The sequence below is a fragment of the Aplidium turbinatum genome, chromosome 2, assembly GCF_918807975.1.
Source record: "Aplidium turbinatum chromosome 2, kaAplTurb1.1, whole genome shotgun sequence".
Lineage (NCBI taxonomy): Eukaryota > Metazoa > Chordata > Ascidiacea > Aplousobranchia > Polyclinidae > Aplidium > Aplidium turbinatum.
This window is the reverse complement of record NC_137473.1, coordinates 46,497,625-46,569,713: the sequence shown is the minus strand read 5'-3', so window position 1 is coordinate 46,569,713 and position 72,089 is coordinate 46,497,625. Positions and strand designations below refer to the sequence as shown.

Genomic DNA, 72,089 nt, shown 5'->3' with positions numbered 1-72,089 from the left:
AAAGAGGAGTCGACACTATTCACAGAATGGTTAGGAAATATACTTCCAAAAGAATGACGAGAAGATGGCCGATAGCTCTATTTTACAACATGATCGATGTCGCCACTGCTGTCAATGCCTTTGCGACAAGGCATCAATTGCAAGGCGAAAATAGCAGCACAATATTCAGCATGAAAGAGAAGAAAATTCAGCTAGGAAAAGAACTTGCTGAATCACCAGCTTCAATATCAACAAGACATCTAAATCCGCAACAAAGTAAAAGAAACAGCTGTTGAAGATCAGGCGCCAAAATCAAAGAAGGCTAGATGCTATCTTTGCGAAAGACACAAACACCAAAAATGCAGACAATTCTGTACTACTTGCGAACTCAACGTTTGCCAAGAACATTCGCAAATCATTTGCAATGAATGCGATAATATATAAACTCACAATATTTCTTATAAACTAATGTGTAGGCCTAATATGTGTTTTTTTGGCCAAATCTCTCAATAGTTTGACCATTGCTCAAGATTAGACCAATTCCGTATCAGTTTGGTTTGTGCATGGGTTACTGTATGACTTGTTTGTTAAATTTCGAGTATTTTTTGGTTTTTCTACAGTGTTTTTAAGTTATGATTTTTATAGTCTGTTACGTCCTTTCCTATTGAGCTTTAATTTCATCATCGAAGCTGATTTTTTTTTATTCCAATTTCCAAAACAAGCAAGCCTTATTGTGAAATTTAGGGTCGAATGGACCCCAACGGTAAAACTTGCATATTTTTTTTCGGTAGACGGAGGGTTAAGAAACGTTTAGTTTAGAGACAAATATTTTTGATAACTACAAAAAAATAATTAGAAATCATAGAAAAAGTTTATAGAACACATATGCCTACCAACGGTCCTCAAAGGGCACTACGAAGATTAAACAATGCGACACTTAAATGGCAAAATGACTCGGCTCACCTTTTCCGACAAGGCATTTGACATTGCTTTTAAAATTGTCTGACAGTATCTTTGGTTCTTTGAGAAATAGGGACCGAGGTATCGGTTCAACATGCCCCGTCAATAGAGGCTCAGCATGATATCTGAAACACAACAAAATCCATTGCAACTTTAAACAAGTTATCACAAGAACAGTGGATGAAATTGTGTTTAAGTTAAGCGTACGGTAAACAGGTGAGTCCCATACTTGAATCCAAGCATCAGGGGATGAGAAGATAAGGTTCTCATTATGCTAAGGCTAAGCCTTCGGCACTAACGAGAGTAGGGTGGCCTTACTGGCCAGTTCCTTTCTCTCGGCCGCCTTTACTTCAGCAATTATGCCCACCCAATTTATTACGCCCTGGGTAGAGGTGAGCGGTGTTTGTCAACAACCTGCATAAGCCGGGAGGCGAACCAGGATCGCATGACCGTACAGTATATGAACCGAAACAGTTGTAAGAATAAATGGAGCAGGCCTATATAATGGTTGGTTCAATGGTGGGCTTCAGTTTGTTAATAAATACCATTTGCACAAAATACAACACTGTACTTATCTAGCTTTCAAATTAGAGTAGATCAGACATCAGAGGTGTGTGACGTAGGTAGAAAAAAAAAACATTCGACAATATGGTGGGCTACCGGTAAAAAAAACGTAAAATAACAAAATCGCATATCCCTGATTAATGTTTAAAAAATGTTCCATGGCTAAGCGAGCATAAAGTTGATCAAAGAAATACATCTTTCCATAAACTTTCGTACAGCTTTTTAATATCTTGCAACTCTGTTAGCCTATGCGGTTGCATATAGGCCTACTAAAATATTTTGGAAAGGGAGCAACTGCTCCACTCGGGCTCGGCTGACTTTGCTGTTGCAACCACATATAAGATATTAAATTATATTACAAAAAAGCTATAACAATACCTACTTTCGTCGATATCCATAAGGAAAAATAACAGATAAAATTATAATGAAGATAAAACCATAGAGGGCAAAGAAAGTTAATCTTCTGAATGTCACACGCGAGGAATGCATACCAGTCCAGCTTTTCTGGGAGTAAATCCAGTGCGTTTGTTGTATTTCAATTGTACAGTATTTGTCTATAGCCTACTCAGTTACCGGTACTCCAATAGTCTACATTCTACAACGTTACTATGTAGGATTATAGGTTACTGCCATTTTACCATTTACCAAAACAGTAACTAATGCCCATTTTCTATTTGATCTGGTAATGAGGCCGTTACATTTGACAATAAATTCATTTTTCGATTGTAACCTAATGTATTTATTGGGTTATTCCGTAATACTCTTTGACTCAAACCCTAACTAAATTCAAGCTCAAATTTGTATCTTACAAAAAAATGCTAACTAGGTCTAAGCTAAACCTTAGCTATCAAACATGCCATTTTATTGATTTTTAAAATTGGAGATTTCATGTCAAATAAAGTCTAAAAGTTTAAACTTTCAACATCACATCACCACAGAGGTCATAAGCCAGATAAGCAGTCCGCTTGCGAACGTTGTGCTGTGAACAGCCTTCTGCTCAAACCTACCAATCCAACTTATGCACGAAAGGAGTTTTCACCAATTTAACTTTTTTCTAAGCAAACCCGGAGGCAATCTTAGTGTTTCCAAAAATACGGTTGGTTGCTGCGTTTTATCAACGACAACGGACGTTGGTGTTTTGTCATGATTTCACAACAGTCTTGAAAAGGACACTTAGCCGACATCTAAACTACTTCAGAAGTTATTTTGTTTGAAACAAAAAACAATGCTTTCGCAGTCTGCTTTTACACCCTGTTAAGTCTCACACAAAACCGTCAAAATGGTAATTATCGTATTTTTTCTTGCCTCAAACAATTGGAACACAATAAGTTAAAAGTAAACACATTCTTTTTGAATACGATTAACTGTTGTAATTATTTTGTGGTATCCAGGCTTACGCCCGGTAGTTGAAGATTTAGATTAAGTGGACGGGGAGGCAGGAAACTCAATCTTTGTGTCCACTTTCAATTATGCCTTTAAAGTGTCCTGCCAAACGCACAGCAGCATGCTGTTGAGCGGTGTCGAACCGGTACCTTTTCAAGTGGCATACTAAGGCTCTTGACTATGCAACGGCTTCACAAGTATGGTTAACGAAACACAATGCTCGTTGTTCTATACCAGGGGTTTTTAAACATTTTTGTCTCGTTTACCCCTTGCCGAATGAAAAAAGTAAAATTTACCCTCACCATTTTGGTGGCCCCTTGTGATGTCATCGTGTCCAGTCAACCATGTGAAGAAACGTATTTTGTCTGGATTTACCTTGGCAAATATCAAAAACAAGCTGTTTATTTGCCGAAAACACGATTGTTCTTGACGGGGTCCTGTAAAAAATAATGTCTACTCAAATGTCCTAAATTACTATGATAAAAGCACACAAGAATGTTTAAGTTTTTTTTTTCTTTTATTAATAACTGACACGCAATTTGAATAGTCAATCAGTGAGACTTTTGTGCTTCCTTTCCACGAACAAGTTTGGAGATTCTTGGAACAGTCGTTGAAAGAGCTACTTGCATGTCGTCTTTGGGAACTAAGCGTGATCGATGTTTTGTTTTAATAGTCAACAATGAAAAGAACCCTGCTTCACACAGATAAGTACAGTAGTTGGAAAAGGTATAATAACTTCAAATGCACACTTAGTCAGCGTAGGATACTCTTCGACTAATCCACACCAAAACTTGGAAAAGTCACCTTGCACGATAAGAATTTGGTACAAAGCGTTGTTGAACATTGAAGATCAATCAATTCATTTTTGCAAAGATCATCGTCAGCAATACTTTCTAACTTGGCTTCGAAGGGATGAGTTATTCAAAGAGCAGTTCACCTTCGAAGATCAAAATAACCGTCAAAGTTCTTTTTTAAGGCGGCAAGGTGCTGGCATATTTCGACTTCGAGGTCAAAAATCTCGTTGCGACTTATACTGACTTTTCATTTTCCAATCATCCAAATGTTGGAAAATTCGCGTAAATTCCTTTTTGAACTTTTCTACTCCACAGGTCTAATTTTGTCTGAAAGCCTTGAAGGCTGAATATTATCATGTAGCCTACATCTATAATGATAATACTTTTTCCTTGCATTTGCATATTGAGCTGGTTAAAATTTGAAAAAATGTCTGTCAAGTAAGCTAATGCACCAATAAATTTGTTGTCGCCAAAGTGCTTACTCGACGGGAATTCTCGTTCTCGAAAAAAAATCTCGATTTTACATTGCGGTTCGAAAACTCGAGACAAAACAAGACTTCTATAGCCACTGAACTTCGGTGTGATAAAGGAGAACAGAGTGTTCTGATCCCATCTGATCACAACCACTTTGAAAAGACGATGATTAAGACTTAATAGCACGTGCCCTGATAAAATTCATGCATTCAACCACATGCTTCAATACTGCGCAATAAAGGAAGTTGCAATCTTAGCAGAGTTGCAATCCACTTTGTGGTCGAAGTCCTAATTAGGTTGTGTACATTAAAAACGTAGCACACATACGCTGCTGAAATGAAACTGGTAGTCTACTTGCGTGGAGATATAAAAGAAAAAGACGAAAACTTACATTAAGCATAAATTTGAATCAAAATCGAGTGCAACACTACCAGTTTTTTAATAACAGAAAAAATAAAGTTTGCTTTAATTTATGATTCAGTAAATTTACCCCCTCGGTAGGTGAAATTTACCCCCAGGAGGTAAATTTACCCCCGGTTAAGAACCACTGTTCTATACTATAGTGAGTAGCAGTAGCGTATTTAGGGGGGAGGATAAGGGGCGATGGCCCCCCATCTTGATTACAGTACCGTAAGTAAGTATTTAATTAAGCAAGCAATCATTAGTATACACTGCATACAGTGGCGGCTCGTCCAATGGTGCTGCAGCACCACAAATAAGCTCCTGCAAGGACCTACACATAGGCTAGGCTACGTTGAATTCTACAATGGTGAATGTTAGAAGCTACGTAACTGTGTTGCAAGACCTAAGGGGCGATAATAGGCTTTTTCACCAACTTTTTGGCAAGGCTTGCTCAGTTTTTGGCGAAGAAATCCGAATGCCCCGGAGAGCACCTAGACAACAACATCAACCTAACATTCTAGCTGAAACTGGGGAGATCTATTTTTACGAACAGTTTTTCTTTCTTTTCTTGACAATTGCATGGCACTAAATTCACGAGAGATTCAATGAGCACTGCTCGCTAGCTTTCAAAGTCAGCACATTTCTGCCGTCATTGATTCATGAAGATGAGGACTGCCGATCGACGAGATTTTCGACTTCTACCATGAAATGCTGGATGTTGAACCAAGCAATTGCTTTGCAGCTACCATTGAGTTGCAAAGATCGAGAGCAAATTGGCTTGCAGTTTCTGTGGATAAACGACCTGCGACTCTTGTGGATGCGTGTCAAGCTGCTGAACAACTCGGCACTAATCCGATTATCCATAAATTACTTCGAATCTTTGCTACGCTTCCAGTTACAACTGCCTCCAATGACCATGTTTCAGTTCACTAAAGTAGCCTACTTGAAAAATTATTACCGCACGACCATGACCGAGCCACGTTTGGATGGTCTAGCTCAGATGTATTTAAACAAGGATATTGTACTCGAGTATGATGCAGTCATTGATATATTTGCCAAGTGCAGCCATTGCATGAAACTGTAAACTGTCATTGCAAATCGCCGAGAATTTTCAAAAGGTATTCGAGGTCGGAAGGACTAACTTATTGTTTATGTTCTGAAGTGATGATATCTTTTGTTGGTTCATTGATTGGAACAGTAACTTACTTCTGCGAATTCGCTCTTGATTCTGGACTCCCTACCTGACAGTATTCTGACGGTTGCATCTAACCTCCTCCCCCCGTTCTGATGCATCATATGACATTTTGGTATAGGCTACCCCCCTATTAAAAGGGTCAAAAAAGTCTAATTTTAACCCAAGTAGAAAAAATTTGAACCGATTAACAGCCATCCATTTTCACCAAGTTTGAGCTTTCTGTGTAGGCTACTACCGTTGAGACTACCCCGTGTGTACTATTCCGAGACCCTCATTGGCATCCAGCCGCCAAGTCAGCCGCTACGCGGCTGACTGACACAATGTCTTGGCCCCCCCCCCCTAAGAAACTTTCTAAATACGCCACTGGTGAGTAGTCAGGTAGGCTAGTGCTGACGCAAGCAAGATCGCTCCTTCTCAACTACAGATATTACTGTTGTAATGATTTAAAATTTTAAAACACCACGATGGCAAAGCTGGTGGTAAATTCATTACTCTGCTTTGTAAGCCAAATAATAAAAGTGCTCATTTCCGAAGTCTTGGTCAAAGCAAGCTCTGAATTTTATCCATGTCTATGATCGAAAAAAGCAGATAAATTGCATCTGGTATGACAATGGTGGCCAAATTCGATGATGGCCAAATGACTTATAGTCAAGAATGATGTTATGAGTGAAACCATGTTTTGTAATTGCAGATCTAAATGTCTCATCCACTGACATGGAAATTGTACGGTAAGTGCTGCGTCAATGTACAAGGATCCATTCCAGACTGCCAATCAGTTGTTTCTTTACATGAGTGAACACGTACAAAACGACTGATTTGCTGTCAGGGGATGTACAGTTGTACACTAGGCTACTAGCAATTATAAAAAAAAAAATGTGCCAAATCCTCAGCAAAAGTTGGACAAAAATGTAGGCCTACTTATAATTAAGAAAGATTTCATTACGACTTACGCCGAATTATTTCAGATAGCCTACTCATTTTACGTATGGTAAAGAAACAGAGAGTTATGCTGAGTCAAAATGGATAGCCTATAGTGAAAGATCAAGTGCGAAGTTTGTTTTCGATTACCTCTTAGTAACAAACTGGTCAATTGCTAAAAAAAAACTTTCTCATTACAAGCAATGATTCTCAACCAGTCTATAAGTCATCAACCACGAGATTAGTCAAGAAAGATGGTTTAGTCGGCCACTAAAATGTCGACTCAACACGACATAAAAATCTTTGCGATTTGCGAATATAACTATCTATGCTTAGATGAAGTGTAAATAACAAACGTTTTGATGGCCAAAAAAGAAGCATTGTGTTATACACATGACATTCTTATAAATAACAAGCTACATTCTGTTTTCTATGCAGATCACTTTCTTGCGTTTTGATTTGACATAAACTATAACCTCACCGAAACACTGCACAATATACTAGCCCATAAAGTAAAAGAAACGGTGGACATCCGCTCTGCTCAATCAAAGTACAAACTCAAGGAGGCTCTGCATATGGTAGCACAGTACTAAATTACCTTTTTCTAATTTATCAACGTCGTTTTTTGCATTCTTCCTATAGCGCTTTCAAATGACTAGCAATGTCTATTTTCATTTATTCTGCGTGTAGACTTTCCATGATCGATTTTTTTTCAAAGTGAATTTATTTTGACCTTCTGTTCCGACTGGTTTTTATCTAATTTTGTAAAATCTAATTTCCTCTACGGTACCAATCCCAGTGCTCGTACAAAAGATTGGAAAACACAAGGAAATGAAAATTTAGTATGAAAATGTTTAAATATGGAATGAAAGATTTCACATATTATAGAACAGAACAAATCTTTCACTATTCCATAGGCCTACTGCCCTACTTGCTTAATTTAAAAGTGGTCTTTATGTTATCCTGAAGGGTTATTCTGAAAACAAAAAATAGCTCTGCTATAAATTTTTAGTGACTTTCCAACAGTAGGCTACAAGAAGTAGTGAAAATTGTCGCTTGTAGCAGATTTGCCTTTTCTTGACACTACATTTCAACGCGTGCGCAACAACTCATAACTTACAAGTGGTGAGGTTTGAGATTCATGGCCAAAAAGATTTAAAAGAGGAAAAACGAACTGCAAACTGAAAGAATTTGATTGAAATTGCATGGAAGACATATAGCCGGTTGTAGAGAAAAATGTCAATGTTTTTAACCCTTTTTTCGTTTACTTTGAATGCATTAGAGTGGTTCCCAACCTTTTTTGGTTGACGACCCCTTATGTTGATTTTAAATATCTTGCGACCCCCCACCCCGACCAACTATTTTTTTTCTAAACAGCAAGATCAATCAAAATGCATTTTACATTGTGTTATTTATTTGCAATCATACTACTCAATGTGATGGCTGGACTTGCAACTTCATAACCAACTTGGAAATTCGTGGTTGCGTATTTGACAAGGCTAGTCTCATATCATCATCGACTTTCATTCTGTTTCGTGCTTTCGTCTTGTGCAGAAGTGCTGAAAAACCGCTCTCGCAGAAATATGTTGTGGAGAAGGGCAGTAGCACACGAAAAGCTTGTTCGGTTTAATAGTGGGTACGATTTATGCATAGAACACTAGAACTGCGCAAGCGGCTTTTCGTGAAAACTATCACGTGCGGATGCATCATTTCTAAGATCAAGAAACTGATCTTGCAACTCATCGGGGAAACTCAGCAACATCCAAAGACGCAGAAAATGGGTTTCTTGCAAGTATTGCATCATTTTCTTTTAACTCAGGAAAATATCGTTGAAATTCTACCTCAAGGGATCGAAGGTGCTCGGCAATAGAACTCTTCATCTGCTCATCGCATTTTTCAGTTTCATCAACGATACTATACACAATCTTTCAAACATCGCGATGTTTCCTTGTAGGCTACTAATCTTCGAAGCCAGTTTTGCAATTTTGAGACAAAAGCCTTTAAGTTGTTGTTGAGCTGGATGATGTTGGTGTCTTTTCCTTGCAACTTAAGATTCAAGGTGTTCAATTTTTCAAAAATGTTTGCTAAATAAGCAAGACTTTTGATCCACAAGTCATGATTAAGGAAACAAATTGAAATGCCTTGCGTTCCGTTGAAATGCATGGCTCAAGCGCGCACCTTTAGGCAGGGCCGTTGACAGGATTTCTCGGGCCTGGTATCAATTTATTTTCGGGCCTCCTTCATCGACAATGCTATGAATATAAAGGTTGGGTACAAACTTTTATTGATGTTATTTAAACATGGTCGTTTAACAAATCTTGCGCAATCTTAAAATTTCCCAAACAGCAAAACTTACTATCTCTAGCTAGCGGTTGTCTTTTTGAACTTTTATTTGTCACAAGGCGCTAGAGTATTACTTCCCGATTCCATTGATGTTTCACTCATCATTCTAGGCTCACCAGAAGAGAATTTACAGCAAAGTTAGTGCAAACGGTCAGAAAGTTTTCATTTTGATTTGGGAAAGGTTTTTGGGTTTAGGTCAAACATTTGCTGATTGCTGCAATCTGAAAAGCGTTTGGTCTAGTTTTTAGAGCAGAAATAGGGATAGCAATCTTCTTACCTGTGCCATTTCAGTTTTTGAGTTTAAACAAACATTAGCCTGTTTATTTCGAAATTCGTGTTTCGGGTTATTTTACTAAATATGCATGGTTAGGGAAATCACTATAGGCTACTAGACTAAGTTCTTATTTACTGTTTGGTGGCTGAAGTGGCTATTTTACCACCAGAGAACTGAAGTGGGCCTGGTACTTTACAATTTGGCGGCTGAAGTGGTTGTTGTAACCTCTGATGGCAATCCCCTTAGATCTGATTATATTAAGATCTTGATAATGTTTGAAGTCGTAGGGAATCTTTTAAATCCGGGCCCTTTGAATATTACGGGCTCAGGTCCAAAAGTACCATCTAGAGTCTTCTAGACCCTCCTGTCAACGCCCCTGCCCCTAGGGTCGAACCAGGGTTGCGTGATATTGAGCCGGGCGCGTAACCATTGAGCTAACGGGATTGCAACAATTCACTTCCAAATTGTGTTCATTGTGTTCTTATTTTTTTCCGCATTACCTTAGCTGTGGTCTGTCGCTCCAGGATAAATTAAGCAAATATTGATTTATTTGATTGCCCAAGTTAAAAGAAACATTCAGTTATGACTTCTCTACTGTTGGTTTCCAAGAAAAACATGTTGGAGCTGTGGCAAAGAAGTTGTTTTTTTTGAAGAGGTGAAACGCTATTGTGCTGTCAAATACTGTCGTGGCTTGTACTTCCAATTTAATGAAACAACAGCATAGCATCCTCCCCCTTAGCTCAGTCGTCTTTCAGGACTGCTCTCCTTTCAGCGGCACCTACGTAGTGGATGGAATAATTTTCCGGCAACAACAATCGAAAAACTTCAATCTGCCAATCTCGGTAATCGGTCTTGTGCAAAAAGCAAAAGCGTTTACAAATAGGCTACGCGAAACTACCAGGAATAACTTATCAGAGGGTTTGCCAGTGCGAGGATAAAAATTCAAAACCAATATGCATATTTCCGCTAGGTAGAAGTAGTAAGCTACTTTTATATTGTCTGAATTGTCCACAAAATTGAAAATACAGTGCAACAAAAATCAACAAAATATATTTGAAATGCCACTGTGTGGCGAAGACATAGTATAAATTATGAACCTACGGTTTGGTGGCAGTAATTGCTAAAGCCTGCCTCTCTTTGACTACTAACTTGAAGGTTAAAGGCAGAGTCCCTCCATGCAAAACACTGCAGATTGAAATATTGTAGCCTACCATAGTGTGAAAAATATTTGCTTTATTAGAAAAAGAGCAAATATATATTGTTGTGAACATGGCGATATCGAAAAAGATTTGGTGATACGGAAGCGTAGAGTAGCCTACTGAGCCTTACATTCAAAGGCGGTCAAAGTTTGTTTGCAAATCAAAAATCTTACAATAGAACATAGCCTAACACGTTTTTGAGTCATCGTTAACTTTTGGTTATTACAATCAAAATTTATCCTCTATTTTAGCAAATTCTGTGGAAACGACGGTGCGGGAAGAGGAAGAAGTTATCCCAATTCCTACTTCCTGAAGAACCATCCTTCATGGATGATTTTAAGGTATTCAGAATCAATGCAAAGATGGAAGTTCAAGCTGATGATGATGAATAGAGAAAAGAACCAACAACAGCAACAGGTTCAAAGGGACACAAGCTACGTGAAAACCTACGGACCAACAAACAACTCATCTTTTAAATGTAATTATGACAGAAATCTTAACACAGCACTTAAAAAACACAGCCTCATAAAACACTTTTAAAAGACGTAAGAATTAGGCCTACATATAAAAATGCACTCAATCCACACGTGAGCTACACGATTTGTAAGTCCACACCTACAACTGCACTAAAACAAATGGAAGCAAAGCCTGTAAGTAATCAAAGCAATACGAACGCGACATAACGCAAGTTAAAGACAGGCATGTAAACAAGGTGTCAAGGCGTGGCAAGAAAACAAATACAAGAATGAAATGCAGGTATGTGCTAAGAGTGGTTTTTTTATAAGGCAGTGGTTCCCAACCTGGGAGTAAATTACCCCCAGGGGGTAATATGCAATACTTTGGGGGGTAACGCGGCACCACTATCACGCTAAAATAATTGTTGCTCTCCATTACGAGTGATCACTGCAACATTTTTTTCACCTGAAGTAACTAACAATGGTTGCCACCAGACAAAAGGCAGCTGGCAAGTGGCAGCTCAGACAAAAGGCTGCAAAGGCTTTTGTTTGTGATGATGCAATGCATTTTGTATTTTTGTGTCATGTAGTATTTCGCTAGGCTAGTTAAGTTACCACAGCTGCCAGTTCCGCGGTTTGCCTACGAAATTGGGCTAGAACACATTAAAAAAGGATATTGTTTTTCTTTCAGTGATTGTTTCTAAAAGCCTGAAAGGTAATGAATAAAACGACATAACTAGTAGCATAATAGTTAAGTTCTTTTACGAAGTGAATATTAAGGGTAATATGCTATAATCGCTACGTTTATTTGGGTGACGGCTCGAAAAAGGTTGGGAAACACTGCTATAAGGCCATAAGGCATAGTCAAATATTAACGGTGTGCATTTAGAAAAAGCATTGTTTGAGGTGCACGAGAGACATCATTATATTTTTTTCCGCTATTGATGTTCTTTCTTGCGATCGTCGTGTAATCTGTTTGCGATACGCGTGGGCCTACTGGTAGACCGCGGTCGTCTGGTTAGGCACCCCTCCTGCCCTGTAGACTAAGCTGTATTGGTATCGTTCAGAACAAAGCGGCGATAACAAATTTTATTCAATTTTATTAAAAACAACAGTGATTTAAGTGGTTAAACCAAAAATAAAGGTATTGAAAAAATGCAAAAAAAAAGAAACTTTTCACCCAGGAATGCAATCGCGCTGCAGTGTATATTTTTTACAAAAAACATAACAAACATGAAAATGAGTTTGAAGCCTAAAAGAAGCCCAAATGTTATACTGTATTTTCTAAATGAAAAAACGACAAAGACAAGCTTGGCGTTACAAAAGTTCATCAAATTTAATTCAGGTTGAACCTTGGTCAGATTTTTTTTAAAACTAAAACCCACTTATGATCATGAAAAGCCGTGGCCGAGTGGTTAGCGCGTTGGGCTCGCAGTCGAGAGCCTGCATGTTCGACTCCAGCCACCCGCACTTGCTGTTGTTTCTCTGGGCAAGAAACTTAACGATAATTGCCTCTACCTAGTGATCGATTTCGAGTAATGGGTAGTAGCCTACCAAATTTAAGTCATAAGTAGAGTAGACAACCGGAAACTGACATTGCCGTCGGCCGCAGCGTGGTTCAGGTGTATGTTGGAAGGCGTACACCGATGCATAGCGTTTAAGTCCGCTTTCCCGCAATGCAGGATAAAGATAAACAAACAAACAAACAAACAAAAAGACGATGAAAGGCCAATTTTGCAAGTCTGCTTTCACTAAAATGTAATTCCACATGAAGGTTTACATCAACTTTTTCATTCGTGTCAACTTCGAATATACCTTCTTAACTTTGAATACAATTTTGCAAGCTTAGATGAATTGTGTATTAGGCCTACATAGCGTGAATAAGTTCTTGCCGTTCGCCTTGAACGCTTCCTTGAAGAAACGCACCTGCAAGCTATTGGAATGGGGAACGTTTTTGTGATTCCATTTGTCTCAATCGCTTTTGTATACATGATCTCTTGAGGAACGTATTTCGTTCTGTCCAAAACTTCATTAGTTAAAGGATTCTTACACCTTTTATCACATAAAGCAATCGCCATTGGTTTGACTTGATCACATATCAAAAAACCTCTCGTCCAAGGAGCAAAAGAATCCTCTACTCTTTCTTCTGTAGATATTCTCGTGCAACTGAGAGAAATAAAAAAATAGTTGGGTAATATTTTCAACGAAGCAAAAATCAAACTGAAGTGTTGTCACTTTCTTGATAAATAATAACAATCTCACGTTGTGGTTGATGATGTACAACTTCTTGAAACTGCAAAGCAGTTCTTACGTACGGTATTTTAGTTTGTATGCAGCAAAGCATTCAAAATACCTTTCCATGACAGGCCGTCTTTTAAGTATTGAGACAAGTCGCATTATTACTATTAAAGTATTATAACGTTACGTGTCTTTATGTTACTGAGGCAAAATTTTGTTTCGTTTGAGTTTTAGGGGACAAGGGTCTATTCTTTTTATCATCTTATGTTCACAATATTCCTGTGCTATACCTAAAAGCTGCTAGAGAGTAGCCTGTGTTTGGTCCATGATTTTCTATTCAAGCACGTTTTAAACCTATCAAGGTTTAGCCACCTTTTTCCGTTCAATAAGGTGCTGGTAGGTCTATATCGACTTTTGTAGTTAGTAGTATCTTTTTCATCCCGGACTCGTTAATGAAGAAAAATAAAACGATTGATGATTGATATTCAACTAATGCATGGTTGACCGGAAAAGCCCGACGACGTAAGAAGACGGTTGAGACGCACCCACATCTGTTTCGGTACAGTCGGGCCTATAAGAAGGGTGCCAGTGTCAGAGATAAACGAAAGGAGTCTGATAGTATTTGATTTCGATTCAGATTTATATTTATGTTCTTTCAATTATCCGCAGGGATGTTTTTACTTGTGAGCTTCTTTCAACAGACGTTGAGCGGTTGGCTCTAATGAATGTCTTGATTTCAGTCGGCGGGGTGTTCGTTAGAGGGACCAGGGGTCTTGGAATGAACAAAGTGGTTTGGCTTCAATGCTCGTTTACTGAGAGAGAGCGGCTTTTTGCGACGAAGCTCAGCGGGTTGGACGCCAGCAAGAACAAGAAGATTGTTCAATGGTTTGGTACGTACATCCGGTCAGTAGGCTATGCACAGTGCGCTGTTGATGGCAATGCTGATGTTGCAAAGTTATCAGAGTTGAAAACCAAAATCAATAATACAAGTTGTTGATTTTGGTTTATAACAGTTGAATGACACAAGGCTATTAAAGACAGGTCTCTCTTAAAAATTAACCAAACTTTTAAATTATGATAACGGCTTTTGAAAGATGTTAAGATTATCTCTTGGGTTAAGATAAAATTTTGGTGTGTGCAATAGTTTGCATTAATTTAGTAGTTTTTTAGATTTAGTTAATGTACAAATATGTGAGAGATGTGACTCTGTTGAACCACAAGCAGATCATACCCCTAAGCGTGGTTGGTATATTAAGTTTACATATTACATCTAAAATATTGGCAAAGCGTGCTTTAGCTCATTTGATAAAATCTTCACAAGTTGCAAACACACTGCCTTGGTTAAAATCAGCACAAAAAACAAAACAATTCGGCCAGAACTTTTTTTCTTTCAAAATCAACACATCTCTCAATATGCGGAGTCAAAATTAGCAATAGTGAGAGAAAAACACGGATTTAGAAAGCTCCAAATAATGTTGGACTTTTTCCGAAACGTAAGCCATAGAAAATTAACATGCGCAGTTTTTACAAATTAGGCTAACTATTTCTAATTACACTTTTACAATGTTACCACTTTCCTTTATTAAAGGAGCAATGTTAATATTTGAAATTTTAATCTGCATCACCGACTGAAAGCAATAATTTGATTTCTAGGCCACCGCAAAATACATAGTTGAAATCAAAACTTACTGGTGATGATCTCGCCGGATTCGATTTCCAATCACAGAAGAAACCAAAATTGAAACAAGAATGGAGGAATATAACTGCAAAACATATAAAATTTATCAACTCTATTGAAAAAATGACTGCCTAGTGCAAGAGTTTTTAACCAGGGGTAGACACACCAGTAATGAATGCGACACCTGTTTCCAGGGCGTGTGTGGATGTTAAATGATTTGGAAATTGTTACAAAATGACTTAGGCAGCTTTGTTTTTTTAACGGCTTTTTAACCAAGATTCTAAAGTATTAGTGACTTTACTTTTCAGCCATTCAATGCGAGATGTTGCTAGAACTGGTTAGTGGTTTTAAAGTGGTAGCCTACAAGCAAGCAAAACGGTTAAGAACAGGGGCTCTATCGACTTTTAGAATTGGGGGGGGGGATTTTTGGACAGTGGGCTAAAATCGTTATAGTCATTTAAACTTCTGGGGGGCTACGCCCCCCAGACCCCCCATTGCAGCATCAGCTTCTTTCTGATCGAAGCATAGGGTTTCCAAGTCGTTTCATAAATTATGTTCCGGAAAGGGCATTTTTGGGTAAGCAAACTGGTAGTCACTTACCAAGAAATAATTCTGGCACTGCAAATGAAAACTCGAACTCGAACCAATCATAAACTACGTTTTCCGTGACGTGAAAAAGGGCGAAAAGAAGATGATACAAAGCAAATCAAGTGCTGGATTTTCTATCAGCTGTTTGTTTGTTTATTTGTTTTTTATATTTTTACCCTGCATTGCGGGAAAGCGGACTTGAGCGCTATGCATCGGTGTACGCCTTCTGACGTACACCTGACCCACGCTGCAGCCGACGGCAATGTCTGTTTCCGGTTGTCTACTCTACTTGGGACTTAAATTTGGTACTACCCATTACTCGAAATCGATCACTGGGTAGAGGCAAGTATAGTGAAGTTTCTTCCCCAGAGAAACAACAGCAAGTGCGAGGGGGTGGAGTCGAATATGCAGGCTCTCGACTGCAAGCCCAACGCGCTAACTACTCGGCCACTGCTGCCGACTAAGTTGGCAGCTGGTCGGCTTTTTAGGGGTTAGGGTTAGAAAGTAGTCATTTGATTGACGTGGGTTCGATTCTCACAACTGCTATTGCTCTTTTTTCTTCTGTAATTACCAAATAAAGTTCAAAACAAAGATTAACTCTCTGGCTAAGTGCGAGAAAGTTCACAATTGGACGGTAGCCTCTTATAACATGTTCTGATTGGTTGGCGGTGTCATTCTAGTCATTTGCAGTGGCAGAATTTTTTCTTGTTAAAGTGGCTACCAAGCAAACTAAGTTAAAACACAGTGTAAACGCCTGGCTCGTAGTTCAGGGTTGCCAAACCAAAAAATCATATTGAAATGAAATATATTCATATTGATAAAAAATTTAAAATGTGCTAACAGCGAAAATATATTTTTCAAAATTTGATCAATAAAATATCACAAAACCTTTTCAAAGCCAAATGAGTGGGGAAGTGATTTTGCATTGTTCACCCCCCACTCCAATTAGTGGGGGGGTGATCACCCCCCTCACCCCCCCTTGGATAGAGCCCATGGTTAAGAACCACTAAGGCATTGAAGTCTGCGATAAGCAATATCAACAACATCAACGTTTTAGAGTTAGACGTTTGCGTGTTACAACAAGCAGGCATTTACAGATTTCTGCTGCATGGCTATCTCCAATCTTTATCGGAAGTTGGCACAATAGCAATATTACCAAAGAACTAATGCTAAAAAGAGGACATGATGAACTTGCTTCAACTTCTATTTTCTGACAATAACGTTCATTTTGAGGAAGCCTGTATTTCTTCCTTGATAAAGTTTGAGATTGACTGCCTGCGTTTGTTCATTTTCGCTCCTAATTTGCCGGTCTGATGTGACATTTTACTGCTAAACAGATAGTTTTCACTTATTTTTGATCCTTTAACAAACCTAGTAAGACTAACTGACAATAAGTCGGAACCAATTATTTTCAACACCTTGTAGTAGCCAAGTCTGTAGTGACAAGAAGAAGAAAAAATTGTCATATGTGACTTGCGTTGGTGATTGAGTTTTAATATTTAAGGAATAATATTGAAGTAATCTTTCAATGTTTGTTTGTTTGTCGTATCCTGGCTTACACCCGGTGGTTGAAGATTTAGATTAAGTGGACGGGAAGGAAGCCAATCTTTGTGTCCACCTTCAGGCATGCCTTCAAGTGTCCTGCCACAGACACAGCCGCATGCTCTTGAGTGGTGTCGAACCGGCGCCCTTTCGATTGCCGTTCCAGTGTTCTCACCACTCGGCAATGCAGCCGACATCCAATGAAAACCAATGAAAGCCGATCTTCCAATGAAAACCGAAGTAAAACAATAACAACAATTGAAAAATTATTTTTATATTCCTACTGCTGTTGCTAGAGCTACATGCTAAACTTTAGTTTTAGTTTTTTCAGCGTACCGTGTTTCAAATGATGAAATAACTTCGAGAGATGCTGTTATACGCAATACTTTGAAAATAGGCCTAGCATGAGTAAAATCTCTTGCACTCATAACATGGCTTAATATAATATTTTTATCGTTCAACGTAAAACATAGACAACGTCTACGAGATTACAAAGCGTGCTGGTAGCGAGCAAAAAAATGTGCATGTAATTGTAAAGCATTTAAAAGTATCAGTTTGAATTTGTTTTTAGCTTACAACTTAGTAGTCCGGGAGCGGGGATGGTTGACCCTGCATTGTTGTATTAAGTTTTTTTTACTGTTGATTTTGGTAGCCAAGGGTCTCTATTTTCAGAAACTGGTTGATGACATGTTGTCACCTTAGGGCAATTTGAGAAATTCAAGATGGCGTCCAACATGGCCGCCATTACCTATAAATGACCATAGCTCCCTATCCATTCACCTTAGGAAGGTGATTTTTGTCTCTATACCTAGGTTGTAGGGGTCAAGCTATCCATTAGAACGAAGTATTACGTTAATATCGTATTACATACATAATGGTAATTTCCAAGATGGCGTCCAACATGGCCGCCATTACCTATAAATGACCATAACTCCCTATCCATTCACCTTAGGAAGGTGATTTTTGTCTCTATACCTAGGTTGTAGGGGTCAAGCTATCCATTAGAACTAATTATTATCTTAATATCGTATTACATAATGGTAATTTCCAAGATGGCGTCCAAGATGGCCGCCATTACCTAAAAATGGCCGTAACTCCCTATCCATTCACCTTAGGAAGGTGATTTTTGTCTCTATACTTAAGTTGTAGGGTTAGGAGTCAAGCTATCCATAGAACAAAGTATTATCTTAATATCGTATTACATAATGGTAATTTCCAAGATGGCCGCCATTTCCTATAAATGACCATAATTCCTATCCATTCACCTTAGGAAGGTGATTTTTGTCTCTATACCTAGGTTGTAGGGGTCAAGCTATCCATTAGAACTAAGAATTATCTTAATATCGTATTACATACATAATGGTAATTTCCAAGATGGCGTCCAAGATGGCCGCCATTACCTATAAATGAGCATAGCATAACTCCCTGTAGCCTAAATCCCATGTAACTATCATATTGTAGTAGACGGGCACTAATAATTCACTATTGTCTTTTTAGGTGCTGCCCGTCAGGGCCCGATTAACCATGAGGCACAGGCCTCAGGCCCCCTGGTTTTAGGGCCCCCCATTTTTTTTACATTAGTACCGTATGCGTAGGTAGTGAAAGTTGTTGTGCCAGTGTGTCCACAGTTGTTATTTTTGAGTAACAATTTCAAATTGTGTAACGATTTTGCCGTAACAGTAACAGTTTAACAGTTGAAAAAGCTTCTTGTCAGAAAAAATGTGGCTTCAGCTGCAACCAAGTCTGATAGCCAAACTAACATTGATTGTGCCCTTGAATCACTTGTTGTAATGATCAAAGACTCGTCCGGCTTCCTGAATTCAGTTGAGTTGCCTGAAGCATAGGCTACAAAGAATTCGGGAGTGATAGTCTCACACGTCGTTTAATTGTCCCAAACCAGATTTACGCAAGGGTGATTTGCCTGCAGGTTATTGGGCGGGACAAGGTTGTGCTTGGTCATGAACTTGCGTCAGTTTCAACATCCATGTTTGATGATACTGGAGATATGGGGGTTGTGAAATCTAAATCTACCTTAAAGAAAATTCTCCAAGTTGAGGTGTCTGATAGAGTTGCTGGCAGCGCAGAAGGTTCTACTAACCTCTTCCAAAAACAAGAAGCAACTGATAGTTGATGATTTTGTCCAGGATGAGAAGTTTCATGAGGACAACACACAACATCATAAGTTAGTGGTAACAGGAGCAGATCCGGTGCGGATCAAAATCAGTGAAGGTGGAATTGTCAAATCACCGGCAGATCTGTTCACTTCACACGAAGAAGCAAATAACGTCATTGTTCAACAGGTCTTGAGTGGTGCCTCGCAAAATGCAGAAAGCAAAGTCACTGTCGTTGCCGATGACACTGACATCTTTGTACTGTTGCTGCATTATCATCACATGGCAAATCTCCAGAATGTTGTATTGATGGAGTCCCCAATCAAAGGAAGCGCGGTGCTTGATATAGGAAAAAAACTGTACAGAAGCATTGTCAGGTAGTCAAATGACTACTCACGGCACATGCACTTTCTGGCTGTGACATCGTCGCCTCCTATTTCAAAATTGGGAAGGCTACTGCATTTATAACACTTCGATAGATCAAACGAAATATGGTTGGGTAAAGGATGACCAAAACAAGTCCCTTCAACCAGTCACCTTACCTGATGAAGTCGAACTAGCCCCAGAGATGGTATACGACGTCTAATAAAATATGGATGCCACAGTACTACTCCATGCAGTTCACGTGCTTGTAGTTGCAACTCTGCTAACATGAAATACACAATATTTTGCGCCTGCTATAATCGGGTTGCTATAACCTGACATCATAGAATAGTATGTAAGATAATTTAGTGTTACTACGGCCATGAATTTCACACAAATTGCGGTGGGATGGCGCAACGTTGTTGGCTTTCCAATTATGCAAACCTGGTTCGACTCCCGGCTTCAGCTGGTTGTTGAAAAACACCGCTCACCTCTACCCAGGGTGTAATAAATTGGGTGGGCGTAGTTGCTGAAGTAAAGGCGGCCGAGAGAAAGGAACTGGCCACCCTACTCTCCTTAGTGCCGAAGGCTTAGTACAATGAGAACCTTATCTTCTTATACCCGACACTTGAATCAAGTATGGGACCCCCCTTTACCTTTTACGGCCATCTTGGAAATTACCATTATGTATGTAATACGATATTAAGATAATACTTAGTTCTAATGGATAGCTTGACCCCCACAACCTAGGTATAGACAAAAATCACCTTCCTAAGGTGAATGGATAGGAAGTTATGGTCATTTATAGGTAATGGCGGCCATCTTGGACGCCATTTTGGAAATTACCATTATGTATGTAATACGATATTAAGATAATACTTCGTTCTATGGATAGCTTGACCCCTACAACCTAAGTTTAGAGACAAAAATCACCTTGCTAAGGTGAATGGATAGGGAGTTATAGTCATTTATAGGTAATGGCGGCCATCTTGGACGCCATCTTGGAAATTACCATTATGTATGTAATACGATGTTAAGATAATACTTAGTTCTAATGGATAGCTTGACCCCTACAACCTAGGTATAGACAAAAATCACCTTCCTAAGGTGAATGGATAGGAAGTTATGGTCATCTATAGGTAATGGCGGCCATCTTGGACGCCATCTTGGAAATTACCATTATGTATGCAATACGATATTAAGATAATACTTCGTTCTATGGATAGCTTGACCCCTACAACCTAAGTTTAGAGACAAAAATCACCTTTCTAAGGTGAATGGATAGGGAGTTATGGTCATTTATAGGTAATGGCGGCCATGTTGGACGCCATCTTGGAAATTACCATTATGTAATACAATATTAACGTAATACTTTGTTCTAATGAATAGCTTGACCCCTACAACCTAGGTATAGAGACAAAAATCACCTTCCTAAGGTGAATGGATAGGGAGTTATGGTCGTTTATAGGTAATGGCGGCCATCTTGGACGCCATCTTGAATTTCTCAAATTGCCCAAAGGTGACAACATGTCATCAAGCAGTTTCTGAAAATAGAGACCCTTGGCTACCAAAATCAACAGTAAAAAAAACTTAATACCGCAATGCAAGGTTAAGGGAAAAAATGGCGTTTGGCTCCCAGACTATAGTCTCAGTTAAAATTAAAAAGCGTGAAAGATGCGACTTGTGATACATAGCGATACATTTTATTTTTTTATCGTAAACTTTAGTTCTGATTTATATTCTCCAACCACCATTCTAGAAAAACCTGATCTATAGATACACAGTTTGCATCAGATACATTCAGTGAACGTGATATTCGAGGGAAAAAAACTGATTTCAACTTTGCAGCCGTGCGTCTAAGATTGGCTCATTAAAAAAAGACAATCTTACATAAGCAAGAAATAAACAAAGGTTTGAGCCAAGTTTTAGTTTCCCACAAACTTAATGTTTAAACCTTGCAAAGTTTGATGTGTAAACGTTTGCACCTCCCACAGACATTGTTGTTCAGACGCGTTTATTAATAAGTTCAACTTTTGTTTGATTTTACTATCCCAACATACTGTAAATGTATTTTAACACAGCAAAATTTATCTATAACGTTTATCTGAAGTAGTTATATAACAAAACCACTCAAAAACTTTCCCATAGAGATATTCGTAAAGATTTCGCTTGGGCAAAACAAGTTAAACTGACTTGGGCATAACAAGGGCAAATTGATCTGGACAAACCAGTCTGTAAAAAAATCTATTTGATTAAGGTCGCTAAAAGATGTTTCAGAGATTCAAATCGATACCCTGCACAATGCGCATTTCATCTGATGAATGTAACTAAAAAAATAACTTGTAGGCTTCTTCATTATTCCAAAATATTGTCTCCTGTCTATTCCTGTTGCAAGGCTATTATAATCAAAAGACGTTATCAGAGCAAGAAGTTTCAAGTCGCCTTTAGATATAACCTATTTGTACTTTGTACCGTTACCTTTTTTTAAAGTTTATTGGTTGTTCCTGCTCTAGTGTTGTAAGTGATGTAACTGATACTCTTTTACTGGTGGTTTATACAGATGCGCCCACTATAGCAATCTCCGCCTTACGTAAAGTTAGTTTTTATACGTGACTTTATGCTTGCGGCTTCGTGGATAGCTCACACTTAAAGTTTACTTATATTTCAAAACTTAAACTTTTACTATATTTTAACTGCTGAAAAGATATTATTATGTTTTATGATTTTTTTGTTGTGGGCTAATGTCGTGATTAAGCCACACTTGTGTGGCGAACGCTTTAAACTATACTTATCTTATCAAATAAGTGTGGTAGGCTACTCTGCAGTGGTGGATTTAGGTAGAGAACACGTAGCTTGGTCACACGTGTTAACCCTTTTCATCATTTCACAAAGTTTATTTCCAAGTGATAACGAGACTACTCTGTAAATTTTTGTATTTGCTAATTGGTTAATTTAGCTGTTCGAAGAACTCGCAGTATTCTTTTCCAACACCATAATTCGAAAGCGTCAATCTTTTTTCTGTTTGATTTGTTTATTGTCCATGTTTCGCATCCATAAGTTGCAATCGGAAATATTATATTTTTGATCAGCTTCTGTTTTGTTTCCAGTTTGACATTTTTGCTCTTCCAAATCCTATTTATTCCCACCAATGCATTTCTTCCGAGTGTGATTCTTCTCTTTATCTCAGATGAATAGTCATCATAGAGTATTTTGGCAGTTTTCTGTGGTAAGTTGTCAAGTCTTTCTTCAGGCCAGAGCCGTTTAGCCAACGTATGCAGCATACGTTGTTGCCACCTCTCCACCACGTTGAGGAGAACGGTTGGTCTTAAGAAGGTTATAAAGTGGTAACTTAAATATTAATTTAGTGAAACCAAAACTTTTGAGCTAGCAGTGAATAGATAGATAAGCTTTGGCCTAGATTGCTTCAAAAAAATAGCATTTTTCTTTGAAATTTTGTGTACTTGAAATTTCAGCTTTTCTGAATCCCTGCTTTGTGGTACGAAAATTTCACTTGATGACAATATGCGATTTAAACGGCAATATGTATGAGATCATTGTCAAAGTAGGCCAAACCTTAGATTTTGCATCGTGCACTCTCAGTCCTAAATCATTCGTAGGCTACTTTGTTATTTCTCATATGCAATCCCCTGCAAGATTTTACATCAGATAGTTTTTCAGTCTTCACAAAAACTCCCAATCAAACATAAGCTGGTATAGTGAAATTATAATGTAATGTAATCTCAAGTAATTCTGACCCTGCTTAACCAAAAAAGTAAATAGACTACTGTTTGCCATATTGCGTGTCATCTTACTCATGTAATTAATTTTTTTACTGCAAATAGTAAGTTTTGTTTCATGTCATAAAATTTGTTTGAGATATTTGTATTTGCTTTTTCATACAAAATGTAAAATAGTTTTTATTAGACAGCCTACACATGTAAACAAAACACTAACAAAACTAAGTAACGTAAACTATATTAAAAGTACTTTGCTTTCATAAATCTTAAATCATCAATGCTAAACACACCAACCATAGTTCCAGAGCAGTTGCTTCTTGGAGACTTCCCGTAGATCGTGGTATGTTTTATAAACGCGTTTCATAACTGAAAGAAATAGGCAAAACCAGCTCTTTTATATATGCCTGGACCCGAAAGTAGACTTTGGTAAAGTAAAATTTTTCTGCATTATCCATGCTGAGCACGAGCCATCTTATCTTTAATCTTTTTTCTTCTCGTGGGTTATTGAAATTATGTTTAGACTAATCACTTACGTCACCATTTGTCAAGCTGAGTCGTTGGTCGTCGGCAAAGTCACGTCTTCACAATTAACTGATGGTCACCTTAGAATTTGGACACTTTTACAAGACATTGATTTACTGCAAAGCAACGCTCCTTGGTATTATAGGCTACGCTGGCCGCATTCATTTCAAAACTTTAAGCTAAATTTAATAGTACAAACAATTGTTTTTGTACTGGCTAGAAATTGTTCTGTGACTCAAACTTGGCTGGTGGCTTAAACTACTTTGCTTACAGCATGACTTAAAAAGACTAAAACGTTGAAAAAAGATGAATTTTGAATTGAAACTAAAATTGCAATTATTTATTCCCTTTATAGATTCTTTTTGTCCTTGTACAGATGGGACATGGGCCTCACGACAGTTCATTGAGTGACATTTTGGTTAAAAGAGAGTAACAAAAATATCAAAACAAAACAGCCTTTTGTACAGTTATTGGAACAAACATAACCCTTGTGGTCTGCTCCGTATAGGCCTACAGTACAGTAACAATTTTCCCAATAAAATGCAGTTTACTGTTGATAAATATTAAGTAACCATTGGCAGTTGACCTGTGGTATTCCAAGTTTGTTCTGATGTCTTTAAGTAATGGGTAAAGAAAAGATCAATATCAACATTGTGGTCACTCCCCATGTAGATTCGGGAAAGTGTACAACAACAATGTCACAACCTCAATGTGTTTTTCAATGCAGGATTGTCAATACGTTTCCATAATTGTAATTTAGCCAAAAATACTTCTTTTTAATGAAAATGCAAATTTAATCGAAAGACTTTATTTACATTATTTGTCACATTTTTCTTTGGAAATTCACGTCCAGAAACTTTTACGTTTTTTTGACAAGAAGTGATAAACAGACTAAAATTAACAACACCGAAGTTTTGATTGGTTTACTTTTCTCTTTGTCTTATAACAAGTAACTAGCAACAAAATTCTAACAAGTTTGATAAACTCTATTACAGGAAAAATAGGCAAGCTCACACATCACATTTACTTAGTTTGAATTTCGTTTGGTTGCTGTGACAATAGTCATAATTTAGTGAATATACGTTTTTACAAAATTCCTTATTGCGTCGAAAAAAAAACAGAAAACTTTCCCAAGTAAGTCACACGGAAAAAAAGAAATAAAAAATGCTCAACACAAAGGCTAAGCGTTGAATTGACAACGCAACTATCAGATGTGTACAGAAGCCATTTAAGAGTCGAGTTTTGGAATATTTAGGAGTCGAGTATTTAGGAGCCGAGTTTTGGGTTTCGATTGGAGTCGAATTGGAACCGGAATCTGAAAGTCTTGGCCAAAACAAAAGCCAGACTGTAGGCGGAGTCTCATTGTTTTGCCAGTTGATACTTTTGGCGTACACATATGTACGCTGTAGCCTACTTGGCAAAGTTGTTATTTTTGTTTAGGCTACTATAGTTTTCTCTTTCAAGTAAGTTAGTATTTTTTTCATTTTGAGTATGCTTTTCTATTCATGTCTGGGTATAGAGAAGGTATAGGTTTTTTAGAATTGGGATAAAAAATCCGGATGATAGTTTACGAACAGCGTTCGAAGTCGGAATGAAGTGTGGAATCAACATTCCCAATATACATTTGTAGCAGGAGTGGAGCAGGTGTTCACAAAACCTGACTCTGCACTCCTCTGGTAACTATACAACTTTTCTTTGATGTGAAGAAACAATTTAACTCAGCGTTCCAATTCAGCATAACTTACATTTTCCTCATGATTAACATTTTTTAAGAACAAATCGGAAAGGATGTGTATTGTGTAGGTTACCTAAAGCAATATCGCATGATTATGTCAAACAAGTTTAAAAATTGTTAAATAAGTTGCTTAACTGAAAATGAAAGGCCTACTTCGCAATCATTCTTTATTTATGAACTTTTGATAAATTTTTTACACATTTTATTAACAAACTTTAATGATATTATACCTACAGTACAACGTTTTTATAGACCATGGAGGTAAACGCCGCAGTCAATCATAATTTTGAAATTAAACTAGCAATATTTTACGGTTTTCTCAGTAATGTGGTGGTTGACACACCCCTTCCTGTGGTATCACGACGCGATACAAGAAGGGTAAAACGTTCGATCTATTTCTGATAGGTTTTACGTGTGAATAAATAACATTAAATCCTATGTTGGTGGTTTTAAATGTTTGTGTTACAAGATAAGTTTAAAATCTTATCGAGTTTGCCATGAAATGTTTCAAAAATGCAACATCTTACAAAGAGAGCACTACGATGTTATTTTAATATGTGGCTGACGTCAGATGCTTTGACAGCGTCAGCAATTTACCAGCCTGTCAGTATAGGTTTTTAATGCGACAGCCTCCTCTGGACTCCAATGTACAACCACGCCAATTGAATTGTTGTGTATATTGATTGATGTCAAGGTGAAGACTGACGATAACTGCAATAAACAAACGAGACTAAGACAGGTGTCTAACCTACACACATATTTACACTCGCACATAATAAATCAAACAGTATTCATACAATGTATGCTGCTATTCTTAATTGTGTTATTCTTACGGCATCATTTGCATCTAAATACAGTAAACCAAATCGCACAAAGTATGTACCTGACGTTGGCGAAACCAAGACCCAAAGAGAAAACTTAATTTTTTCCAAACGAACAATCAATTCAAGTACAGATTTCCTTGTGGCAGTTCCGATCGACTTAATAAGGACAACATACAACTATTCATTTTCACTAATGACCATTTAAACTTAGTTCCAAGCTTTCTTTTAAGTGATTTCAAACTAGCCACATTTTAAAAAGATAAGAAAAACAGGGTTGCCGGATAAAAACACAAACATTAAAAAATACGCAAGAAGCGGAGAATCACGCAGCCGTAACATAATATGCACTCTACTGACGTGTAGGGAGGCTGTATGAACTGTTGATGAAATAACAGTATGAGATAAAAATATAATTGAAACAAAGTCCTTGATTAACCATAATAAAATTCTTAGTGATTTCTGCAAGTTTTTTGGTCCATTGGTGGCTTAGCTGAGAAATGCAAAATGATTAATAGTCAAATCATTGAAAAAATATGTCAATGAAGGTTCAGATAAGTTTTCGTCATCCACAAACGACAACCGAATGAGAATTGTTTAAACAAACAACTGATACTCATTTTCTGATATGACGATTTGCATATAGTGTTTATTTTAGCACATCCCAATAAAAAAAATTTGATCAATATCACAAGTCAATGATGCTTCATCATTGATCGTTGCCGAAAGCTTTGCAAAGAATTCTTTGGACGGAAAGCGGACTCTGAAAAGCAAATTTTTTTGTGCTCGAACTGAAAAACCGTAAAAAAAGTATCAATAATGTGACCTTTGAGGTGCAGGCAAACTATCGAAGCAAAACAAGGGAAGTCTATCTGTGTCAATCTGTGAACATTTTTATATTTTGCCTACCCACATGCAAACACAATTGTTAGCTATTCATTTGGGTATAAATCTTGGTTTTAAAATTGTAAAATTAATCGAGTTTCTATTTTACGCATAAGCATTTCCATGCTTTTGTCACTTTTTGTGAGTTTTTTTAAAAGTAACATTGATAAATCAGGCCAACCACGTGCATCGTCATAATGTTGACAAACAAGGCTTCTCGCGCCACTATCATTGTTGAATTTTTGTTTTTCAGAACAAACCAAGACAGTTAAAAGAAGACAATAACACTGATTTCCTGTTGAAGTGTGGAGTTTAGGACTGTGTTGTGGATATAGCTTTGGCATGCTTTTTCAGTTGAAAGTGTTTTTATATTGAAACAAACACTGTGTAGTAGCCTATCCAGTGACCCAACAGTTTATATTAATTTAGCACTATGTAATTATTTAGACCATTCAACTTAACTTGTCTTACTGTTTTGGTAAAATATTTATTGAATTTCTTTATTTTTTCTTTTATTGTAGTGTATAATTCGAGAGGATTTGCTAAAATTGCATGTTTTAAAATACGCTGCAGGCCTGCAGCTATTATAACGATTTGAAATTTAACTTTTATTGCGTTGTGCTACGGGGCGTAATTCAAGCTGTGTGTGACAGCATTGGCTACTTTTTATAGGAAGTCTGCGGTAGTTAACGTGTTGTCAGTGATACTGATGTATTTATGCTCTTTCAAAATGGCTTTGCGTCACAAAACAACTGCATTGTCCCCTTTTCCTCTCTCTCTGCAATATCCGAAAGTGAAGGATTTATCCAGTGTGTGAACTGTTGGAGTGGTTTTATAGTAAATCAAATTCACTTGCAAAATAATGTAGTATGTACAGCATGCATCTTGCTTTATGATATATAGAGAGACACGATTCAAAAAGTTGAAATTTTTTCCGCACACACTTCTTTCCAGAATTTCAATTGGATAAGCTGAGCCAACGGTCTCAAGTACGCGGCCTGTGAGAACATTTTTAAACGATCCACATGGCACTTTAAACTTTCAAATAGGCCTTATTGATTGGTATCTCTGTAACCGCCTCATGTTTTGTAATATTCTGAGGCCAAATAGAGTTCTTTAAATTTTTGTTTATTAAGTGAATGAAAACTGCTGCAGTTTCTTTGTTGGCTGGTTTTACGATTTTACGCAATCTTGCTTTTCTAACAGATATTGCGCAATCTTGCTTTTCTAACAGATATTGCGCAATCTTGCTTTTCTAACAGATATTGCGCAACTCTAGAACGAACTGACCTTAAAATTTCAAGGTAAAAAAGCTAAATTTACACAAATGTGTGACCATGTGCAGTGCCGGTCTTAGGGTATTGCGGGCCCTGTGCGGAATATGCTTTGCGGGCTCCCATGACAATGATTCAATTTTTTTACGAAAATTGGTTTAATTTTACTTGGTTACATAAATATGCATAAAAAGCATGAATGAAGATAGATCAAAAACACAAAATTTCTGTGTTAGTCATAATGAATTAGTCAACATCGTATATAAATTATGTTGAAGTATGATAAAAAATCATTCAATTTTATTCACAATACTGTTTTGTGATTTCTACAAAAATGTTTGCTTTTTTTTATTTGACATTTACATTACCATTATTTGAGCAAACAATCAAAAATAAGTTCAACCGTAATAAAATTTTTGAAACATGCTGAAAGTTCTTTCTCAAACTTTTATTCAATTTGCCCGAATTTTCGACTAATTGAAAAGTTTGGGGGTTGCGGTTATATTCCCTGCACCCCTAGCTCCTACGCCTATGTTTAAGGATACCGGTAGGCCTAATTTCTTGCAAATTAAATCAAATTTGTTCCATTAAAAATGACAAAAATTATTGTATTTTCTAAGAAAATTGCGGGACCCCTAATTTGCGGGCCCTGTGCGATCGCACGGTTCGCACACCCCAAAGACTGGCACTGCCATGTGAAATCTTTTATAGTTGAACTAGGTTACTAGATAATATGTGTTTCTCGGAAAAGTCTTGATGGCTAGTGTGGAGGCTATATACACCGGTATGGTTAGCGAAACACAATGCTCGCTGTTCTATAGTGAGTAGTCTGGTAGTGCTGACGCCTGGAAGACCGCTCCTTCTCAACTTACTAGATAATAATAATGAAGATAATAATAATGAAGATAATAATAATGATGATAATGAAGATCGCAGTTTGTTTTATTTTTAAACTTTGCAGTTTTACAAAAAAAAACTTCAACTCAAATATTTTAAAGAATATGCAAAACCGTAGTCAAATTTACTTCAACAGCATTGCAAATCTTGAAATAGACTAGTATCACTCAAATTTCAAGTTTTTTCAATGCCGTTTGTTCTGAAAATGGGCGATGTTGTCAAGGAACTACACAAGAAGTAAGAAGAACTTTAATGTGATACTATTTTAAAGCAGAAACACGTAGCGATTCCGAAATTCAGCGCATTTGTTTCACATGAAAGGTTTTAGAGGTTATTCTACAGTGAGAAATAATTACATTGTTTGGAACTTGAAAGCATATCATATAGGCTACATGTGATCGATACTTTTTTCATTTATGAAAGCCAAGAAATCTGTATTAGAATCACGGCTCACGCGTGAACAATCGCAAGCCGCGCTGTGATTGGTTTCTTCTGATGAATTCAAACCAATATTGTGCTGTGGGACGATGCAAGTCTCTATGTAGCCTACAACAGTTAGAACAAAAACATCCGGTGTATCTTGAAATACATTGTTTTAGTTAAAATATAATTTAGGCTAGAATGTTGCTAGTTTCGTGTTAATTGAAGGTTTTGGTTTGGTCTTCAGAACAAATTGAGTTTAAAAGGCCTACTAAATGAAAATTTCAAACCGCAATTAAGCATTAAAGTGCGTAAACTGACCATTCAAGAATACATTTCAAGACAAATTACGGAAAAAAAATTGTTTTCAATGGCGCTGGCAAGGCCCAAAGTCCAATGTTTCATTTATTTTCATTTTTTTCAAAATAACCAAAAGTGCAAACACTGCTCGAGAATACGTCACAAAAGACAGCAATAACAAAAGCCATGTTACCACATCTGATGTTTTGAGCAAACTGTCTGATGTTTTGATGTACATACATACATACATAGCCTACAGTCAAATCGCCCGCAGTAACAATTATTGCGAGATCAGCTGATTGCTAGTCTCTAGTGACGCAGACTGTACAGTCGCACGCTTTGCTGCTCAAGCCCAATCTCGTTTTGAAAGCTCTGACAAAAGCACGCGAGCAATGGTGGTCAGACCGCAATGGGGAAAAATTTTATTGAAAATCGTTTTATGGTAGCATGTTAAACAGAAAGAACGTGGAAAATTGCCAAGTCAGGTTTTTCCTTTAGTATCCCTTTAAGACCCTTGGGTTAGCCTTGATGCAGGCTAGTATAGCCAGGGCCGTTGACAGGATTTTTCGGGCCCGGTACCTATTTATTTTCGGGCCCCCTTCATCGACAAAGTTATGAATATAAAGGTTGTGTGGAAACTTTCACTGATGTCGTTTAAGCATGGTCATTTAACAAATCTTGCGCAATCTTAAAATTTCTTGAACCTCAAAACTTAGGCTACCGGTTCTATCTCTATCTAGCGGTTGCTTTTTTGAACTTTTATTTGTCACATGGCGCTAGAGTATTACTTCTATTGATGTTTCACTGGTCATTCTAGGCTCACCAGAAGAGAATTTACAGCACTGCAGACGGTCAGAAAGTTTTCAATTTGATTTGGGAAAGGTGTTTGGGCCTAGGTCAAACATTTGCTGATTGCTGCAATCTGAAAAGCGGTTTTGGTCAAATTTTTAGTGCAGAAATAGGGATAGTAATCTTCTTACCTGTGCCATTTCAGTTTTTGAGTTTGAACTAATATTAGCCTGTTCATTTTGAAATTCGTGTTTCGGGTAATATTCGTGGTTAGGGAAATCACAGACTAAATTCTTATTTTATTGTTTGGTAGCAGTCTGGCAGAAGTGGCTATTTTACCCCCAGAAAGCTGAAGTGGGCCCGGTACCCAGAAGGGGGCCGGTACTTTACCATCTGACGGCTGAAAGGGTTGTTTTAACCTCTGATGGCAATTCCTTTAAATCTGATTATATTAAGATCTTGGTAATGTTTGAAGTCACGGGGAATTTTTTAAATCCAGGCCCCTTAAATTTTCCGGGCCCGGGTCCAAAAGTACCACCTAGACCTCCCTGTCAACGCCCCTGAGTATAGCCTACTTGCATCAAACCATTTTTGCTGCAACTTTTAACTATTGTTTGTATTGATTCTCGTTCAAATAAAAATATTAATTTAATTCGGCTGTATTTCAAAAGAACTTTCTGAACAAGACGAACCTTTAAAATAAAGTTTTCATCAACATCCAAGTCGGTAGAGAAGTTTACTTTAGTTGCTTCAATAGCGATATGTATAATGCTGTGTTTATTTACCATCAGAAATCTTGCTTAAATGTGACATATTTTAATCTTATACTAAATTATGCGTTGTTGAAATCTTTTACAGTAAAACGTTTTAAGTTTTCCTAACCCGAGTAATTTGACAAACACCAAGCCACCAAGTTGTGAGAAGAAACTTAAAATATTTTTTAATTTAATTGAATAGATCTTTCTTTTCAGGTTGCATGTTTTTGTATTGGTCATCAAACCAATTGGCTACTATTTTTTTTAATACGGAAGTTTCTCCTCTTTAACTTAACATGAAAAAAAACATCCAATAGGTAAACTTTCCGGTTGTTTTCTTACTTGCTCTATGCGTAATGTGAGCCTTCAATCTCTAGTTTCTTGGAAGTAGGTTATATAATTCGTAAAGTTCATGCATTTTCATAGAGCACAAATATATTTCGAGCACGTTGTGCAACATGTCTTTTATGCTCTTGCGTAAGTCCTTAAATTTCCAGTTACAAATTTACATGCTATAGGCTATTTTACAATCTTTGAATCTTTTTTGGCAAATATAAATAACATTACGCTTTTTGTTATATAACTTTAATTTTATATAACATTTGACATTTAAGGTTTTTCGTGCGTGCCGCACTAAACCATAAAGTTAACTATAGAAACAAAGTTGCCAGGTGGCCTAAAATTTGAACAAAAAAAAACAAAAACATAAATTTGCCTAATTTTATATACTGTGTCCGACGGCTAGCTAGTCATTTCAGCGGTTTTTTTAGTGCAAACGTTTAATTTCCTGTGATACCAGTAAAGTGTTGGACCATAAATAAAACCGTTTGCATTGTCTCAAAATGTCCGAATTCTAAACTATAATACTGTCAAAATTCCTCTAGCGAGGATTATCTGGCAACTCTGAATACTTTTATGTTTTCTGACAAACTTTGAAAAAGTAATCACAAGTAAAAAGTCAAACTTCAACACTTTTAATCATCTGCAAATTAACTCGTTGAATCAGGGCAATAAATCAGGGCAAAAGGATAAAAAGTAGGTTATATTCTGCTGCGTTTTGTGATGCTATTGATTTTAATAATAATATATTTAAGATATTTTTCATTTTGTTACGGTACTTATTTTCTTATAACATTTGTTTGACTGTTGTTTTTTATAGTTACGTTCACTTTTTCCATGTTTTGTACTTCTATGGTAGCCTATCATTTACAGAAAATTTCATGTTTGGCTGCATTATTCACTGTGCTAGCCATAAGTAGAACATCAAGAAACCTGAGATTTTGCTCGGGTTGTGTATCTAAACATAGTTCAATTCTATATTCTCTATAGCCTACTATAGGTTTGCAATAGAAATTTTACAAAATAAGGACGAATAAGTAAAACTAATTTTGTCGCCACCTAATGCAAAGTATGCTAGTTCAAAAACAATAAGGCGATAAGACAGAGGAGTCCATATAGAGTACGTTTGGACCCGGAACAATTTTAAGGGCCTGTAACTTTTCGAAGGGGATCGAGAACTTGAAAAAGCCACTGCGTATTGTTTGGATATAGGCCTAGTTCATTTGTCTTAGAAGTGTCTTGGCTTGGAAGCCCTCAGGATGTTATTGGAACTGGACCAAAATTATTTTCTCAACGGCCCTAAGAATAAGATTGGTATTAGCAAATTAGTTTTGTTTTATGTCTGGAATCAACTCACCAACCAAGCAAACGCCTGGATACGGCTATAAATAACCGATTTATCAATGTAATGGTGTTGATAAATTTAGACCATTCAGCACTGTAGAAATTACAACCTAGATACTTTGTAAATTACAAATTTTAATAAGCATTGCACTTAAAAGATAACTAATACTGTAATGTCAGATAAATTGATGGTTTTGCGCAACAATACTGGTAACTTATTTGGTAAATTTAAATTTTTTCATGCTGCAACTTCATTGCTTTTAATAGCATAAAATTTTTCAAACACTGTCTCATTGATGAGTTAAAAACTAAACATATGTGATTTAGCAATTTTTTAAGTAGATTTATCTAACAAGCGTTATTGGTTCACTATTCAACTAGTCACCAATAGTACTGTGGCTGAAAAAACATTCAGCTATTTTTTTATTTGATACATCTTTTTCTATAGCAGGTGCTTTCGTAACCCGTAGTACAAGAATCTCTCATCATATCAAAAGAGCGATCACTACAGCATATAGGTTGGTATGTTATCAATATAATCGATCCATCATGACAGACTTGACATCTTGTCGTGCTTTGAAAGTTTTCGCAGAGTCTGCGACTCATCAAAAAGATACCCCAGAGAAAGACCAAGTCTAAAGCCGGTGCCCCAGGCATACAACTCGTCTACGAGAAACACGTGCTTCTTCTTGCTATAAGAAATATCGCATTTTATTCTGATAGTTTTTTCTAATCATGTCGTGTTGTTCAACTTTTTTTGTATGTATAACACAGTGCAAAAAGCCAATCTGTATGCTTGGATAATACCATAATACCAGACAGTATAGATTTAACAAATATTGTTTCAGTAATTATACCTGAACAAGTTTGAAAACTAACCAAGACAAATGATGCACTATTCTAAGTTGACTAACTTGGTGAGAGTATCATGCAAGCTAATCTACAAGCAATTTTTACATCTTATTTACAGATATAGAAACAGACTGACTGCTGATGTTTCACGTGTTAACCTGAAACTGAATGAAAGGTTTTGTTTGTTTGTTTTTTTGTCTTTATCCTGCATTGCGGGAAAGCGGATTTGAGCGCTATGCATCGGTGTACGCCTTCCGACATACACCTGACCCACGCTGCAGCCGACTGCAATGTCTGTTTCCGGTTGTCTACTCTATTTATGACTTAAATTTGGTACTACCCATTACTCGAAATCGATCACTGGGTAGAGGCAATTATCGTAAAGTTTCTTGCCCAGAGAAACAACAGCAAGTGCGGGTGGCTGGAGTCGAACATGCAGGCGGTCGGACTGTCGGACTGTCAGGCAGTCGGACTGCGAGCCCAACGCGCTAACCACTCGGCCACTGCTGCTGAGGTTATTTTCTGATGTTATTTTCTGGTTATTTTCTGATGTTATTGTTTTTGTTTCATATCACATCCATGTCGTCAGAACATTAATTCTAATTCTTTGCTGATACCTTGGAGCAGTGGTGTAACGAAAGTTATGTGCTAGGTGAGAGTGGAAATTATTAAGAAGGGTTTATACAAAATCTTTATTATACAAACCCTTCATTTTTGACAATGGCTGTTTTAAACAATTTTTTTTTTTGGTCGAAACGAGACAAACTTTTAAAACAATGTTTCGAAACGAAATCAAGACAACAAATTTAGCATCAAAACGAAGTACAATTTTTCAAAGTTTCCAGACATTTTGTGCTGAATAAGTATTAAATTGTTTGGTTTGTAGTTTAAACCAAACAAAATAGAACTTTTTTCAAGTAAAATATACCTAAGTGTGGTAACAAAATGAAATGTTTCAATGTTCGTTGTTATTTTATCTGTGCGTTTCATTCATCCGTCCCCATAGCTCACCTAGTTAAGCGCCTGACTTACGAACAAAGAAGCTGCAAGATCACGGGACGCTGGTTCGACTCTTGTGGTGTGCTCTGCATTTAACGGCACCTAATGGAATAATTTTTTAGCAACAACACTTTATCAATCAGAAAACTTCACTTTACCAATCTCAGTAACAGGCCCTGCGTCAAAAGCCACTACAAGTATGCGACACTATCAGGAATAACCTATCAAAAGCTTTGTCAATCAGAGGATAAAGATTCAAAAACCAACCAAACTAAATTGTTGAAAACCTCCACCTTATTTTTCAAGAACAAGCTCACACACGCCCACAAGTGACTTTCATAAAACTAAATTCTCACTCAACAGTGAATACAGCAACTGTATTTAAACGATGGTAAGTAGCCTAGTGTAAAATTAGCAATCGAAAACGCATATTTTTACTTCCAATATATAGAAGTATAAAATGGATGTATGAAAATCTGCAACTGTGCCTAATGCCTATGCGGAAAAAAAAAGACAAGGTGATTCTAACGAACATACAGAATGAAGATTTGCATATGCGTAACATAGCCTACTAGCCTACAGCTACGAATAATTAAAGACAAATGCCATCATACCTCGAAAATTCAAAATAATAAACACAACACCAGAAATGAAAAATAGCTTAAAAAAACTTTACTTAGACTAAGTGAAAACTACTCCTGAAGAAATGAACTTTCCTGAAAGCAAAATTAACGTTTTTCAGGAAACATAAACACGCAGCGAATGCACATGAGTTACCGGCAGCTGATTTTGTAATAGCCAAGACATATCCCTGAGCCAAGACCACAAACTCAAAGTTTTATAGAAAAACGTGGAATTGAACCCTACAAAATCAAACTCATGTCTAAAGATGCTTTTTTGAATTCTTATCAAACGTCATTATCTGTTTCTTTGCTATCAGACGAAAACTTCACTTTGATTTGACAATTACTGTATGTTTCTCTTTTCAAAACAGCGCGGTGGGCTGGCGCAGCGGATAAGACGTTCGCTTTCTTATCATACAATCCTGGTTCGACTCCTAGCTTCAGCTGGTTTGTGAAAAATACCACTCACTTCTACCCAGGACGTAATAAATTGGGTAGGTGTAGTTGCTGAAAGAAAGGCGCCCGAGAGAAAGGAACTGGCCACCCTGTTCTCGTCAGTGGCTCCGAGAGGGGGGGGAAGTCGGGCTACTTTCCCTCCTAGCATAAAATTGTAAAGGAAAAACGAGTAGTTTTTCGTTTTGTCCCTTTTGAGGGGGGCCCATTTTTACTACTAAAATAAAAATTTATCAACCTAAAAGTAAACAAATTTTGAATGAAATGCGTAGTTACAACTTTACAAGTATTTTTCGATCATTGTTATGTTGTTCTAACTTGAAAACTAGTGCTGCTTTGCCTAAGCGTGCAGGTTATTATGTTTGCTTGACCAACTGTACCTTGACATGAAAACTGCGTTTGCCAGGCATACGATAATGGATCCAACATATTTGGAAAAGTGTCCAAGCAAGATTGAAGAAAGTAAACCCTTCTTGCCTATTTTCTGCTTATGGATGTCATTGCTTAAATGCACTAGAGTTGAAGTTCATGGTGTGCACTGTTGTCTAAATATTATACCATTTTTAAGTACCGGTACCGGTAGTGTAATTGATCGATTAAGCTTACTGTATGTCATTATCAATTGCAGCCAAGCCAGATAGGAAATTCTAAAAAAAGCTATACCATTTCCAAGCAGCCTACTTGAGCAGTTTCAAACCTGTGCTTCTCTGCATTATGTAGCCTAGATTACAGTCCTAAGCGAGATTCACTCTACTAACCTATTTATGCAGCGATAAAGAACTGTTTAATGTTTTTCGGCCCCAGAGGAGGCTCACACGACGACGACGAATGGGCAATAAGCTGATGAATTTAATGAAGTTAAAGGAAGATGTAATCAAAGTTACAGAAAGCTGGAAAGTAGGCTACTCGCAAGCTTAAGTTGTTGTAGGAACTATGAATTAAAAAAAATATATTTTTCTTGGGACAGAACGCTCCAACAACTCCGCTTCACCAGCTCAATCTTACAAACGAAATTTATTCTACTGTACGCTATGTTGCAAAGGATTCGCTAGCTGTTAGTAGGCCTAGTTTATTCACAAATGTATCAACAAACTCAGATATCATCGATAAGTTTGAAGTCCTATGGAAATATCTGATGTATGTCTGATGTGTAGTTGTAGGCATGCTGGAACAAATTTATACAAGTTGTAGGCCTACAACCATGACATTTTGGATAAGTTGGTAGGCTACTTTTGAAAGAAAGCTACCCAGAAAACTTGAGCTGCAAACCGGAACGCATCACACCATGATATCCACTTAAGGAAATCATTGATTGCAACTTTCGAAACACTTTTTCAAGTATTTTTGTTGCTTTGAAAATTTGTTACCTAAACCAGTACCTCCAACGGTTGCGAATTGAAAACGTGGATTTAGCACACAAAAATTTGTAAGATTTGTTTACGCACCACCACGACTCAAAACCGAGTGAACAGTTTATGCATGTTGTGCATCAAATTAGACCTTGCAAAATCTTTATTATTTGATGCTGTGATCCGTAACTTTGGATGGCAAAAGGTTCGGAATGGATTGAATGCTTTGTTGAGCTATTTTCATTGCCCGCATTGTCTGTTTACAATTTTTCCTTTATCTACTGTAGGTTATACTAAAATTACCACCTATAGCAATTTCGATTCACAACATGTCTGGAACCAACGCAGACGCAGTGACGCAGATTTGTCAAGGGAGGAGACGTTATCACCGACCCAAAAGCGGCTCTTACAGGATTCCACACAACGAACAAACAAGTATTCATCAGCAAACACGCCCGCACTGCTTTAACACTGTAGAGAGTTTAAACAAACTATACTGCATTCTTTGGAGATGGTGCATTTTTCTGGGAAGTATCTTTATTTGGGGCCGGAAAATCGTTTTGGTATGGGACCTAAATTCTCCTCTCAACGGCCGTGGCCAAAGGCAATATTGAGCAACAATGGCAATTTTGCTGCAAGTGTAGTCGAGTGATTTTCATAATTATTGAAAGAAGTTTTTTCATATAGATATACACGTTGTTTAAAATCGAAACTTTAAACAAATTCAATTTCAGGATGAGGAAAGTAGCCAAGTGTAAGACATATGATGCAACGCATGATACAAATTCGTTACCGGTACTTGTATTTTTGCTGAAAAATTGGGCCCACTTTTCATATTGTTTCCTGACCAGTCATGATTTCTCTCGGAGGCCCTGGTTCTCGTTGGTGCCAAAGGCTTAGTACCTGTATAATGAGAACCTTATCTCATCCCCCAATGCTGGGATCAAGTAGCCTATGGGATTCACTTTTACCCCTTTTCAAAACAATTAATAAAATAAATTAAGCTTTTGATGGCAAAATAAGGCGGATGAAACTAATCCTGCATAGTGTGATGGTATACGATCAGTCTCACATCCGAATCTAAGATTAATTCCAAACAATTAATTTCAGGTTCAACTCCTTCATCTGCCTCAAACACGATGGTGCGTTATCTTATATTTATTAACTTTAAGAAAGCATTCATAGAGTGTTTTCGCAAATTTGATCTTACAAAAGTAATTAATCTTGTTATTATATCAAGCATAATTTTAAATGTAATCGTGATGGGGGCTTGACAGACACTGAAGTGAAGACATTTATGTGTTTTGCTGACACACGTTCAACTACTAAAAAAAATGCTGTAGCTAGTGACGTATGCAAGGGTTGGGCATTGGCAGTAGTGTTGACAGAGGGGTCCAGGGGGTACTTTTGGACCCGAGCTCGTAACTTTCCATGGGTCCCGGGATTTCGAAGAAGCCACCACGCATTCTTTGGATGTAGCTCGTTTGTCTTAGAATTATCTTGATTTGAGGTATGGTGACCTCTAGTAAAAGGTCATGTCAACGCTTGAGAGATTTCTTCGACTGGCGGCTGATTTTAAATCGCGGCTGGAGCTGCAGTGCGAGTATCGTACGTTTAGAGCGTAGTAAACTTGTGAGCAGTGCAAGTACAAGGTACTGTGTAAAGCAAAAGCAGTGTTGCTTACAAAGTATTGCGTCCTAGTGTTGTGTAAAAACATTTCTGTAGATGATGATTTGCCCCAATAGCCTTGTGTGCAGTCAAGTAGGTTTCACATACTAGCTTGCACAAGTATAATGGTAGGTCTAAGTTGCACCCTACTAAAACTGTAGAAAAGCTGGTTTGTTTGGAGTTTTAGATATGAAATAGGTTGGTTTGCACTATAAAATGCACAGAAGCAACTATATGATGTTGTATGGTATTCCTTTCTGCATTGTTCAGTTTTGAATAACTGTCTTGTATGCTAAAATCTTGGTAAGTGAGTCTCTCTCCAAAATTTTGTTTGCTACCTACACCTATGTCAGTAGTTGGCCTATAATGACTGTTTTACCTTTAGTTGTAAACCTACAGTAAAACAAATACAGTATAATAAGTTGATAAGAAGAAATGCAATAAATTTTCTGTCCCTGGTTGGAATAATGAAGTTAAGCAGGCTCATTCCATTGCCAGAGAAACTTACATCATGTGGGTGAAAAATGGGAAATAACGGAATGGTTATCTGTATGAGTTGATGCAGAATAAATGAAAGGAGTTTAAAAAAGCCTTTCGCCGTTGTAAAAATGCCTCTGAACAACATAGAGCTAATGCACTTGCCTCAGCACTCAACTTGGACAGCTCACAAAAGTTATTTTGGCAGAAGGTAAAAAAATCTACTTGCAAAAATAGTTCTCTTCCTATAAATGTTGATGGAGCAAAAGGTCCTGAAGCTATTGCTGAAATGTGGAAGCATCATTTCAGCTCCTTGCTAAATTCCAGCAAAAGCAACACTGAAAAAGAATTTGTTAACTCGTATATTTCTTCTAAGGATAAATATCATAATCTTTCAATATTTCGTTGCAACATGGACACAGTTGGTCCCTTGCTTGCCAAACTGCTATTAAATCGAGCTGCTGGTGCTATTAAAATTTCAGCTGAACATCTTGTTAATGCTGATTATTCTATTCGTTTTTATATTAGTGTACTTTTTAATATGTGTCTTAGTCATGGTGTTTGTACCAAATTCTTGCTTGGACACTGTTCTAGTCCCAATTGTAAAGAATTTGAATGGCGACATTCAAGATTCAGGTAACTCGGCAGCAGTGGCCGAGTGGTTAGCGCGTTGGGCTCGCAGTCGAGAGCCTGCATGTTCGACTCCAGCCACCCGCACTTGCTGTTGTTTCTCTGGGCAAGAAACTTTACGATAATTGCCTCTACCCAGTGATCGATTTCGAGTAATGGGTAGTACCAAATTTAAGTCATAAGTAGAGTAGACAACCGGAAACAGACATTGCCGTCGGCTGCAGCGTGGGTCAGGTGTACGTTGGAAGGCGTACATCGATGCATAGCGCTCAAGTCCGCTTTCCCGCAATGCAGGATAAAGATAAACCAAACAAACAAACAAACAAACAAAACTATAGACCTATTGCTGTAGCTACAGTAATCTCAAAACTGTTTGAACGTTTTATTTTGAATCATCTATTGCCTTTTTTGAATACTAGTGACAATCAATTTGGGTTTAAGTCTGGCCATAGTACTGCCATGAGTGTTTTCTTATTAAAACAAGCAGTGTCCTCTTATATTAGTCATGACACTCCTGTATATGCTTTTTTTTTGGATGCTTCAAAAGCCTTCGACAAAGTCAATCATCATTTATCGTTTAAAACGCTTATCACACGCAACGTGCCTATGTATTTTGTTCGCTTATTGAAATACTGGTGTAGTAAACAAACCATGCAAGTGAGGTGGGGAGGTCACCTGTCCCAATCATTTAATGTGTCCAATGGAGTCAGACAAGGTGGGGTGTTAAGCCCCTACCTTTTTGCAGTATATATTGATCAGCTTTCTTATGAGCTCAATAAAACAAAAGTTGGTTGCTATGTTGGCAATTTTGTCTAAATCATATTATGTTTGCTGATGACATTTGCTGCATCTCGCCTAGTTTGTGTGGCTTACAAAATTTGTTAGATGTTTGCCACAAGTATGCTGTTGAACCTGAAATTACTTTCAATTCTAAAAAGTCATTTGCTGTCAATTCTTGCTACAAATCGGCTGCCGAGAAACATATTGGTAGGCTATGTTATTTTCCCCAAAAAACTTTTATCTTTCACGTGCTCCTCTGCTACATCTAGGTAAATCTGAAATTGTGTTCACGGACTCTATAAAATACCTGGGTGTATTTATTGAGAGTTCTCTCTCAGATGAAAATGATATTTCAAGGCAGGTACGCTCTCAGTACTGTGCTGCAAATAATGCAAAATTTCACTTCGCTAAATGCTCACCCACTGTAAAAAACATTGTATTTCGCTCTTATTGTATGTCCTTTTACGCATCCCAGTTGTGGAACAAGTTTAGATCTTCTAGTATAAAACGATTACAATAATTCTTTTAGAATATTGCACAACTTACCTCGTTATGTCACTTATGTCAGTGCCCATGAATATCAAGTGATGTATAATATAACGTTTGATGCTTTATTGAGGAAAAACATGTTTTCGTTTATCAACCGTTGCATTCACTCCTCAAATCGCTTTATATCAGACCTGATGTCATCTGATTGTTTTTATCGTTCTGAATACTTTCAATTCTTCCAACGCTCATTGTATATAAATTTGTAACAGTAGATAGCCCATTTAGTGAAATGTTACATCGACGGCATCCAAAGTGGCTCTCTATGACCTTTGTGCATTTGCAGTTTGTGTATTATTTCGTTGTTTTTGTTTTTAGATATAGACAACTTCGTCTGACGCAAATAAATAATAAAATAATAATAATAATATTCGTTCAGCTAACTACAGTACAGGAGCCCACCACTGCTACAGTTGCTGCTTGTTAGTGTCAAGTTAATCATGCCATTAAAGTGCTGTGTTCCACTGTGTAAAGGAAACTATGATTCAAGCTTATCAAAATTATCAGTCTATAGGTTTCCGAAAAATGAGCAGGAACGTCTTAAATGGAATAAAGTTATCCCACGAGCAAACTTGAATGTGACGAAGCATACAGTTGTGTGCAGAAAGCACTGGCCTAGTGATGCTAAATTTGCTTCAGTGCTATATATTTGAGTAAAAAACTAGAGTTTATTTCAATGATTGTTAAAGTCTGAAAAGTGTAAAAATATACTAGGAAGCATAATTATACTGTAGCTGCAAGTGCACATACGCCGAGTGAGTTGGAAAAATCGAAGTATACGTTGGAACATATGAGGTTAACTTCACATATTCGTTGATTTTCAAGCAAGGTAGATTAGATCCAACAATAACGTTATGTTGATGATAATTGTGCCTTGTTAATGAATATTGATGTTTGTGTGCTACCGCTGTCAACAGCATTTATTTTTGGCTGGTTCTCAACTGATAATTATTGTAAAATCATTCAGTTATGAGATGCGTTCTTTTGCCTGATGAAGTGTGGTTTATGTGCAAGAAAGCTTAGTAGAAAGGCCACATTACACTTCAGCTTGTGTGCAACTCAGTGCTGCTTGGTTTTGCTTCAAGATATCAAATTATCCGAGATAAACGCCAGACAGCAAAATCCTGACAATCAGCCTCCAGTCCAGACAACAGCATGAGCGTTGTCAAGACCTCTTATATAGGCCACCATGATTTGAGGCTTGAGGATCTCATTGGTACAGAGTCCAAACTATCCTCTCAACAGTCCTGGGCTTTGGGTCATGCTTTCAACCCTCTTTAAAAAATTGTTTAAATGATTTAATTTTGAACTAACTATTTGTTTGGTTTTCAAATAACGACATTCAAAAAAACTCCCAAATCTCCTCTAAGGCATAATATAAATTAAAACCGTGGCTCAATATCCCCAACAAATCCACGCGGAATTTGCCGCAATTTACTAATTCGTGGTAAAGCTGCCAGATTTTCTGTATTGCTGTGTGCTGCGCCAATAAATTGGCCAAATAGGTTTTAATTTTCAAACTTGCCTTTTCTGTAAGTTTCAGAAAATTTATTTTTCAATAGTTCTGTGCTGCTTTTCAACAAAAAGACATTCCAATGAAATACGACAGTATTTTTTTTTTTATTTGCTGTGTCTATTTTCTCCATAGGTTGGCTGGGGCAATCCCTGACAGAACAGGTAGAAAGTCAGTGGGAGTGGAGGGAAGACGGTGATCATCCTTATAGTCGACTGCATTGCCGAGTGGTGAGAGCCCTGGAACAATGTTCGAAAGGGCGCCGGTTCGACACCGCTCAAGAGCATGTGGCTGTGTCTTTGATAAGACGCTTAAAGGCATGCCTGAAGGTGGTCATGAAGATTGGCTTCCTTGCCTTCCCGCGCACTTAATCTAAATCTTCAATCACAGGGCGTAAGCCTGGATACGACAAACAAAAAACATCCTCATGGTGCATTGATGGTAGCGTTTGCCTTAATGGCATGTGCACTGTGACTGCAGACCGAGGAAACATATAAAAACAGAGTAAGATTTTAACATTTTTATTCACTAATAAAAAAAACATCGATACATGGATAATTGAAAAGTAATTACAGCAATAAATAGCAGCAACAGTCTAAAACGTTTTGCATTGGGTCAACGCATAGCAACGTCACATAAACGACAAAGAAAAACAATTGTTTAACAAGTCACAAACGAAACGAAGTAAAAAGGAAAGTTGCTTTGGTAACAGCACAATGGTGTAAACAAGCAAGCAAATTCAACAGTTGTAGCGTTAACTAAACTTCCTGACGAACGAAGATATAACACAAACGAAAACAAACCGAAAAGAACTTGACCAAAAAGAGGTCAAGTTAAGTTTAAGCCAAGACAGCAATTAGTATTTGCAAGTAATATTTTCTTTTCATTGTTCCGGGCTTTGGAGATACGACTGATAAACGATTGAGATAAATCGTGTGTGGCAAAACAGATCGGCTACTAACACCGAGTCAGTCAAGGTGTAATCTTTTGTTGCCCTGCCACAAGCACTGTTGCAAACAAAAAGGGAAAACAGAACAATAAAGAGAGTGAGATTTCGCATAAGTCAATGATTACGAAACGGTATTGCACAAACAAAACAGCACAATAAACTGAAAATTACGACCTGTATAGAATTAGCCTTGAGTTCAATAATACAATGCAAATTGCAGATTTTAACGCAAAGCAACAATCGCACTTTGTTAAACTTAACAAAAGAGATTTGGTAAAATGTAAATCGTCTTTAAATCAATCAAGTTACTCTATTCTTAATACAATTGAAGTGAAGAAGCCTTTATTTTTCTGCTCGTGCTCCAGAGTGAACTGCTTTGGAGCGGTTGAAGACTCCAGGAGAAGGAATACTCTTTTTGGATCTTTGATAATCCACCTGGCTTGGATTTGTGGAGACAAAAGGAGACATCGGAATCCCTGAAGAAGATCCTGGTTGCCTAGACAAAAAAAACACAGAAATTTTAATTGGTTTTTAACATCACTTGCAAAGATACAAATGAAACGAAATTTATTCTTGCTTCTGTTAAATTAATCTCAGCTAACATTAAGTCAACACAAACAATGCAAATAAAAGTAAAAATGTCAGTCATTATGTGTTTTTTTCCTCTACTCTTCGGACAATGATAACAATTTTAAAATGTATATACTAAATGAGTAAATATTTTGATTTACATTTTAATTATTGTCACACTGCTTACCTATTTGTTGGCATGTTGAATTGCCGAATTTCTGATTGTTTTTGATGTTGGCCTAGCAGTAAGTTTTCATACATCGGCTTAGACCCTTCTCTATTTGCGGCGTTGTGTCTTAATTGAGGTTTTACAGCTGTGGGTGGACCCATGCCGTAATTGAGGGGCGCTAACCTAGTTCTTGGAACTTGGTTTGACCGAGAAGTCGGAGAAGTTCGGTCGGATGCTTTTTTTGTGCCCTCTCGAGTTTCAGTTACTTTTCCTGTTGATGGAACTTTGCTTGGTGGTACCATTTTTGAAGTTCTTGAACCAGATTGGGGTCTTTTGATTTCTTTGCTCTTCTGAAGATAATGCTGCTTGCGTATGTCTGGAGACCTTCGTTGAATGTAAAGATTGGAGGAAGTTGGTTCGTTTTCCATCTTTTGAAATGTCTCTTTAGCTGCAGGTTTTCCTGAAGGAGACACTTTAGCTACAGGAGAAACCGTTTTTGGAGATCGAAATCCTGATCCAGGAAGGAAACTTCTTGTTCTGAAGCAAAGCTCGGAACTGGATGTGGATGCATTGGAGCCACCGGTTCCAGTTTTTCCTCCTTGACCAGAAACACCAAACGATGTCATACTATTGCGTTTGTTTTTGCTCATCCTCTGGTTTGGTTGTTTTGTGGGAGAATCGGAAGATCCAGAGGATGTGATCCCTGGATAGTCTATCACATCTCCACTGTGGTTACTCTCGATCCCATCAGAAGGAAGAGATCCAAAACTTGATCCAGTTCCGATGGATCCTGTTGCCAAGCTGTCCCCAGCGCTGGAGAAAGATGGATAAGGAAGAATCCGTGGTGATTGTTCTTTGAGAACTTCCTGAAAAACAAAGAAATTAATTAAATTAAAGAACAAACAACACGAGCGCAACTTTATACCATGTACAAAAGTAAGAACTATTTATTGCTAATACTGTTTATTTTCAAGTCGACTTACAACAATACCAATTACCAAAATTGAAGAACCTTTGTGCAAACAACTTACAGCTACAGCCAAGCGTTATACTGCACTAAACAAAAACTAAGCTTGTTTTGGTAAGACACACCAGCAATTAATGATATCGATTCAAATGCACGATGAAAGACAAGAACCCATTAATGACACCAACTTAGTTGAATTTCACAGTTAGGGGGGTAAGCAAGCACGAGCTCTTGGTTAACGCCAATTGAGCACTTTACTGGAGGCATCTTGCTGTTGCATTGCGCATAGCTCACTGCTTGCAGTTTGAGCACTTTGGCAAGGTTGGCAAAAGTACCAATTTTGTGGCCTCTTTCGGGACCACAAATTGGAAAATTGCAACTCGGCTTTGTAGTTCCGTGGTCATGCCCAGTGTACCTCTTGCACTGATAAGGGTGTAAAGCCGAAACAGTGTGCCACTCAGCAGTTAATTCTATGATGGTATGCCGGGTGAAACTTACTGGAGTAGTAAGTTCTGCTTGATTGTTGCGTCCATCTGTGTTTTGGGATAACTCTGCACTAACCACTGAGTTAATGAAAGCATTTTCGAATTCTTTGTGGATGTCGTTGCCTTTGATTTTCTTTTTATCTTTGCCTACAAAAAAATGCTCGTTTTAAGGATAAACATTACAATTAAGAAAGCTCAGGATGCATCAAAGTAATTTAATTGTGCCCTATCGAGCGTGAAAAACATTAACAGCGTTTCAGCTGCATCTGCATCGAACTATAGCAAGTCTCGGCAGTACGAGCTGATTCTAATCGCGTGGTGTTGATAGCTAATCTCACACCTGGCGTGAAGATTACACCAACGACGTGGCTAACGAAGAGCAAACGTACAATTGCGTGTTCTTTGCTCAATCTTGTACAGGTAAATACATAATGTCTTTTCCTACATTGCTAATACTTGATAAATAATTTTTATTTTAGACAGAGACCCAACATAATTTCAACGTTAACTTTCAAATCTCTACGTACCTTGAGTTATTGGAGAAGATACACTATTAAGGTCCTCTTTACTGCCAAAACTAGATACTGTCTTCATAATTCTGCTTAGAGCTCCTCCAGATGCCGGTTTTGGGATCTTAAGAGCACTTTTTGCTTTGTTTGGTTGCGTAACGTTTGAAGATGGTGGCTGGCTCCGAATAGGAGGAGAGGTTCGGATGAGAGTGACGTGTGTGGTGTAAAATTCTTTTCCGTGAGGACGTGAGTTTTGTGACTTTATGTGCATATTTTCAGAGCTTGCTGGAAATTTTGAATTTACTTTATCTTCCAAAGAGTAGTTTTCGTATTGTGTATCTATGGGATTTTTACTTCTAGTGTGTTTTTGCTTCATTGGGGGAGAGTCTACAATTCTTGTATTTTCATGATCAGATGATACAACTTGAAATCTCTTGTCTTTGGTTGGTTTTGTTTCTTGTTCCAAACAAACTACATTTTCGTACCAATCTGCGTTTTGCTTTTTTGCAAAATTTTTGTTTTCCTTATCCGAACCAATCAACTCCTCCTTATCCTGACTTTGGCTTGTGAAAACAGGGTCCTGATATGATGAGGACGAATCTGTTTCTGCGGGAACTACCGCTTCGCAGGCTGGCAGAGTGTCTTTTTCTGTCCGTTCTATTGTACTTCCTTCCGCAAAACCTTCATCGGACAAAACCTCTTCAGTGACCTTATTTAGCTGTGAAGAAGAAGAACGAAAGTCTTCAATCCCATTAGGGAATGGCTGGCTGAGTTTTCTCCCAACAGCCGCATCGCTATTTTCACCAAGTTTTTGCTTTGATGCCTGTCTAATAGAAGACCCATCTTTTCCCGGAGGAAGATAAGAGTTCGGCTCCAACGATAATGTCCGTGGATCAATGAATGTGCTTCCAGACTTTGGAAAGTGATCAAAAATTCTACAAAATAAGAAAAAACATTTAAATATTAAACAAAGGTATTTACAATACACCATGCATATTATCAAAAGTGGATCATGAAAACAAATCATGAAACAGACAAAATTCACTTTTCAATTAAAAGATGCAGACCTATCGACATGGTTGCTTTGATGGTAAAAAAGGTCATAACTCATAATCTTCACCAAATAAGTTATTCGACGTTTATTTTTACTGAATTTCGTATGTCAATGAAGCGTCGGTTTTTATATGTAGTTTTTATATGTAGTTTTTATATGTAGTTTGTATATGTAGTTTTTATATGTAGTTTGTATATGTAGTTTTTATATGTAGTTTGTATATGTAGTTTTTATATGTAGTTTGTATATGTAGTTTTTATATGTAGTTTGTATATGTAGTCTTTATATGTAGTTTGTATATGTAGTTTTTATATGTAGTTTGTATATGTAGTTTTTATATGTAGTTTGTATATGTAGTTTTTATATGTAGTTTGTATATGTAGTTTTTATATGTAGTTTGTATATGTAGTTTTTATATGTAGTTTGTATATGTAGTTTTTATATGTAGTTTGTATATGTAGTTTTTATATGTAGTTTGTATATGTAGTTTTTATATGTAGTTTTTATATGTAGTTTGTATATGTAGTTTTTATATGTAGTTTGTATATGTAGTTTTTATATGTAGTTTGTATATGTAGTTTTTATATGTAGTTTGTATATGTAGTTTTTATATGTAGTTTGTATATGTAAAAATGTGAATAACAAACAGAAACAAAAACGCAAAGTCTATTGTCAATACTCCATAAATTCATAACAAACATTGACATCAAAATATTATTGCCTGAGACCAATATTTTCAAAAGTGAATTAAAGATCGTGAAGTTAATTTTCATAAATCAACTAACTTTCCACAAATAAGATTAGTATAATTACTTTTCATTGCTTCTCTTCTTCCCAGCTGCAGTCGAACGTCCTGCAGAAGATGATCGTGAGAACTTTGCTTTCATGAGATTGACCAATGACTTTGATTCTTTTCCGCTACTAACGGCAACTTTCTTTTTCATTTCTCCGCTAGACGGCACACTCTGCAAGTTAATTTTACTTGATTTTGCGACGCTTCTTCCTCTTGCCGATACGGAGGATTTTTCTTTAATTGGTGAATATTCTGAAGTGACAGAAGAGTTTCTAACCTCTTCACCAGATGGTGCGCTGTTCGGTGCAGGATCAGCATGAAGAAGCAAATTGTTTTTCGGAGATTTTGAAGCAATGCTAGGTGGCTTTCCACCTGACATTTCTTTCGGTTTTGCCAGGTAGGATTTTGAAGCAACTTTTCCGCTTTCCGTCTTTGGCTTTGCTTCAAAAGAGTGCAACCGGGAGTGCGGGTTAGTTGAAGGAAAACGGGGCTGCAAATAAATTCCCTTTGTATCGTCACAAACGTCCGATTTACTTGAATTTAGTCTCGATACAGAACTAGTTTGGTATCTTGAGCTTTCTCGCTTGTTCACGGTGATATCATTCCCAACACTTCGATGTCTTCTCAATTGTCCGCGCTTTGTGTCGCCAAAGAGCTTGTCTTTTTGTTTGTTAGCCGCTGATCCTAAAAAGGTTTAAGTCGATTATACTTAGTGTCTACATTACCAAGACTAGTTAATGTCTTGATGAAACGAAGTAGGTCGGATTAACAAGGCTTAGCTGTTACATTTTAAAGCTCTGCTCACTTCAGCATTACGCAAGCTTGTCGAATGTCGATTCAAATGCAGTGTTGCAGATAATTGTACTGAAATATACGAATGTCTACATTTTTACCTTCGCTATAATGACGTCCACGACACCTTCCATCGTTTGGCCCAGAAACCTGGTTTTCTGACATGACATCATCAGGCAGTGACGTCACCCATCCTTTGCCAACTTTAAGATTCTGATTGTTCTCAGTTTTTTCTGGTTTTTTCGGAGAGAGATTATTTTGGAGGAATGATATGTCGGTTCTCTTTTGCAATCTGCTTTTAATCGGAGAAGATATGTTCTGTTTCTTGGGTGGCAAATCTGGAAAAAAAATTAACTAAATTTTGAAAATAATTCAGACTCTACATAAAAATTACAAAGTTTTTCAGTCCGAGGATAAAGATTTCTACAAAACAAAGACAAAAAGAATTATTTAAATAAAAATTGGAAGCCATCTTATTTAACTTTTCCACCTTACCCTGTTGCAGTGTGTTCTCATTCCCTAAATTTAAAACATCAGCTTTCTTCTGAGTTGTCATGATCTCATGAGGACTTCCTGGTGTTGTTCCATTTTGAAATCCAAATTTAGAAGGAATGAAAACGTCATCTACACTTCTCTTTTCATCGGAAGTCGACTGTTCATTGCTTTCCGATTCTAGGTCAAATGCTGGAGATTCGGGTAAACAACTTGGTTCATTTTGGAAATATGTGGATGACTGAAATTTTGAAGAATTCGGTTTAGGTAAGTTTTTGATTTCATCAAATGATGGTGTATACTACTATGCCTATCTAACTGCAGACAAGACGTCACTGTTTCGACCCTAAGGTCTGGTTAGTGCAGTTAAACGCCTTATAAGTAATTCAGCGTAATGATTTTTCCATTTGTGGTGCGCATGGAACCACATTTGGATACTTTCACCCATCTTGCCAGAGTGCTCAAACTGCCGGAGCGGTGAGCTATGCGCAATGCAACAGCAAGGTGTCTGCTAGCAGAGTGCTCAATTGGCAAATCTATATATGCCTATCTATATTTTTAAATAAAAAGGTTTAAGCAATACATAACCAAAAATGTAGGCAAAACCCAACGAACGCTTTTGATTTACCATAAATTGTGCAAAATACTTTTCATATTTTCGTAAATAAAATGCTCACCTGAATATTTTCTTTCTCCATAGCACCCAGGGATCTTTCCTTTTCTTGATCGCCTTCTGCTTTGTGTTTGCTTGTAGCTTGCTCGTACAAATAGTCAAGAGATTGTGATTTGCGACATGCTGCAGAATACGACCCGCGCCGGTATGAACTGGAATTATCTGGCTTGGAATCACTTTCTTTCAGGGGAAACTGTTGTGCTTCGTTGCGAATACGAATTTTGTCTATAAAGCATGCAACAAAACACAATGATGAAACAACAAAACAAGATAAATATTTCCTGGATCTCGTTTGTTTCTTTTGCAATTTGTTCCCTTGAGTTTTTACCAGGATGCTCGATCAGGATTGAGTTATAAATGTCAAAAAAACGAATCAGAAACAGTAGAGTAATAATAGATGTTGGTGGTGGTGGCGACACTAGGTGATGAAAAGATGATCCCTTAGTAAAGTAGCATTTTTTTCATTTGTCGCAGTCGAATTAAAACTATGTGAACAACTGAACATAGCACTGCAACTGAAGGGTGGCACAATTTGACAAAAAGAGAGTGTTAGCCTAGCCAACATTGCATATAAGACTATTAGAATGTATAAATTTGAATAAAATGACGTGAAAGTAACTACTAAAAGCATAAACAAAAATGCAAATTGTAATTCCAATTACCATCATTATTTTTGGTCCATTCTCTCCTTTTTTCATCAAACTTGGCTCTGAAAAAGTACAAACGATTACGTTTCGATGCAAATGCGCTTAATGCCTACATAGATTACTCAAATCAATAAAGACTCTGCAATCAAGTGTCGAAAAAAGTGTCGAGAAATCGGATTATACTTGTGTTGTTTGGTCTTTAAAGACAATCTTAACATCCAGTCTCGAACATCTTTTTAAAAAAAATTAACTTTACAGCTGTACACTTTCATTGGAAAACTTGAAGAGATTGTTCAACAGGCGTCAAACCCGCTTAAAATAAACCACAAACCTAGTAAAACTTGGAGAAGACGGTGTTGCATCTGCGCTGCTACTTCGAGGTCGGCGGTTTAAACCAGATTGAGCTGGATTTTGCACCAAAGAAGCTTCCGGTACAATTTTGGTCATCTGTTTTGTGGTTTGAAGTGGTGGCGATGGAAGATCTGAAACATGTTCTTAGTTAATCCATTTCTAAACGCAGTTGATACACTGAGGTTTAACGTAGAATAATGTCAAAGTATCAAAATTTGTTTTGAAAGTTATGACATTATTAATTTCAATCCGCTTCAAAGTGCTGAACCAATCTAAGCTTGTAGTTGTGATTGTAATTCTTGAAGAGCACTTTACAAAAGATATTTTCTTTGTTCACATATCAAACACGCAAATCCGCAAATCGTTGACACAAAACAATTTTGTATTGGAATTTGTATTTAATGAAAAACTCAAATCAACAAGAAAGATATACACAAATTTCCTGTTGAACGCTTACCCGTGATTGAAGAACTTCTTATGTAACATTTGTTGCTGCTTTTGGGGAAAAGACTAACCGCATTAGTGCGACTTTCAGTAAGAGATGACGAAGATGATTTCCTTGAAAACCGGTTTGTTCCAGTGTCTTCCAGCTTTCTTTGTTGATTATAAGAATCCTGCACGTTTCTCGCAGTGACTGGCGCATTGTTATTACCATTTCGATTATTAATTACATGCGGCTTTTGAAAGACTTCAAAGTTGTCTTTTGGCGACAGAGGGGACATAGTCAATGAAGCAGGTGCAACCGGTTGAAACTGGTTCTCCAAAGACGTGGGGCTTGGTATGATTGTTTGTGTAGTCTCTGTATCCATCACAAGGCTTGAAGGACGCATAGAACTTTTGTAACTTGAAGGGTGGTTAAAACATTGACTTTGCGTATCAATCACTTTACTTTCAGGGTACACAATCATTGCTTCTTGAGTAGGGTGAGAAAAACCACTCACGGGCTGGGAAGAGTTGAATTGTTTTCCTTGTCTAATTTCCACTTCAACGTAAGCGTTGTTGTCAAAAGACTGGTTGTTGGTATCGCTCTGCTTGCCCCGTCCAGTATCCCGAGACTTAATTGTCTTTGGGATTCGTTGCTGGCTTGATGAATGTGGCTTTCTCTCCGCTTGGTACTGTTGCTGAGACTGATACGTGGCGTGATGAAGCGGAGGCTTTGAGGTAAAGTTTGAACGAGTCGAACAACAAGAGCAGGCATCGGTAGCGCAAATACTAGACGGTTTAGCATAGTCCGAACAGTCGTAATTGGCCCTTGTTTTGTGAGAAACCTCGTGATTGGTGCCCCGTCGGGGCAAGGGAGGTTGTTCTGAATCGGGGCTAAGACTGTTATTGCATATGGAGTTCAAAGGAGTCGTGGATTGAAAGTCAATCATTGTAGAGTTTTGTAAAGAGGACCGAAGTTGAGCAATCACAGCGACATCGGAAACTTTGCATTTGTCACGAGCACAATCTAGAAAGGGAGAAATTCATACTTGATTTATTGCTTTTGGTGACAAACTTACTTTCGTTTGACACGAGCTTAACATTTTTTATTGCAAAAGAACAAAAAGTTGTCGTTCAAAGCATTTAGCAATAAAACTAGCTTTTGCCAGTGGTTTACGATTCAAACTATATTTGGTTCAAACACCCAATCGATTGTTGACAAGGCTCACCATTTGGCATTCGTTGATCTGTGCTACTGTGCAGATTTTGCAATACCTCCAAGGATTCATTATAACTTGTTGGTGGCATTTTCTCGGGATGACTTTCTTCAAAGAATCCATTCGCATATAAAACACTTCCTGTACAGTAATATAAAGTTTTGAGAAAATGCGTAAAAGCCGGAAGCAAAGTTTGTGTTGGCAGTGAGGTCGGAACAAAAGTAGTCGATGCTAGTCATATCCCGAAACAAACTTGTCCATAAGAATCGTGCTGAAAGGCGAATTCAAGTTTTTATAATTGCTAAAAGAGATGTTGCAGAATCAATAAATTTTTATGGATAAGCCAATGAAGAAAGAAGTAATGCCTTTTGAGAATCGCACAACCATATTTGCGCAGCATTTAGCCCACCTCAAAGCTATTTTGCAAAAAAAGCAAGGCTTGATTATGATAATAATTTACTAACCTTTTTGAACTCTAGGTGAGCTGGGTGAATTAAGACTTGGGCTGAAAAGCTGTTGCTCCCTCAACATCTTGTTATGGCCGGCAAGTTGCTGGACCTGCCTTCTTAGGTTACTGCATTCATTCACCAAAATGCGTTGACTTTCTTCAGATTGGACCACTTGGGCTGCGACCTAAATTTACAATACTGTTGATGTTTTTAAGAGTTTTTATTTTGCGAAATTATGATAGATCTCTTTTTAAAGGAATCAGGTAAATGATATACTGTAGTTGTTGGAGATGTCACTTTGCAAAATCTGTTCATGAAGAACAGTAACTGCAGACGGAGTCTCTGTTAGGGTCTTCTGAGTCTCATTGTCAGCCTCGTTTACCAGATCTGCGCGTCGGCTGCGTAGCCGAGTGGTAAGGGCATTGGTACGGCACTCGAAAGGAGGTTGGTACGACACAGCTCAAGAACATGTGGCTGTGTCTTGGAGAAAACACCCAAAAACATGCCTGAAAGCGGACACAAAGATTTGCTTTCTCACTTTTCCGTCCACTTTATCTAAATGTTCAACCATCAGACTAAGCTTGGGTACGACCAGTGGGTAAGTGTTTCTAAACTTCCACAAGCAAACAACATGTTTGCATTTCATCAATTTGAAAATAAGCATTTTTTTTAAATCATTCACTTGTCTGCAGTGCTCTACGATACCATGTAATATGTAGGTCTAATACTTATAATGACCAGGATGTGGACATAAGACGAACTAAATTTAATTCTGGCATAAAAATCTTTTTCACTTAACGGAAGATTAATGCAATATTGCATCGCACAGAACAAGATACCTGATCGTATTCAGCTTTTTGTTTTTCAGAAAGTCTCAGCAGCTGAACATTTTGTTCCTCCATTTTCTGAATTCGCTCTGTGAGTACAGCGCAGTAGTTTCGAAACTCTTCAGAATTCTGCAAACGATAAAGACTAAGGTGTATTTTGCCATTTTTTTTATTATTTGTCATACGTTGATACATGCATTTAGATACGTTGCGACTGTAAATTTAAATAACTTACAATGCTTCCGAGCATATTTGTAGCAGACGACGATGGAATCATTGAACCGTTGTCTACCGGCTGATGACCAGCTGTTTGCTGTCGGACGTTTTCGGACAAATTTTGAACACTTCGGAAATTTCTAGCTTGCCGAGCTTGCTCTTGCTCGTTGACGTTGATGTAATTGTGACGTTTCGCGTGGGTGCTCTGTGGACAACACTGACGTAAATAAGAATCAGGTTTTTCGCTAATTCAGAGAAAATTACAAAATAATTGAAAAACCCGCAACGTGACGTTGCTTTTAAATTTAACTTGACATCATAACACCTTTTCTTAACTACGAAGAAAATGTTACGCAATTTAGAAACAGGTCATCTGAAGTCACACTAAAAAAGTAACATCAATGCCAAACAATACAAAAACAAAAAATCTGAATTCCCCAAGCCCAAATGCTTCAATGGCTACACAATTGCTCTTCAGAACAGCCTATAATAATCTCTCGCTTTACGTGCTATACTTCAGCAACTATGCCGAATAGCCAATGCTACTTGATATACTTTTTTGCGTCTGTTACCTCGCATGTTGGTGAAATGTGTCTGCCAATTTCATTCTTGGTCAAACATGGTCGATTACTTTGTCGCAAAGCTTCGCGGAGAGACTCTTCCATATTGTCAAAATCAGAGGGAAGCACCTGAAAAGCAATCAGTATTGATTTGTACAGTTCTATTGTAAGTTATAAGCGTGGCTTGCGTCAATACCTACCCACATCTCAGTTCTTCTTCTTTTGTGTGAGACAGCATTGTTCAGAGTAATCCTGAACAGTTTCACTGAATTTCAGTTACGAAAACCGTAAAACTAGTTTGTTACCATAAGTATTGATACATTAAACTAGCACTTCAGTTAATTTTGTTTAATTGAAGATGGAAGTGAACTAGTCAATTGCATATTTAAAGAGGCCATAAAAATGAAGCCAAATCGTGATACAACATTCAACTAATTGTCTCATCGTCCCTTGTTATCAAACGTACACCAGGTACCAAAAATGTTAATTGGAGATTGTTACATATTCGTCGTGCAATTAATATTAACTTTAAAGTGCTAATGGTATGTAACTTATCACATACAGACACGATGAGATATTGGAGAACTATATGTTTGCCAAAGCAAAACAAGTAGCGGTCAAAACCTAAGTGTTTGAAAGACGTACAAGTGCCAGGCGGAAAGCGGAAACCACTCCGTTTCACACATCTGCTTTTTGTTATTTCAAATCATTTCAAACCAACCGTGGCACCACATCATGAGACACGATGAACGAACAGCTGATTTACTAAGTCCAACTAGAGTACTTATAAATCAAGGCAGAATTTTTCTTGATTGCCAAAATCTGATGTGTTCAATGATATACTAACTCCATATTAATTAAACTTGCATATTTCACGCAAACCTCACCATAAAAAAGAGATATGTTGAAATAAAAAAATGGATATGTTAAATGCTGCAGGTTTTGAAAATGTGTAGCACAACTCAACAACTGACAATAGGCTTAGCCTACTATACATGACACAGAATATTCTCAGTCGTGTACAGACTAAACTTAGCCATTATACTATTTTTTAAGGTCTACTTCACTACAACATAAATTTTCCTGATTTTACAAGGCAATCGAAATGCAACGATGTCTGGTACATTACAAAAGCAACAAATCACTAGCAACACTAGTTTCAGTAGCAGTCTATTCACTAAAATAACGAAGAATCCAAGAAAAAACAAGTTAATCCTTGCTTGCGTAGCGTATCCAAACAATACAAAATATTTCCTTCCTGAAACATGCAAAATTCTCATTTCATGGTTGTAGGAAAACCACCGAAAAGCAACAGATTAAGCCAAAAGACACACAGAGCAAACCTTGTAAAAAATTAAGCCTTGACTGCTAGAAGTCCACAAAACATCCAATAATGCTGTGCTACAGCGTCGATACCATTAGCCGTAAACTAGTCGCTTTGAAAATCTTGCTTTCACTGCTTAAAAACGGATAATAAACCATAGTAACCCTAAGAAGGAAGTTATTACAAGAAACATCATGTCTATACGCCATATTTATTTAAAACTGCATCTGTTTAACGTTTGGATACGAAAAACTCAAATGTTTTTTTGTTAGAGACATAATTTTAATTAAAATGTCGTCAATCGCTCTTTTCTGGCAGAGTTTTCACGCCTTTTGACAGGCTTTGAGGAATACCAGATAAGATTTGCTTATTAAGATCTTAAGCTTGCCCGCGGCCACACAAAATATGCCAAGGAATTTTTAATGACCCTGGCTGTCGATGATAAGGCTAATTAAGTTATAGTTATGCGGGGTATTTGATGCTATCTTACTAAAATAAACTGAAGGTGCATTAGAGAAAAATTGCTATTGAAAAAAGTATATCACGGCAATCTATGAATAAACATAGAGTAAATCGGTTTTGTAAAGGTAAAATGTTGGAATCGATTGAATATGTAGGCTATAGCCGACAAGTAGTATTCATCTGCATTCAAAAGGTGGAAAAGTCATTCATCACAACAGCAATACTTTCACAGTTGGGAAGAAAAGCTTTCAAAAACAAGCAACTAGCTTTTTATTTCAATGAAATGGAAAAACTAAGAAACGTGCAAATGAAGCAAAAAAAGACAAGGCAATAAGCGAATCTACAGATAAATGACAAACATCTTCAGGATTACTCAAGCAGAATCAAAACATCAGATTGACAACGTGAAGTTGCCTACCGCTTTTATTGGTAACCCACGCCACCTTGTTCGAACTGTCACTGTCAAGAATTACTGATTTACGAGTGTGGTTTTTCTGCAAACTATCAAAAGTCAAATAGCACAAACAACTGTCACTTGAAGTATTGAATAATACCACGATTGTGGCTTTGACCAGATTCTGACAGTTTAAGCGAGACAAAGCAGCCAAGCAATTTGGGAGGAGGCGTATCCATTGCAGCAGAAAGCTACACTTAATCACCTTACTTACGACATTGAACAACAGGCTTAGCACCATTTCGTGACTAAAAACCGATGATAAATATCATACCTGTCTCACGACATGTTATAGTTATTGCTTCCAGTTAACTTGAGCACAAAATGTGAAAATTGACGAACTTTAGTTACGAGGTATTCGAGACCCACTTGTGCCCAAGCAATTTTTTAGAAAGCTTTAGAGAAAAAGTTGCAATATTTCTATAGTAAACTTAAAAGGTTTTTCAACGTCAAATTAACTAGAAACTGGGTTGTAGACCAATCCTTGAAGTGGCAATGTGAAACAAACATACATTTCTTCGCTCATTCCCAACAATAGTGGGGAACAAACCGACGATGGATTATGATGATGATGATGATGATTTATGAATCTGCGTAGCAAAAAAAAAGCCATCCTAATCTTAGTTTATGAAGACTTTTCACAAATGGATTCAACGCTTCACGACCTTGATAAGCCGTCAACATGGCAGAAACAATTTTTTTTTTTAGTTCTGTTATCAGACATTCAATCAATGCAGAAAATAACGAATACTAAAAGGTTAAATATTCAAGCCTGACTGAACGGAATATCCTCAAGGATCATTTCTGGAAGAAAAAATTCGGTTCTCACGCTGAATGACGTCATATTTACACACACTAGCCTTGTTTCCTGCTCTCCACCACATGTGCTGCCTACAATGAGACACAAAATAAAATTACAACAAACTTTGGCACAGATTGAATTTAAAGACTCTTCAACATCAAATTTACGCCTCATGACTAAATTACAAAGAAGACGAGTTTCACAAAATACATTTAATTACTAGCATAACAACGGAAGTCTGCCTTTACCGCAACCAGCCCAAAGTCAACTTACCAGTAGACCTACGGTATGTTTTTCTTTCACAAATACCTTTAAAAGTTAAATGCCAATTTATTCAATAAAAACCCATGATTTTTCCAAGACAACATTCCTAGTTTATGTACGGTTGATTCAATAAAAAAATATCGTAAAACAAATGAAAATGGAGTTTATAAAATAACCTTGCAAGGAAGCCACTGTGCTCGAAAAGGAAATCAGTAGAACACTACCTGGTCGTTAAAAAAAACTCTATCGTCTCCTACATTAAGAAAACACAGACGCACTTGAGTAAAACATGTTATTTAACTCTTTAGCCTACCCTGCATTTATTTTAAAATGCTGACATAAAGATAGATAATATGACATTAAGCTATGTTTTTATAGTGTTATGGTAGTATAAGACTAAGACTAATGGTCAATTCACAAACAAAACAAAAAACGATGCAAAGATTTACAACGTTATACTAGTGAATAAAGACTGCTAGTAAATACGACTTACATGAAGGTGGTTAATTTGACGGTAGGGGCTGTTTTCTTGTCTATTTGGTTGAGCAGCATGAGAAGAGGGATTGGGCCTAAGAGGTAAAGGAATCCCAGCTGATCTTATATTGCAGTGAGACTGAACTTTCTGAAATTTAAACAAAGTAAACTTTTCATGAGTATAATACTTCTTGTAATCATTTTAGCAGGAATTGTGCAGATCTTTTGTATAGCCTACAAGTAAGGTTTTTCCGATAAATATTAACTTGCGCACTCATTAGAAATTTTTTTGTGAGAGACTAACCAATGAATCAGTTACCACTCACGAATAACACACCCATTCTGAAGTAGCTATTACCGTCAGCAAACAACACCCTGGGTTAAAATATGCGAACACTTGACTGCAAAAATCAAAGTATTATTGCTGGCACCAATTAACCATTGCATCTTAAAACAATGACACATACGATGTTAAATAGCATGAACAGTTGTCAAAACTACTTGAACAGCATGGTCATGGTGGATTAGCACAAATTACCACACTAACGGTTTTAGCAAACCCAGTACCATTCAAAGAGATGATATTCGTTCTGTTTGCGTCAGTATAACGTTAAAACAAGTAAAAGTGTCACAAAAACTAAAGTTTGGATTTAGAGCATGAAGTCATTAACTAAACGGATTTACTTCAACAATATAAAAAAGCTGCGATTTCAAGTTCTTAGTCATGTAAACACCAACATTCTTAAAAGTGGACCAAAAAAATCAATTTTAAAGTAATACATTTCATCAGTGGCCACTGAAAGCCAATCTCCAGTCATCCCGCATGAATTTCATGGAACAGTTTTGACTCTTCATGGGTCAAAGCGTGTGATAAGAACGGCCCACATGCGTGGATACAAGTTATTTCAGTGAAAAACAAGTGGCCTACTGCCACATTGCATTGATAAACGTGATTTTAAAGCAACATGAAGCGGCTATCAATCAGCTCAATGTCACAGCTTGTTGCTTGGCAAAGGCCAAGTGAAGCGTTCAACTACCCTGGTACAAGATATCTGTCAAAATGACCGTGATACTTTTTCGTTGGCTTTAGATTTCCAACAACAAACTAACAAATGCTGGTTTTTTAAAACACCTGCAAGAACCAAGCAAACAAACTTTTGTTTCTTTATTGCTTCAACGTCGACAGACGTTTAAACTTTTGTGCGATCTGAAATGAAAACTTGAGCTTGTAGGGAACCCCCTGTCTTAGAGGAATGTGTCGTACGAAGACAGGACCGACATCGAACTTAGTCTAAGAATTGACAATCTGTTGTAAAGTTTCATGGGCGAAAAAAGAGCACCTTTTTAGCTGGGGCCTATGTTGCTTTCAATAACACTATTATAATTTTAAATTAGCGTTTGAGCTTTTATAATAACATATTTGGGCTGTTATCTAATGGTTGGTTTATATACACATCGCATTAAATTTGGTTCGTTTCATTTTACCCAATCAAACTTATCTCAAAAATACTTTATAAGTAGTAGATAAAAACACTTGGATGTACTTTGCATTGGAAACGCAGGGTGAGTTCAGACAACTCCTTGTTCTTTTAGCACTGGTAAAATAAGCGGCTGCTGCGTAGAATCAGTGTAAAAAGTGCGCATGTGTTTGCGGGCTTGCTTAAGTCAAGTGTGTTTGAGTTTAACAAAAATCTGTTTGTGCTAAGCCTACTTATTCTAACGACAATGGTGCCTGGTTGTGATGCGGATCTGAACAACAAAATCTTGCCGATTTAGTTGAAAAAAAAAACAACAGCTAAACAACTAATTGTACACCAACTTTAATTGTGCAGCTTGTAGGAAAAAAAATATCAAAGAGCAAAAACCAAACTTGAACATTCGGAAAGTTGCTTAAATGGAGATTAACTCAAACCGAAACATGTGGCACAATAAGTAAGCATGTCAGCATGCACAACAGAGGTTTGGCTCTTTCAGCGGCCAACAAATGCGGGAGAGAAGAATAATAATCTGCTGAACCTGTTTCTTTTGCTTCTTCTGCAGCATTGATCAGTTGCGACCTTCCTCATACTGTAAACTCCATTAAGTTTGTTCTATTTTTTGTGTTTTACTGCTCAATGTACAAAGCAACAAATGAGATGCCCTCCAATATCACTAAACCAGACGAAAGTACCCAGAATTGTCATTCTGCTTCCCATTATCAAAGAATATATGCAAAATTGCTTCCACAAAGGATTGAGTTTCGCTTTTTGCAGCAAGGTCGTTGCTTACTTCACAATGTGGATAGGCTATTAACGACCTGTTTTAGCCTGATGTTACGAGTTCGCTGTGGTAATAGCGAATTGCACTAGCTTTCGGAACACAGTTCCCTAGTCATGTGATATGACGAATGGTGTTGAAGTCAGTGAGTCGTTCATTAATGCGGCTCTTTTGTTTAACTTGAGGCTGCTGTCTGTTGAGTTTCTGTGTTGTTATGCGTTATTGCCATGAAATTTTGTTGAATCAGTAGATAGGTTAGGTGACGTAGTTCTTCCCTTTCGGCATGAAAACATTTAAAAAGTTTTATCGTGTACTTAAGAAACTTAGCATAGTCAGTAAAAAGTCGTTGAAAAATAATCCTATCAGGAAATATCACTCCAAGTACCCAAGTAAGAAGGAGCTCCGGTTGGAGATTGACATCAAAACCCAGTACAAAGGTTACTTTCAAGAAATGGTACCACAATCTCAAACTTCTTTGCAACGATGGAACGTTTGTTGATGTTGTTTTAAAGCAACAAAACGTTTGCAACCGGAATCACATTATCTCATAGCGTTCGACCACCTTTTATTATCAGTGCGGCTTTCAATAGACAGACAAAAGTCGAGGAGATGTGAAAGGCATCCTAATCACTGCCTTGGCCTACCGGTCTACTGGTAATGGCATGATATTAGGTCCACAAACTCAAGTGGCATTTCGAAGTGCTCAACAGTCATAGTCTTTTAGGGACAATGTGATGTCACTTTTAAAAGTTTAAAAGGATATATGATGTAATCAAAAAAGCAGGTACAGTTTGGAATGTGATGAGATTTTTACGTAGTGTAAACATTCACGGATGTAGCAAAGCGCGCTGAACTTTCTTTGGTGTAAAAAGCGGACACTTCCAAGCGTTCAGAACTTATCTCTTAGTTTGTCTTTACAGACCACATGGAAGCTGTTGAAATGTTGTTCGACAACCCGTAGTGATAAACGGTTCAATGAATGTTACACATTGATAGAACTTCAAATTATTAACTACTTACTTACACATCAACTTATTAACCGATTTAAAACTTGAAGATAGTGTTTGGCTTAGCATTACTAAAAGTACGCATGTTTGCAAGCTTTTTTACTTGATCAATATAGGGTTAAAGTAGCCTAATGCCACAACAATTTAAAAAAGTAAATATTTTATGAAAATATAGCTATGAAATCAAAACATTATGAAAACAAGCTAAGGGTGTTTTTTTAGGGGAGATGATCAAATTGTTTTGAACAAGTTAAAGTTTCGCTTGTACGATTTCCTTGAAACGTTTCGGAATGATTTAAATAAAATTTCATTCAGGGAAGATTGGAGCAACATATTTTAATAACCAGACTTATGTCACACAATTAATAACATAACTTCAAAATGTACAACTTTCTACGATCTAAGTTATATCAAACTACAAAGTAGCACATGTAACAATGTAAGTTGGACCAACGAAAGAGCTTTTTCAGAAGAATAGTTTCAAAGATATTGCAAGGCTGCAAATCACCGACACCTTCCAATTTTTTGTAGTGGGTGTAATACTTACAAAAATAAAAACGCGATGTGTCAATACTAAAGCTGCTCCCCTAAGTGCACACTTTGTTTCGCCGGCTATTTGAAGTCACAAATGGAGTATGCTCATTTATCTGTCAGTGTGAAGAGATTGTGTTTTTGGATATATCTTCATTGCGCTATGAGTCGATTTGGCAGTGCAGAATGGTGGAACTTGTCGGTAAATATAAGCTAGGTCCCTGCCTAATCGACCAAGCACTAAATAAGCAAACATGTCACTAATAATATCACTTCTAAAGTATATGGCGTTGCAGCTTCTAAATAAAAAGCAAAGTAAAATGCTATGTGTAAATAGTTCTGGGAGAGAGGAGGTCTTTATAATGATATGCCGATTTTGCACAAGAGTTGTGTTGGGGGCACGCTATATCACCAGACTACAAATAATAATTTGATGTACAAAGTGAACTTTTTATCGACTAGGGGTTTAAATACACAAGAGCTATGATGTAAAAACAACACGCGATGCAGCCAACTACTAAATACGTTGGAACGTTGACTTTAATCCGCAACCACATCACCCTGCCTGATCGAAATCATGCTTTTTCATCAAGTAACAAACGTTTTGCAACATTGACAAACATAAAAGCTCGGTGCTACATTTGTACTCACCATAATTTTATTAAACAGCTGTCATGAACTTTGTCAATGTGATATTGGCTTCTGCAAACAAAATCAAAGTATAAGCGATCGTTGTAACATGTGCAATCTAAACATAAATTTCCTGTTTTAAAAGATACAAACACTGTTGAGAGATGATAATTTATCTTTTATTGCAACTTGCAACAACCATAGACTACTTCAAAAGCCACCAATTTAAATGTTGTTCCAAAAAACACATTATAAAAAACAAACAGCTGATAATCTTCTCTCCATACTTTATACACTGTACAGTTTTTCAGCACGGATATAACCATACGGTCAGATGCTAGAACGTGCTATTACCAAAAACATTGCATTAAGCCATCAATCAAACCTTAGACTTGCCCACTATTATTTACATATTACAACAAGTCATAAGTAACAAATGTTCTCCAATTACCTTTTTCCTGATGCTGAGAAAGATAAGCTGCAAAGCAGGCGTCCAGTTTCACCTCGGAGGTCAATCGGATTTGCCCGATTGAAGGTAAAGTCCCTATCACGAGTATAGTGTTACAGCTATCCAGTAATAACAAAACGGAATTTGTAGTAGTATTAGTAGATTTTATGCACTCATTACGAATTGGGAAATTAATGATCTGAAATCGTAAAAGATAGGGATCAGTTTTGATCACTGACTAAGAAAACAAACCATCTGTTTTACATCAAAATTTTGTTGAAAATTTGTGCATCAAGATTTGTCGTTTTTGGTACACACCTTTCTCTTTTCCCTGCAATTAATTTTTGTTAAAATTTTGCAACAGAAATACTTAAACTTTAGCTTTAACGATCACTACTACTCTATGTGTCTCTGTAACATACCGTAACACACAATAATGACTACGCGTTGGTCCATTGCAAAGAATCCGTGCCGAAAGATGCATATTGCTGACACATTTCATAACGGTAAGCCCCGTAAATTACCTTTAAGTAACGAAGTTTTTGAAGTACTTTCAAAAGTTTTCGTAATCAATTATCGACTTTTGATTTTTTTTCTAAAATAAAATCAATGATTTATTCATTAATTGATTTTGACGGCTGATCTGCTTGTGGGGTCTAAAGGTGCAACTAATCTTACCTCGTCCTTATCTGAACTATCAATCATGACAAAAAGAAACAAAAAAGATTTTAAAAACCACTCATTCTTATGTTGTCATGACGTCAGAGTTTTATTGATTTTATTAAAAACGCAAGTTGACTTGGTTCAAAAGTAATTTTAGAGATCAAATATCCATCCATTGTAAGCAACAAAGCGACCAACTTTCCCACGAGTTAACAACAGAATAATTCAGTTACAAATAATTTAGCTCCAATAAAACAATTCCACAAACGTGTAAACAGTTCAATTGCTAACAAATTTCACCTATCTTTGGGCAACAAAAATCAACTAGATTGCATCCAAACGATCTTCTATAGCAAAAAATGTACGTACATCGCAATTAGTTTCTACCAGAATGCAAGCGCAGGTATTCTCATAGTCTATTGATTGTTTTAAGGTCTACTGCCATTATACTCTAATCATAGTGGCTTTTCATGCACGCTAGCAATTAAAAATCAATTGCCTGTTTCCAAGCACTATCACAGCGTGTGAAACTCTTCGACGGTTTTATTTACGAACCAGTCATTCATTAGCTTTGGCATTCTTCAAACTAACGTAATCTACTGGTCTGTGAAACTTCTCATTTCTGCAAAGTCCTTCTGACGTTCTGAACCAATAGATTCTTTTCTAAGGAATTTAACTGCATGTATTGACTTTATGTTTTGTCTTACTTATTGGCATTCTTTTATGTTTTCCTATACAGCAATTATCTATTGTAGTTGACTAGGTCAACAGCAAATTGATTCGCTGTGGCAAAACTGACAACACTGTTTACACAACACTCGCTTAACAGTGCAAACTTCAGTTGTTTCAAGCTGCTGATATAACAAAAAGAACGCTCTTTTTCTCACAACTTGCAAAACATGACTTCCTTAAAAAAGCAAACTGGTTTTGCACCACTTTGTTACCTCTGCATTAATGCAACATCCTTAACACTAAAGTGTCATAGATAGTCAAACAAACCATAGTTAAAACATGAACCACATGTAAGCTGTCCTGAATGATTTCAGTGACAAAAGACAGGGACCATGCTCAATGGTTGATCAGTTGAAATGCCGAATGTGTCTTTGTTGAATGCTGAAGAGAGCTTAATGTGAAAAAGGGGCAAGAAAACACAAGAAAAAGGGAGGAGATAAGGCCAGTTGAATGGCCGCAAGCGTGCTTGTAAATACATGCTAAAAGTACCAGCGACAGCAATCACATTAACTTGACGAGCGGTGTAACCCATTGCCGAATGCCGACAACCAAGCACCATTGACATTGGAAAAAAATTACACCAAAAAACGTTTGTTTCTTAACGTTTTCATAAAGCAAAACTTTTCTTTGCCAGAAAGTTTCTTTGTAGCTGACACTTTATCACTATATCTGTTAAACGCATTAAAAGGAGATGTTGGTACGAGATGAGTTAACCAATTAACTTATCAGAAGACTTTGATACCATTATACATACATACTCACACTAAACACTACGAAACCTTTGGCAGCAATTTGTTTTCGCAAAACTTCAAAGCGTGTTTCAAATTCCAGAAAATGCGACACCTTGACTGATAGCGCAAACTGTTGATTAATATCAATATAGTTGTAAATACGTTACACACGCGCACCAAAACGAACACCCAAACAAGCTTGCTTGCTGTTTGCTAATGTTTTTTACTTAATTTAACAAGAATTCGGAACAACCAACTGGTATACAAAAATACACGATGGACTAGGTTGGCACACGGCCTGGGTTGGCAAGATATGGAAAGTCTTCGCTCTGCAGTAGGCTGCCACACGCTGAAAATTATGATGTTGATTTAACAAAGCGAAATTATCTTACAAAAACTAAAGATAAATATCAAGCTGAAGTCAAGTACGCACACCGATACAATCAGCGCAAGGATGAGATTGGATGCTGATGTACGTATAGAGTATTCAAGTACGTATATCTAAGTTAAGCAGTTGACCTATGTCACACGAATTCTCATTGAACATTGTTATGATGATTGCAATCTGAAGCAACGCTGGAACTTGCTATCTCCGCTGTAACTGAGTTATTCATGTCACTAACAACAGTAATGAATAACTTTATTTTCCCCCGTACGATATTTCATAAGCAACAAGTGTGCAAAACATTGTTTGGACCTGTTGCCATTTAAAGCAAAACTTTGATATTTTTATGTTTGCTTAACCCTGTTCCAGAAGTGAAGTCCGGTCAGATTGTTATGATAGCTAATGATTATCAAAATTTTGCTTTTGTTTTATGATTTTAGTAAACGTATGCCCACTTGATTAGCGGCAGTGAAAATTGTGTTGTTTATAGAGTGTAAACACGGCAGTAGGCGCCATGCAGTAATAACACTCATTGCATTGTTGGTATTAATATGAACTATTTTAAAGTCTCGTTATCTCTTTTTTACATAATTTTGTTGGTCGAATCTACCTTCTTGAAGCTGCTTCAAGACGCTTCAAAAAACATATCGAGGAAGAAGAAAAATGGCTTGAATTGAAGAAAGCGTAAGCGCAATCAATCACTGCCGTTTCTTTGTCTGTCATTCATGGCAGTAAACAACCCAGTGGAACAAACAGAATTTTCCAAATTTTTGATGACACTTTTAAACCAAATATCTTGCTTCGTTTGAACCATCAACGGTTCGTGTCAGTGTATTTGTAGAAGAAATCGCGAACTTTAACATGAACTTGGATAAGTGACACCACTATTCTTTGTTCTAAATATCAGCCTGCTTGTGTGATTGCTACACAAAGAACTTGGACAATCCAAAAGATATTGGATGTCTGTGCAAGCACGCATTCAAGCAATCGCTTATATTTGCCATTTTTTTCCCACAGGTATGTAGTTTTCCTCAAGTTATTTTTATTCGTTTTTTGTTGTAGCAACTGGTTTGGATATAAAATAGACGAAAACTCATTTTTTCGCTTGCCAAAGGTTTTTTTGTTGCAGCATGACAACGTTGGCTCTTGCACATCACTTCAATCGAAAATTACATTGCATGAGCGTAAATGTGACCAATTTTCTGTTTGATTGATTTTACCAAAATTCGATGACAGTATCCTTTACACAAAAACAAATTAAGGTCATTTCTCTATGAAAGCCTTCACTTTAATGCAAACTCTTTACAACCTAGGAAAAAACAATTTAATTTTTGCAACAAACTTTTATATATGTATTGCTAGTTGAAACGCCCCCTTGCACAGTCACAAAACAGTCCCAACCACCAACTTATTCGACAGCCGATGTTGCAATATCAAAGATATGCCTGGAAAACAGTTTTGTTCCAGATTGTGGCAATGACAGACTAACAAAATCCTGCTCTTCGACAAGGTTAAACCTTGAGTTACTCGTTCTATGCGGCAATGCAGCATTTAAATTTTAACAGACACAGCTGCCCGTGGTAGTTTATGACCCTCAGTTTCATTAACACGCAGTAAAAAGTGATAAAGAGGTAATGATTTCGTAAAGTTTCATTACAATTCGAGACGAATCTTCGCCTAAGACAAGAGCTTGACCAACACAAAACTCTAAAAGCTAAAAGTTTGACAGAGCACTCAATTACAGTCTGACTATGCCGGTCATAAACGACATTTCAGAATCACTTTCCTGCTTTTAAAAACATTTTACTTTATGTACTGAAGCTACAACATACTACACTGTGTCGTGGACTGTAACAAAAACGCATTAGCGCTAAAAGCGATTTCTGATACAGTTTATTGCTAACCGTCTATATGTCTATTATGTGATTATACTAATTGTGCCTTCATTAGAATATAGCCAAAAGTGTTGTTTGTTTTTCCGAGTGTACTTTGGGGTGTAGAAACACCATATTCGCGTATGTGGCCCAAGGCGATTAACCTGTGCTAGAAATCTTCTGCGGTGACTCATCTGATTTTGCAAGGTAGATTGCCTCAACGAGCCTAATTGCTTGTAAATATGCAACCTTGGTGTAAAGCCATTTAAAAGGTAATTTATCATGCAAGCTAAAAGAGCTGTTTTACATCAACTAAATGTTAACTAACACTTACAAAAAATGTTTGTTCAATCTACTCTGTGTTCATGCCTGGTGGTGACATGGCTACCTGGAGATGGTGCCGAAGATTTTATCTTACAGTCCACCTTAAAACGTGTCATTAAGTGCCTCTCAAAGGCACAGTGGTGTTCTTTCCTAGGCGAGTGCCGGACTAGAGATGAGAGACGCTTTCACCACTCGACCAACCACTCAACCAGTCAAATAAACTCCAATAAAGTCAGACTTCTCACAATTTAGTTCTTGTCCTCCAATGTTGGTCTTTCTAAACTCTGTTTTGATTTTCCACTATCGTCATTAGCCGTGGTGCAATGCCCTCACATTATTTCTTTGCTCTTTTTAACTTAAAGTTGACAAAAGAGCAAAATAATCAGCAGACAATTCGCTATAAAACAATCTTGTTTTTGGTCATTTGTTTCCAGTTTGCTCGGAGTAATTTATATTCACTTGATGTCTCTACAAAAAGTAAGAAATCTGTTTAGCGCGCAAGTATTTGCTTGATGTGTCAAGATTATTGTGATGGTTGTCAGGTTCACATGTTGCACTGTTTGCACGGTTGTGCATCTTAATGCAGTAAATCCGCTGCTTTGGCGTTCACAAAATCCAAAGGTCATTAAATGTCTTGTTAGAAGCACGTAAATTATCGACTTTTTAAGCCTATTTTCAGAGGCTTGGCCAATAATCTTAAAGAAAAAAAAAATGCAAATCAAAAACAAACAAAGGTGTATCAGAAAAATGTAAGCCCTAAAATGTAGCAGGATGAAGTCTCATTCATGACATTCAGCTGCCGCCAGTGTTATAATTGACAAAAAATTATTTATTTTTTGTGGAATTTATCCATCTAGTGAAAACAAACATTGTTGAAGCTATTTAAAGTTTAAAAACTTCAACAACAGCAATCAAATTTTGCAGTTTTATTAATCTTTGCAAACTGAATAAGCATTTTTTGCTTCAGTCCACCCCATTGTGAATATGAAAACAATATCAAGGCGATCCTAGACAGCAGATCAACCGTTTTATAGATTGAATTAACGTCTGCAAACGTTGAATCAATGCAAAAAATGGTTGATCTGTAGTCTGAGACCTCACATCTGTGGCACTTTGCTTCTGATTAAATTGCATCTCCAGCAGCTTGCAGAGAATACTAAGTCAAAATCGATCTTGCAGATAAAGCGTGCCAATGACTGTTGATATCATTCAAGACAATTTAGGACAATTCGAAACGAAATTGCTTTTGTGTGAGTGTGTACAAAGAAATTCCATTTATATAAAAAAAATCCCACGCAATTTTCATACCAATTTTGCTTTATCAAACCCGTGTTTAAAACAAAACCTTTCAATTGCAAAAGTGTTCAAAGCGGCAAACAGCGCAGCTGGATATAAATTGCCCTAATTTAGTTTAAAACAACAAGCAAATAGCAATTTACTCCACGCAAGTGCGCTCGCTTCCTTCTCAACAGTTTCTTGTTCCAACAAGTATGTCACGTGATCGGTAATCGGTCAAGCGGAAACGAATTAATTTTGCATGCCTGATCGTCAACAACGATTATCAAATTTGCCAGAATTCTATAACTAACACTGGATGTAGTTACTTCAACGAAACAAATGTGAGATTAACCGAAAACACTTTTTAACGTGATATTTTTTGATTGTTTTCATTTTTCTTCAGCTGAAAAAACTTCTGTTATGGGTCGACTTTCTACAAACGTTTTTCGCCACTTGATGCAAAAATGATCACTTCATGAATTTTGCCCTCTCATTCTGGTGGAAAGGATGTCTTGCTCATTGATTCTAGCTATGCATGCTTGATGTTATGAAGCAGTTTGTTTGGATTAAATAAAGATTCCAATTCACTTTTAATCACATGATGTTCAAGTTTCACTTGCGTTGGGGTTTTAGGTATCTAAACATCCCTTGTAAAGTTGCTGGATACAAAGAATGGTACTGATTAAGTTCTCTAGTACCTTTGAGCTTCAGTTTTCTGGTCATGAACATTGCTCTCAGCATCACATCATCATCGCAAATGTTGCATTGGTTGCATAATCTATTGTTTTAATGTTATTGTAACGTTTTTGCGACGTAACATGTCAATAAAATAGTCATTTTTCTGAAATATTTACCTCACTGAGAAAACTTAAATGTTTTCCAGACATTTACAAAAGTGCCCACAATTTACGCGCTCACCGCTAAGCTCAGTAGGCTACTGAGTCATGGCCACACTGGTTACTGGAAAGTGAACTGCAGTCAGGGCAATTTTACAATTATTCAACGTGAACTGACGTTCAATCAACATTAACAAAAGAAGCTTGTAAGCTAAACAAAGAGTTGACATTCTTCTATCAACGAACAGTAATATTTCAACTAAACGTGCTTTAGACATGAATGCACGTGGTTTCCATATGGACCATTACCATCTTGTGTCTAGAGCACCATTTCAGACATTTGAGAATTAACTACTATCGTTAGGTCATATCTTAAAATAAGACTAATATTTTGGTATCAAATCTTCTAAATCCTCGTAGGGAACACTTTCACGTAAAGTGAAGTTGAAAAATATTACGATGAAGATATTTTTCACAAGTTCAACCTCTTTGGCACAACACATCTCTACACAATGGCAGGTCTTATCTTAAAATCTAGCCTTGAACTAGACGAGCAGCTCACATTAAACACATTTTATCAACAACGTTCAAAGAGCAGTTTGCTGCATTGAAAGTACTTCAAGTGGCATCTCTTCAACAAAACATCTATTTTAGACACAGCTTATAGCACTTGGATGGAATTTAGTAAAGTGCTTCAACCATCAAAGAGTCACCGAAATTCTTTCACCTCAGTATCAATTTGACAACGTGTCAGCTGTTAAACCAAAAAACAAAACATGCACTAATTCGCACTAATCAAAAGCCTGACGCTCACAAGACCAAGCAAAAGAACGATTTGATATCGGGTGAATTTCTCGCTTACCGGTCAAACTTGGCTTTCTTTGCCGCTGGCTTTTTTACTGCTTCACAGACATCCGCCACTGAGCAAACGTCCGACTGACTGGCAGAACGTTCTGTCAAGACAAGACAACAAACGGCTGTGTCGTCTGGAAAAAGTTTTGACAGTCGACGAGCCCTAAAGCAAAGTATTTTTTTTCCAATTGTGACGTAAAGCTATCTGAAAGTAGCATACATTATCTCGGGTGCAAGCAGTTAATTACTTAGACGCTCAAGTGAACCCAAAAGCTATTTTTTTCTATTGTATTTTGTTTTTAGCTGCAACGATCAATTTCCATGCCTGTCAAATGTTGCTACGTCACAAGATGTCAATAGTAACCTTTTCTCCTTACAAAGGTTATGACGTTCTGATAGAAAGTAAAGTAGGCATAGAAAGGCGACAAAGGTTGTCAAAAATGGCCAAAGT

General features: G+C 37.1%; 2 protein-coding genes across 2 annotated transcripts in view; both read right to left on the bottom strand.

The window, feature by feature from the left end:
* LOC145764341 (beta-1,3-galactosyltransferase 5-like) overlaps window positions 1-2,094 on the bottom strand; it is a 5,054-nt gene extending 2,960 nt beyond the window's left edge. Inside the window, exons 1-2 of the mRNA XM_082575958.1 lie at window positions 1,886-2,094; window positions 943-1,064 (exon numbers count right to left, since the gene is read on the bottom strand). Coding sequence (XP_082432084.1) covers window positions 943-1,064; window positions 1,886-1,992 — 229 coding nt within the window. The 5' untranslated portion in view covers window positions 1,993-2,094. The remainder of the gene's footprint in view (window positions 1-942; window positions 1,065-1,885) is intronic.
* A 41,579-nt stretch (window positions 2,095-43,673) lies between these two features.
* Window positions 43,674-64,087, bottom strand: LOC145765170 (uncharacterized). Its single transcript, XM_082576945.1, has 19 exons — window positions 63,967-64,087; window positions 63,537-63,587; window positions 59,111-59,239; window positions 55,324-55,440; window positions 54,771-54,956; window positions 54,548-54,664; window positions 53,724-53,892; window positions 53,272-53,400; window positions 52,077-53,069; window positions 51,600-51,750; window positions 51,284-51,330; window positions 50,626-50,846; window positions 49,952-50,189; window positions 49,558-49,794; window positions 48,685-49,348; window positions 46,836-47,752; window positions 46,322-46,455; window positions 44,875-45,722; window positions 43,674-44,613 (listed from the first exon to the last, which is right to left on the bottom strand). The coding sequence occupies exons 2-19, from the start codon at window positions 63,537-63,539 to the stop codon at window positions 44,460-44,462; spliced, it is 5,454 nt and encodes a 1,817-aa protein (XP_082433071.1). The 5' UTR covers window positions 63,540-63,587; window positions 63,967-64,087; the 3' UTR covers window positions 43,674-44,459.
* Between the last annotated feature and the right edge of the window lie 8,002 nt (window positions 64,088-72,089).

Excerpts from the sequence above, each read along its gene's own strand:
- LOC145765170 (XM_082576945.1), bottom strand. Across the intron at positions 49,795-49,951 it reads TGAGAACACACTGCAACAGG|ATTTGCCACCCAAGAAACAG; the intron begins GTAAGGTGGAAA and ends TTTTTTTTCCAG. Across the intron at positions 44,614-44,874 it reads TTCAACATGCCAACAAATAG|GCAACCAGGATCTTCTTCAG; the intron begins GTAAGCAGTGTG and ends TTTTTTGTCTAG.